Source organism: Muntiacus reevesi, chromosome 5, assembly GCF_963930625.1.
Source record: "Muntiacus reevesi chromosome 5, mMunRee1.1, whole genome shotgun sequence".
NCBI lineage: Eukaryota > Metazoa > Chordata > Mammalia > Artiodactyla > Cervidae > Muntiacus > Muntiacus reevesi.
The window spans coordinates 36,806,868-36,867,815 of record NC_089253.1 but is presented as its reverse complement, the minus strand read 5'-3'; the positions used below and the strand labels follow the sequence as shown (position 1 = coordinate 36,867,815).

Here is a 60,948-nt window from a genome sequence, read left to right as displayed (position 1 = left end):
CTACCTCAGCCAAACTCTCCTGGAGGAGAAGCCCAGTGATAAGATCATCTGAGATGGGACAGAGTCTATTTCATTACCCCTTAGAATTCCTCTGAATGAGGAGGTGGTGGAATTGGTGGGTCATCACAAACTCTTCCATGGCCTAGACCATCCCTCTGTCGCTATCCTTGGGTCTGTCTCTCCCCAGCTTCAGTCACATAGTTATGGAGGAAACTGAGAATCATGTATGTCCTCTGGGTCAGGGCCAATGAGTTTGTAAAGCCAATCATAGGGCCCCATGAGCCTGCCAGGATGGCTGGTCTGGGGCTGTACATGTGGTCTGAGGTGGGTCATTCAGGGAACACACTTGAACTCTGATGTCTGCACTCTTTTTCCTTATTGGGGATTCCTTCAGGATATAAAACCCTAGGGCAGGTAGCTTGGACTCCCTCATTAGGTGCAGAAGCCTTAAGGAAGAAATTGGTCAGGCTAAGACCTCCAAAGAAGAGTGAAGGGAAAGAGTGAGGGTGAGAAAGAGAGAACAGATGACTTCTGATTTCTTGGATCCAGTCAATGAGATCTTTATATTTTCTCTGAGTCTTGTGTCCTGGGTTCCCTGAATCATTTCAGTAAATCTCCCCATTCTTCCAAGCCGGTTGCAGTTGTCTCCCCTTTATTGTGATTCAGAAGTTGTTCTATATCCTTCCCGATCATTGTACACCTCCCAGGCACAAATATAGGCACCCATTTGTTTCAGCACCATTATGAGTGAAACCCTTTATTCTTTACTGAGAATAGGGTGTTTAGACCACCAAATACAGTTCACCAGCATCTTGGGCAGAAGTGCCCTAAGTGTGAGTGAGTGTTTGTTAGGAGCGGCCGTACTGATTCCTGTGCCACTCCAAGAATTTACACTGCCTGTGCCAGGCCAGTCCTGTCATTTCCTCTATCAAAGACTGAGAAATGCAGTCTCAGGAAGACGTCACCCAGGATTCACTTCCCTGTAGATGTACTCACTGTGTGCTCTTAAAAGGTGGTATGGCAGTGGCCTCTAGAATCCTGAGGGAGTCAGAGACTCACACCAGTCATCCAGAGCCCTTACATGCGACTCCCACAAATATCCAGACCCAGCACAATTCTTGGGTTTATTTCCCTCTTTTGGCAAGTATCAAGGGATTTTCTCATTAGCAGGGGATATGTGAGAGTTCATACAAAACCAAAAAGGGCCAGTACATGCAGTTGCCATGAGGAAGAGTGTGGGGGAAGGGAGAACTGGGAGTTGGGGAAACAGAGGAATGATAAAAAGCAAAGTCCTACTGTAGAGCATAAGGAACTGTATTCAAAATCCAGTGATAAACCACATGAAAGAGAATAAGAAAAATTATATATATATATATATATATGTGTGTGTGTGTGTGTGTGTGTGTGTGTGTGTGTGTGTATAACTGAGTCACATTGCTGGGCAGCAAAACTTAAGGCAACACTGAAGATCAGCCACACTTCAATACAATTTTTAGAAAAGAACAAGAGTGTCCCCTGGTTCTCCTCACTCCCTGTTTCCTCCTAACACCTGCTACTTGTTTTCTCTGCAAAGAATGCTGGTTCTCCTCCTGCATCCCCACAATCCATGCTTTATTAAAAAAACTTTATTTTGTGTTGGAATATAGCTGATTAACAATATTCTGGGTTTCAGATGGACAGTAAAGGGACTCAACCATATGTATCCATGTATCCTGGTCCCAAAGATACCCCTCCCATCCAGACTATCATATAACTGAGCAGAGTTGCCTGTGCTACACAGTAACTCGTTGTTGGTTATCCATCTTAAATATAGCAGTGCCCACAACACGTTCTTGAAGACTTAACTCAGGAACTCTGGGAAGCCTCCTTCGGGCCACACTCACCCTCTTTGGCCACTCAAGGCTTGGCTGGGTAACTTACTGTGGTTCCCCATCCCCACCGGTCAGTCCGTAGCCCTCATCACCCCTAGTAAGTCCCCAGTGCCCCAGTGCAGAGCACCTTGGGATGCCATTTGCATGGAATCCAGTGCACTTCTGCCTAGAACCAAGCAACCCTCCATATGGCTCCATGAGTTTGTGGTTTTAGAATTCCTGAAATTCCCTCTGTTCCTCAAAGCTTTCTTTGAGCCCATCAGCCTGCTCTGAACTCCCATAGGAAGCAGACATGAAGCCTCCACCCTGTGCCGGGTCTGAGCAGTCACTGTGCATCCTTTATTCACCTTAGCATCCAATCTCCCCACAGAGGGTTCAGGTACCCCAACTCACAAAGGAGGCACCTGGTCAGAGCAAGGGGAAGATGGCTGCCAAGAACTAGGCTGACCACGTAATTTATCATCCAAACCAGGGAAACTGCGAGAATAGGAGGGATACTGTTAATCCCTATGTTGGGACAGCATACTGGGACTGTCCCCAGCCATTCTCCTTGTCATGTGGCCTATTTCAGGGACTGCTAGTGCTGACTTCCCAGGTTCATGCATCTGAGGTTTCATTTTGAACTGAAGCTCCTTGAGCACTGAGGACCTCAGCGTTCCTCTCTCGTTGAGACTCCCACCATGCCAGCATTGTGTGGCATCTCCTCATTTATTTCAGGATGATCAGTGTCCCAGACGGGCCTTTACTCTCAAGTGGTTGGTGTTGGAGGTTCTGGCCCAGCCACAGGGCTCGGCAGCATCTGCAATAGTGCGAAATGGCCTGCAGAGGGCGGCCTCCTCCTAGCAGCAGCCCAAGGGTTATTTTGAGTCCCTATTTGAGAACCACTCCTCAGGGTCCTCCCCTCATCTGGACGATGTAAGCTCGAGCTGGCACTGGGTAGTTGATACCATTGATGGTGAAGATAATAGAGGGCAGGTTATTGACCGCAAAATATGAAACGTAGTGCTATTAGAGAGAGAGAGGGAGAGAGGTTGGCCCTGGGATCCTTGTTGTGTGTGGAGACTGGGAGTGACCCTGGGGCATGACCCTTCACCTCAGAACCCCGTGGTGTAGCACCGATGAGCTTCTGGATGTTATTGATCAGTCTTCTTGGGCCAAGGATCAGTGATGTCCCAGTGCCCACAAGAGCCTAGCAGCTGCCAGAACAAGCAATAACCTGTCTTTTTATGGAGATGCTGAGAGACAGTGGAACAAAACAGGCATCGAGGTCACTCTGAGTCTCCCCAGAGCTGCCCCCTTCCCGACTGTCTCCTAAACAGCCCTTTGTCTCTTGCCCTGACTCTCTTCATCTGCTCTCAACACGGCACCTCCCTTGACATCCTTGAATGCAGTACTTGAATACACCAGGATCTTTTGTACCTTGACACAAGCTGGTTTTCCTTCTTAGAAGAGTCCCCTCCCCTTTGACTAGCAAATTTCTTCTCATCTTCCAGATTCCAGCTTAATTGATATGGTTTCAGGGAAGTCTTTCCCCCAGTGTTTATCAGTCTCGTTTCTTGACACTCTCTGTAGAGCCTTCCTCACGTCTAGCATGTACCAAAGTCACAGTTCACTATGGGTGTGTGTCACTTCTGTGCATCTGCCTTCTTAGATGTGAGGGCAAGTTTTATTCTCGTTGCCTCCCTAAAGTGTCTGGCACACAGTGGATGCACAACGCTTGTCTGTTTAGTGAGTGAATGAAGACTGTGAAGATAATGAATGAGAAACATCCAGAGAGCTTTATCTGGTGGAGAACAAATAACCGGTCAACCACAGGGTGAAGATGGAGATTCACAGGGCAGCAGATTCTCATAGTGGTGGGAGAGAGGGGCTCCTCTGGGAGAGTGTGTCTTGCACCACGGCTCCTACAACCAGCTCGGACCCTGAGATCCTGGCCAGGAAATACATGACTAGCCCACGGATATTCCAAAGGACAGGTCAGCTTTTGTCTGAGAGTATCACACAGAATCCTCAGGTCTTATTGCCTCTTGTCCTCAGGTCACTCCTGGATCCCATCTTCCTGATCCTCTCAGTTATAGCCCCTACCCCACTGTGTGCCCAGGATGTGGAGTGTCTTTTTTATTAGTTGCTTTCACATCTTAAGAGTGCACCAACCCCTCTCCATTGCTGCGTAGCTTCTCTAGAAGGAGACCTGTTTTCCCCATTTGCTCAGGACTTTCCCTGTTTTTAAACTTACATTTATCTGCACTGACAACTTGCTTGGTCCCAGGTAACCCTGGATAATTGATCATCTTATAATGCTGTCCAGGCTGGTGAAATCCTCCCTGATCCTATTCACCACATTGTAGAGTCCTCTGACTGTGCTCCCTGCCTCACAAGGCCACGGGTGCAGTGCTCTCCAAGCTTCACAGACCTCTCTGGACCCTAGGAGAACCCTGGTAAGAGCCCTGGTCAGGAGGTCTGGAGATTATGAACCCATAGGCTGTTTATGTATATATGTGCTTGTGTGTTTGTTTGTATATGTGCTTGTATGTGTGTTTGTATGTGCATTTGTATGTGTGTGTTTGTTTCTGTATGTCTCTGACTAGCTATGCATGTTTATATGTGTCTCTGTGTATGTTTATATGTGCCTGCTGTGTGTTTCCATGTGTCTGTGTGTCTGTCTGTGTCATTGTGAATGGTGTATATGTTTGTGTGACTATGTATCTGAGAATCAATTTGTGTGTGCCTGCCTGTGTCCATGTACAGTAGTGGGAGCATTCCTTGGGTTGACCCTCAGAGGGAGAGGCTTACCAGTTCATGTGTACACACCAGTGACCCATTTGGGTCAATGGTACCCAGTTGAGCTCTCCCTTGTACTAGCGGTGGTCCACCCCACCAAACATCACCACACTGTCTTTTGCTCTGCTTGTGGAGAGAGAAGAGAGGAGGGGATATTGGGAGGACAGTAGCAACAGCGCTATCTGAGAGCTTTGCTTCTCCACCCAACAAGGCCCTAATAAGGTACCCATCTACAGATGCAGAAATCAAGGCTAGGAGTGATTGAGATCCACACTGAGCACTGAGGTCTGTTACTGGCTAATAAGTGGCACAGAGGAGGTTAGACTCTGAGTCACATGGTTGGGATCCACCCCCTATGTCTTCTGAAGATGCCCTGGACCTCCTGTGACCTGAATCCTCAGACACCCTCAGAGGACAGGGTGCTGAAGCATTTTCACTCTCTCCTTCTCCAGCTTGTCATTTTTCAGGAAAATCAAGGCCTGGGAGTGCTAAAGGTGTGGGTTCAGGTCACCCAGAGCTGGCTCCTCTGGCCTGTGACCTCTACTGTCCAAAGGGCCCCACACTCAGAAGGGAACCCACCTCTGCTCTCCCTGTCTTGAACTGCCTAATATTTCTTGAACAAGAGGTCCCACTCTTTTGTTTTGTGTCCCACACTTTCTTTTTCACTGGCTCTTGCAAATTGGGTAGCTAGTCCTGAGTGTGCCAGGAAATGCTAATTAGGAAGGAAAGCTACCCACCATCCTTTTCCTTCCTTCCTTATCAAATTCATAAGTAAATCCTATTGCCTTTTCCTCCAACTTGTTTCCTGTTGCCTTTCATTAGTCTTCCTCCTCACTCATCCTCTTAGAGCAAGTTACTGTTCTTGAGCCCAGGAGCACATTTGTGCTCCAATAAAGCATTATTTATAAAAGCCAGTAATGAAGCTAGGTATGGCCCTAGGGCTATAGTTATCCTGGGTTAGATTATCTCTCAGAATACTTCTTTATCAAGTGTTCTATAATTTTCGTGCAACTGAAAGCATCTTACAGCTAGTTTAGAAAAGGGATTGTCCATCTCAGACTTATTTGCTCAAGTAGAAGGCAAAGACAGGCTCAGAAATGGCACTTTGATTCTTCGGGTTGTTAAAGTTGGGGATAGCTCCAAAGATGGATAGGTTGGGGTAGTTCAAGCCCAAAATGCCATCAAAACATACACCCTCACACACGTATTCCACCACACTTAGACTGAATGGCTGGTCAGTACTTACAAGGTCCCCAATCTGTGGGAGAGAAGAGTGTTCCCACTTACAGATACGTGAAGTGGGGCTAGGACTGGAATAGGGTGTGTTGCCATTAGATCCTCAGAGAAGAATTGAGGCTGGGCTGTACCTTTGGTGGGCCTCAGATGGTTAGACCAAGCTGGGAGGGGAATTTGGGTTCCATTTGTGAGAGGCTTTGAATTTTAAAACATCTGCCCCTCTGAAAAACACCACCTGAGTGAGTCAAATTGGCCTCTTGGCTTCTGTACAGGTTGGGCAACCAAGTCAGACCAGGTCCCATCGGTGCCCCCTTGTGGACAAAATGAGCCAAGAGCAAGGCAAACTTCTCTTTGGCATCACTGTGACCTAATGACAGGAATGGACTGCATTCTCTGTAAGGTACTGTGGATTCTGCATCTGTCCAGGAAGGCAGAAGCAGAAAACACAATCTTGCTTGCAGGGATCTATGAAATTACTGCCTGGGAAATTCACTTTTGGGCATATGTATCTATTTGTGTGGGTATAAAAGAGAGGAACTACTCAAGTGTTTGGGGAGGAAGGCCATAGGTTTTATTAGACTCTCAAGGGTCCTCTAGAGTGAGAACTCATTTATCAGCCCCATGACTTATCTGGCCTCCAGTTTCCCAGTCTGGGTACCAAAGTCCTTGGCTGCCCCGAGGATCCCTAGATCAGTTTTATTTTGCCCCCAAACACCCCACAGCAACTGCAGTATTGAAAAACCAGCCTAGCTCCATCGTTTACCATAGTGTGACCTCAGCAAGGCCCTTACTGTCTGCACCTCAGTTTCCTCATATGTCTCATGAGCTAATCAGACCCCCTGCTATGTGGGGTTGTTGCAGGATTAAAACAGTTATTACATAAAAGTGCCTGGAACAGTCTGAGAATATAAAAGTGGGTGTTTTTTTCCCCTCTTCTCACTCCCAGCAAAATGAACCTTGAACTGCTCATGGGCAGAGAAGCTGCAAGTCCACATCTTAAGCCACTCTCTGGGTTAGTTATCATTTACTCGTGTGTCACCACAGGCACTGCCTCCCCAGGGACAGAATCCTATGGGTACAATGGCCAATATCTATGGGAGTTAGGTTAGGAAGGGTCCTGCCAGATGATCCTGCATCTGTTTTCCAAGCAGTGGTCACTCCATAGGCAGTCCTGACTCAGCTTTTGTTTACACTGTTACCCAAATGGTGTCATAAGCAAGAAATCCCTTCATGCTCCCAGATCCATAGGCAATGCTGATTGTCTTTTGGGTGGGCCGGAAGGCGGAAGACTCAAGACGTCTGAACCTAACTTGTATAGCTGCAGACAAAAGAGATGAGTGTCATCAGGGCCAAAGGTGTAAAACGGGGGGGGGGGGGGAGCAGGGCAAAGGAAAGATGCTCCAGGTATGGGGTGTCTGTACTCATAACAGGGGTGTCTATACTCATAACAGGTTGGGCTGGTGCAAAAGAGGGAGGGTACCCGCAAGTCAGATGAGCCTGTGTGAAAGATAACCTGGAATTCCTGAGAAGGTGTTCCAATGGTGATATTACCCACATAGAGCATCTACAGGGAAAAGGAGGGAGTGGGTTAGTGCAGAACTGGCTACCCTCTATTTCCACACTCATGCCTCCCTCTGGATGTCACATATCTCTTGAGATCACTTTCTTTCCAACCACTGTGCAGCTCACAGCCTTTGATCACAGAGGTGCTTGCATTTGGTATTTTTTGTGTGTGCTACATGGTATGCAGGATACTGACTCTATAACAGGGCATTGAAGTGATACCTCCTACATTGGAAGTGCAGAGGCATAACCACTGGACCTCCAGGACCATTGGACACTGAGGGAAGTTCTGGTGCCTTCATCTGAGAAACTCTGTAGTCTCTTCAAACCCAGCCTTAGTGCCCCCCTTCTCCATGAGGTCCTTCTTGATCAACCCCAGCCACTCCCTCTAAACTCAGACATTCAATCAACACCACACAGGTGACCCTTTATTTTGACATGTGTTTCCCCTTTGCCTATCTCTCAGGCCAGCATGGGCATTCTTCAAGACAAAATAAGCCTTTTTTTTTTTTTCTAAACTAAAAACAGTAACCAATGTGTTAGATTCTTATGGCCTTACATAGAATACGGATTCAGTAACTTTTTAAGGCTGTGGTTCTTGCATCTGTGGAAATTGAATTCCTCTGCCTAGGGATTCACAATTCCTTTGCAGTTTGTTCTACCTTCTGGTCAGAGATGGTTCACTCTTCATCTGTAACTGATTGACTCACTTAGTTCAGAAGGAACTGCTGCTGCCGCTGCTGCCACTAAGTCGCTTCAGTCATGTCGGAGTCTGTGCAACCCCCTAGACAGTAGCCCACCAGGCTCCCCATTTCCTGCGATTCTCCAGGCAAGAACACTGGAGTGGGCTGCCATTTCCTTCACCAATTCAGGAAAGTGAAAAGTGAAAGTTAAGTCACTCCGTTGTATCTGACTGTTAGCGACCCCATCCATGGACTGCAGCCTTCCAGGCACCTCCATCCTTGGGGTTTTCCAGGCAAGAGTACTGCAGTGAGTCACCATTGCCTTCTCAGAAGGAACAAACTCCCTCAAACTAATGACACATCTTTGACACAGAAATGGATGTTTTCCTGCCACCTGCTAATTTCTGGGCCCAGTCACCAAGACCAGGAGTTGAGGATGAGAGTGACTTCTCCTCTGGGTGGGGCCCCTATGCCCAGGGTTTCCACATCCTGCAGGAGCCCTGGCCCCAGCATCCCACGTGGCATCTCCAAATGAACCCAGTGCTAGGCTAGAGCACCAGGGGCCCTGTGGAGTACCATCCTCATAAAACACTCACTTCCATGATGTTCTTCAGGGGCTGAATAGTTATATTTGAGCCACGAGAAGAAATCTGAGACAGTCTATAAGCATGTTCCTTCAGGAAATTTTTCATCATTTTTTTTTCGCTGAGGGTATTTCTCATGGTCTTCACTTTTGTTAGAGGTATTCTTTACTGAATATTTGACAAAGAAAACAAAGGAGAAACTACAATTAGCTGTCAGTGTTAAGATATAACTGTCATCGTAATGGCCCTGTGTATTTTAAAATCATTTTTATGAGGCACATTATTATCAGAATGTTATGTATATACCATGGCAAAGACATAGGTTTGATTACATGTTCTGTTCTGTAGTGTTAGGTAAGTCATATGACCCTGTGGGGTCTCAGTCTCCCCTCAGTACAATGGTGGAAACTAATGATTCAAACCCTCCAAATAGAATATTTTGGGGATAAGTGAATTAATATATATAACGTACCTAATAAATAGGAAGTCTCACTAATGACAGCCATTGGCATTGCTGTTGCCACTCCACTGTATCCTTCTCATAGAAGCTCAGGGAAGGAGGTAGAAGGGGGATTCCTATCCTCTTTTATAATGGAGGAATTTGAAATGCAAGCGGTTTGCGAATTGGCTGTGGTTACCCTGCTTGTCAGATATAAAACAGTTTATAAGTAGCTCTTCCAGTCTTTCTCCAAGTTAAAAGAGAAGAGAGAGTTGAAAGAAGAATTCAGGAGATAGGGGAAAAAGTTAGGGAAGTGTAGAGGCTCGAAAAGGAAGTATAAGCCAAATGAAAAATTAAAAGAAAACAACACAGAGACAAATGCACTCACAGAGAGTTTCAAAGATATGGAGAGACAAATGATAGTGATACAGAGAATCAGACATAGATATATACATGGAAGTAGAGAGGGAACAAAATGGACATGCTAAATAAAAGGTAGAAAAGTGCTATTACACAGGACCACACCTACATCTGCATTGACTCTGCACTGAACAATTGCAAGGACTTCCAATTTCCATAGGTGATGACACAACTGGACCCCAAGAGTTGTGCAACTCTGCAAATCTATACCAGTCCTTGGGGCCCACAGTTCCTATAGCAAGGTGCTTATCAATAAGTAAGAGTTGAACTTTAACACTGTCAGGGAAATATTCCATTGCCTTCTAAACCTGATGGGTGGAAGAATAATCAGATGAAAAGAAAAAGCACAGAAAGAAATATGATGCTGCTTACAGTCCCCATACTTACATGACTGCAATCTGAGAAGGCCACCAGTCTGAAGAGCACAAGCCACTTCATGTTTCTTTCCTAGCTCCAAGCAGTCAGGAAAGTTCAGGTTCTTAGCATGCAGTGGTGAGCAGGAGCCCCTAGTTATATATGCTCTGACATGCCCTAGTTTAGCCCTTTATGCCACTAGTAGATCTGAAAAAAACACAGAGGTCTCGATAAAATCTGTACCTTCATCACTGTCCTTGGCAAGGGGACTTTGAAGCTTCTCAGAATACAGACAATTCAACTGTAATCTCTTCCTTGAAGCTTGACTGAAAAATCAAACTGATCTGCATGGACATCTAAGAAGATGGAGAAACTTGCCTAATTGGAGAATAAAACTGCAAAGAACATCATGAAAATGGTGACTAGGGGCCATACTCAACATTCATGGTTTCATGTCATCCTCCTAGCCACTTCATGAGATATGCATTGCTGTCTTCATCTTCATTGGAGAAGATAGTGCTAGGAGGATAAGTTGTCAGATGGCAAAGTGAAGACTTCAGGGACACCCCAGGGACATACAACTGGCCTTAGGTAGTGGGTCTAATAGCAGAGATCAGGGGCACCTATGATGCCAGTCTGCATTAAAGATTTAGGGCAGAGCAGTACTTCAATTACAGGGTTTAATATTGAAAGACATGTCATATGCATCCACAAGATATTTTATATCATCCAACAAACATAAAAGGAAGCACTGTGTGTTGGGTTCTGGGTTAAAGGCTTCAAAGTCAAAGTTGATCAAGACAAAAGTTCTCTTTATCTTAAGAGAGTCAGCAGTTTAGTTCTCACAAACTCATGGCCCCAGGAGGCAAGAGAAATGATAGTAGGACTAGGTGGCCGTGCTAGACCCTGGGCAGCACAAGCCTGACCAATCGGAGCAGCCTTTCCTCCACTTCAACCATGCTGGAAAGCAGGCCAGTCAGCCAACTTTTGAAGAGAATCAGAAGCTTGGGTATTTATGTACAATCTACTGATTTTAATGATAGTAACTATTTTTTCCAGAAAAAAACAGTGGGAACACAATCTCCACAATGATGTGCTGAAATCAGCCTTCAGTCTCTGCAGGTTTTTATTTCTGGCCTAGAATTGGGAGTGCAGTGGGGACAGAAGAATTTAATTCAAGTTGGTTGATGTACAAAGAAACTAAATGCATACTAAACATGTTTTTTTCCTTATTATTTATAAAGAAAGATCATCAGGGATATACAAACCAATGAATTTCACTACTGAAGATAAATGGACATATTTCTGATATAGTTTCCCCATAGGGTCTATAACATGAAAAAAATTGTCTACCAAAGCAAACATACAAAAAAATAATTTTGAAATGTCTTCAATATCAAAGAAGACAAATCAGCTGTGGCAGTCAAAGTAAAGACAACCCTGTTTAATGACTCATCCAGGACTCCCAGGGCCTTTTTCTGCATGAGATCTATCCAGAACTGTCCCTTGAATAAAACAGAAGCCTCTTCTGTTCCCAGATGTGTTTACATGGGGCACTGTGACTTAATCCTCATTTTTGCATATTGTTTAAATTCAGTTTTGGTGGTTAAATCCCAAAAGGGGAATATGACATCAGTGACAAATGACACACATATATGCCCCTTTAACTATGGTGCTGGAGAAGACTCTTGAGAGTCCCTTGGACTGCAAGTAGATCAAGCGAGTCCATCCTAAAGGAAATCAGTCCTGAATATTCACTGGAAGAACGGATGTTGAAGCTGAAGCTCCAATTATTTGCCCATCTGATGGGAAGAACTAACTCAATGGAAAAGACCCTGATGTTAGGAAAGATTGAAGGCAGGAGAAGGAGAAGACAGAAGATGAGATCATTGGATGGCATCACCAACTTGATGGACATGAACTTGAGCAAGGCCTGGGAGTTGGTGATGGATAGGGAAGCCTGGCATGCTGCAGTCCAAGTCATTGCAAACAGAAGGACACGACTGAGCGGCTGAATTGAACTGTACAAATACAGAACAAAGACTGATAAATCTCATTGCATCAAGTTGGTGACTAGCTGCCCATAACAACACATTACCTAAGTGGCTTTAGAATTAAGAATTATGACTACATTCAGAGTGGAATATCTTCTAAGGAAAAACAAAAATACTGCCCATCCAAAGCAAAACCAAAGAAAACGAAAAGAAAAATAGGACAGAAATCTGAAACTATATTCAACAACTTATTGTTCCTCATATTGCTTCTGTTATTGTAACAGAATCATATATATGTTAACAGGTAAAAACAAAACAATAATTAAAACTAATGTTCTGAAGTAAGCCTTTCAGTGACTAGAAAAAGAGGCTCACACATAACATAAAGAAGTTTAATTAAAACCCTGCTGTCTTAAATCTTGAACTGAAAGAACAAGTTTGTACCAACTAATTATATTCCTTTTTATTTTATTTTTTTACAGAAAATGTGTACTTCCTACTCTGACCAATGTAAAGGCTACAAGCAATGACAACTTGATAACAGTGACTATTCTGAGGTCTACCATGTAGCTTCTAAATACATTTTCCATCAGACGATCCATGGATTCTTAAAGAGAAGGCTGATTTCAGGACTTGGTAAAGAAATACACAAAATAATCTTGGGAATTGTGATGGACCAGAAAGCTGAGGGACTTCAAAGACCAGTGGGGACTGGACAGAAAGTTTAGGAATCCAAATGAAAATGCCAAACATCTATCAGTTTCTTGGCCAGAATGATGTTTCTGCTTCTCAACCAACTGTTTATGTTTGTCCTAGTTTTCCTGCCAAGAAGCAAACACCTTCTGATTTCATGGCTGCAGTCATCATTCACATTGGCTTTAGAGGCTAAGATGATGAAATCTGTCTTACTTTGACCTTTTCTCCTTCTATTTGCCATGAAAAATGGGGCTGGATCCCATGATCAGAGTTTTATAATATTTAATTTTAAGCTGGCCAAATGTGTCCAAATGTTAATAGGCAACATCTAATTTGTCACTGTGATAGACTGCTAGGGCACCAACTCACCATTCTGAGCACTGAGAAAGGAAAATGATCATCAATATTTATGCTATTTTTGTTTCTATTAAGCATATGTTATATAACTACAAACAGTTCCAGGAAAACAAGCTAGACTGTCCTTTCTGGGGGTGATGAGAGTCTGATGGGGAGCAGCTATAATACAGATGAAGCCTCACTCACTGACTTGCAGCTCACCTCCTGCTGTGAAGGTCTGGTTCCTAATAGACTAAGGACTGATACTGGTCCTGGCCCACTGTGCTGGTTTTGTGGACTCTTGCTCTAAACCCATAGTGGGACATTCTGTAAGACAAACCACCCTGCTTCCTCCCAGTTTCTGAACAAATAAATGGCATTAAAATTGGGAGAGGAAGAGTTATTTTTTTCTTAAAGGAGAACAACCAAGTGCAACATATGATTACATTTTTTCAATAAACTGTGAAAACTCCTTTTTGTGAATCAAGGAAATTTGTACATGGACCGGATATTAGATGGTAATTTTATTGGGGACAAAAGAGCATTTTTTTTCACATCCTATCATTTTACCCCAAATACTCACTATGTACATTTTGTGAAATAATCATCTTGTCCATAAAATACTTCAGGAAAAATGAATACAGAGGAAAAAAGAGAATTAAATGAGGGTATGTCTTGCTTTAAAAACAGATCTGCATAGCTACTATGGATTGAATTGTGTCCACCCTTGACTGCCAATGTGATAGAATTAGGAATTAGGGTTTTTGGGAGCTACACAAGTTGACATGGGGTTTTGATGGTGGTTCCTCATGATGAGATTAGCCTCTCCCTCTTTTTCTTTCTTATTGTCCCTCTTCCTCCTTCCCTTCCCCCACCACAAGTGAGAACATAGCAAGAAGAGAAAGACCTGATACAAATCAAGAATGTCTTCACTGGGAACTCAATTGCGCACCACCTGGATGTTGCATAGTCTCCAGTATATGGCAACCTCTGGGACTGAGAAATTAGTTTTGTAGTTATTGATGCTGGATGGTGAAATATAGGGACATGACACTCTTCATTCTTATATTTGTTATGTTTGAAATCATTTTGCAGTAAGAAGTTTATAGAATGAAATTTCTCTCTTAGTGATACCCTGAGGGGCCCAAGATAGCAGATTCAGGCAGGTCTCTGATGAGTGAGTGCTTGGATTACCACTGCTTTTTACTCCAACTCTTCTCTTGTCATCTGAAAACCATCCCCCCTCACCTGACAACCTTACCTCCAACCCTATCTGCATCTCCACTCTCTTGCTAAGCTACTGAGTCATCTAGCTGTAGGTCTTGATGATTCAGGAGAGGGTCTGGAAGCAGAAGGAATGTGGACATTTTTAGAAAGAATGAACTGGGCAGACCCCTCCTTGGTTTTCCCGTCTTTAGTGCCATCTTCAGTTGAGGGATTGGGCCTGAGTTGGGAGTGAGCCACAAGTGGGACTTCGTAGATATCTGCAAGTGAAGGGAGGAGGAATTCAGAACCTAGTAAACAGGAGGTAGTCAGCTTGCACAGGACCCAGGAGGTAAGGAAGAAGCATTGGGAAAAGAATAGTGCCTACCAGAGGGCCAGACCTATGTGAGTCCTCTGGTTAAACTTGGAGGTCATGTCCTTTCTGTTGGAATTCCTACTTCAGATGTGGAGGGGATAGAACTGTACTCACTGCTAATGATTCATGGGAAAAGGGGAAGCCTCCCCCAGGGGTCCTTTGATTCCACTGTAACTATGGGCATCATCCCAAGCCAGAGAGCAAATGGCAGGTCATCCAAAAGATGACCTACTTTAAATACTATTTAAAATACTACAAACTTTGTCTAAGAGTCTGGCATATCTTGTTCCAAGAGGTTTTTTTTTTTTTTTTTTTTTTTTTCCATTTATTTTTATTAGTTGGAGGCTAATTACTTTACAATATTGTAGTGGTTTTTGTCATACATTGACATGAATCAGCCATGGATTTACATGTATTCCCCATCCCGATCCCCCCTCCCACCTCCCTCTCCACCAGATTCCTCTGGGTCTTCCCAGTGCACCAGGCCCGAGCACTTGTCTCATGCATCCAACCTGGACTGGTGTTCTGTTTCACCATAGATAATATACATGTTTTGATGCTGTTCTCTCAAAACATCCCACCCTCGCCTTCTCCCACAGAGTCCAAAAGTCTGTTCTGTGCATCTGTGTCTCTTTTTCTGTTTTGCATATAGGGTTATCGCTACCATTTTCTAAATTCCAATATATGCGTTAGTATACTGTATCAGTCTTTATCTTTCTGGCGTACTTCACTCTGTATAATGGGCTCCAGTTTCATCCATCTCACAGGACATGGAAGCAACCTAGATGGCCATCAGCATACGAATGGATAAGGACGCCATGGTACATATACACCATGGAGTATTACTCAGCCATTAAAAAAAATTCATTTGAACCAGAGTTTTTTAGGAGAGAGGATTCATCAGCCTAATTTGGATTTCCACTGAAGAATCTACAAGCTTCATCATTGGTAACTTCTGACTTATAATGGCCTCTTCTCATCCCACAGAATCCAAGTGATGGTAAGCTCCAGTGGGCAAGGCCTTTAAGGTCCTCGTTGTCACAGCAGCGGTGTGCCACGTGTTCCATCACCCCCAGTCCTAAGCCCAGGACCCAGGAACATCACCAGACAGTTACAGATACCTGCCCTCCAGAGGCAGCCTCAGCATCCTCAGCAACACGCACCTCTGAGCCATTTGTCCGCTGATTGGCACTGAGCTTCAGTCTGTAACAAGTGTTCTGGAGCAAGTCCAGTCTCCCTCATCTAAGAGATTGGAAACTGAAGCCTGGGGTGTATGTCTCAGCTTAAGGCTGCAGGTAAGTGAGTGAAGACTTGGGACCCAGGAACTCTGGTTCCCAGGCTAAGAGACTTCCAGGAAGGGCAAGGTGAGCGAAAGCTCAATTGCATCCTCTGCTGGGGAGCTCTCAGATGTCTGCAAGCACCTGAGTGGAATTTCCTTTCCCGTTGCCCCTCAAGGCTGGCTCCAACTTTATCAGCAGACCTGTCTCCATGTAGCAGCAGGAAAGCAATAGTCAGGGCTGCTCTTCTGGGTTCCAGGCACAGTGGGGGAGCCCCAGCTGTAGTGACCCTAGGAAGCAGTCATTCAGGTGGTGACTGACTGACTCCCAACTCAGAATCCAAAAGGCTCCCACTCCTCATTCACACAACGCAGACCCTGGGTGACAGGATAACATGAAACTGCATTCACAGTGAGAAGCATTCTCTTCTCAGCCTCTGGAAACTTAGATAAGTGTCTTATGTTTCCTCAGAGAACCCCTCACTGAGCAAGGTTGGGGTCTGAGGCTAGCCTGGACGAAGGGGATGTGTTCCCTCTTTGATGTTCCAAAGAGACCTTGGAGCTTCAAAGGCCTTGAGAGGGTTACAATCACATTTATGTTTTTCAGGGACTTTGCTTATGAATCTGGTTGGAGAAAAAGGACAGAAACACAGAACAAGCCTGGACATCTCTGGGCCCCAGCTGATTGTGAGTTGAGTTCCAGCCACCAGGCTTCAGAGTCAGGTGAAGAGACTTCCAGGAAGAGCAAGGTGAGCGAAATCTCAATTGCATCCACTGCTGGGGAGCTCTCAGAAGTCTGCAAGCACCTGAGTGGAATTTCCTTTCCCGTTGCCCTATGTCATTCACAGGCCACCTTTGAAGAAGGAATAGAGGAAGGAGTTTTGGGGCAGAGAGCAGTGTTGTCAAAGAGACATGGGAATCACATGGGGCAAGATGAAACAAGAGTAATTCCTTGTTTCTCTGCTCTATCAGTTTCTTGGAGTTTCTACTCCTGAGAACAATTACATGGAGATAATCAGAGGCATTGGTGGTGCCTCTGATATATATATATATATATATATATATATATATATATATATATATATCCATTTATTTTAATTGGAGGCTAATTACTTTAAAATATTGTAGTGGTTTTGCCATGCATTGACATGAATCTGCCACAGGTGTACATTTGTTCCCCATCCTTAACCCCCCTCCCACCTCCCTCCCCATCCCATCCTTCTGGGTCATTCCAGTACACCATCCCCAAGTACCCTATCACATTCACCAAACCTGGACTGGCAATCCATTTCACATATGATAATATACATGTTTCAGTGCCATTCTCCGAAATCATCCCACACTTGCCCTCTCCTACAGAGCCCAAAAGAGTGTTCTATACGTCTGTGTCCCTTTTGCTGTCTCACGTAAAGGGTTATCTTTATCATCTTTCTAAATTCCATGTATATGCATTAGTATACTCTACTGGTGTTTTTCTTGCTGGCTTACTTCACTCTGTATTATGGGCTCCAGTTTCACCCACCTCATTAGAACTGATTCAAATGTATTCTTTTTAATGTCTGAGTAATATTCCCTGGTGTATATGTACCACAACTTTCTTATCCATTTTTCTGCTGATGAACATCTATGTTGCTTCCATGTTCTGGCTATTATAAACAGTGCTGTGATGAACTTTGGGATACACGTGTCTCTTTCAATTCTGGTTTGCTCAGTGTGTATGCCCAGGAGTGGGGTTGCTGAGTCATATGGCAGTTCTAGTTCCAGTTTTTAAAGGAATCTCCACACTATCCTCCAGAGTGGCTGTACTAGTTTGCAATCCCGCCAACAGTGTAAGAGGGTTCCCTATTCTCCACACCCTCTCCAGCATTCATTGTTTGTAGGCTTTTGGATAGCAGTCATTCTGACTGGCATGAAATGGTACCTCATTGTGGTTTTGATTTGCAATTCTTGATAATGAGCAATGTTGAATATCTTTTCATGTGTTTGTTAGCCATCTCTATGTCTTCTTTGGAGAAATGTCTGTCTAGTTCTTTGACCCATTTTTTTATTGGGTTGTTTATTTTTGTGGAATTAAGCTGCAGGAGTTGCTTGTATATTTTTGAGATTAATTATTTGTCCATTGCTTCATGTGCTATTTTTTCTGCCAATCTGAAGGATGTATTTTCATGTTGCATATAGTTTCCTTTGTTGTCCAAAAACTTTTAAGTTTAATTAGCTCCAATTTGCTTATTTTTGCATTTATTTCCAATACTCTGAAAAGTGGGTCATAGAGGATTCTGCAGTGATTTATGTCGGAGAGTGTTTTGCCTATGTTCTCCTCTAGGAGTTTTATAGTTTCTGGTCTTTTATTTAGATCTTTAATCCATTTTGAGTTTATTTTTGTGTTTACTGTTAGAAAGTGTTCTAGTTTCATTCTTTTACAAGTGGTTGACCAGCTTTCCCAGCAACGCTTGTTGAAGAGACTGTCTTTTCTCCATTGTATGTTCTTGCCTCTTTTATCAAAGATAAGGTGTGCTTGGCTATGTGAATTTTTCTCTGGACTTTCTATTTTGTTTCACTGAGCTATATTTATCCCTTTGTACCACTACCATACTGTCTTAATGACTCTAGCTTTGCAGTAGAGCCTGAAGCCAGGCATGTTGATTCCTCCAGTTCCACTTTATTTCTCAAGATTGCTTTGGCTATTCGAGGTTTATTTGTATTTCCATACAAACTGTGAAATTGTTTGTTCTAGTTCTGTGAAAAATACCATTGGTAGCTTGATAGGGATTGCATTGAAAATCTATACATTGCTTTGGGTAGTATACTCATTTTCACTATATTGATTCTTCTAATTCATGAACATGGTATATTTCTCCATCTCTTTGTATCCTCTTTGATTTCTTTCATCAGTGTTTTATAGTTTTCTATATATAGGTCTTTTGTTTCTTTAGGTAGATTTATTCCTAAGTATCTTATTCTTTTCTTTGCAATGGTGAATGTGATTGTTTCCTTCATTTCTCTTTCTGTTTTCTCATTGTTAGTGTATAGGAATGTAAGTGATTTCTGTGTGTTAATTTTATATCCTGCAACTTTACTGTTTTCATTGATAAGCTCTAGTAATTTTCTAGTGAAGTCTTTAGGGTTTTCTATGTAGAGGATCATGTTATCTGCAAACAGTGAGTTTTACTTCTTTTCTAATCTGGATTCCTTTTATTTATTTATTTTTTTCTGCTCCAATTGCTGTGGCTGAAACTTCCAAAACTATGTTCAATAGTAGTGATTAGAGTGGGCACCCTGACTTTGTTCCTGACTTTGGTGGAAATGCTTTCAATTTTTCAAAATTGAGGATAATGTTTTCTGTGGGTTTCTCAAATATAGCTTTTACTATGTTGATGTATGTTCCTTCTATTCCTGCTTTCTGTTTTTTTAAATCATAATGGGATGTTATATTTTGTCAAAGACTTTTCTGCATCTATTGAAATAATCATATGATTTCTATCTTTCAATTTGTTAATCTGGTGTATTACATTGATTGATTTGTGGATATTGAAGAATCCTTGCATCCCTGGGATAAAGCCCACTTGGTCATGGCCTATGATCTTTTTAATATGTTGTTGGATTCTTTTTGCTAGAATTTTGTTAAGGATTTTTGCATCTGTGTTCATCAGTGATATTGTCCTGTGGTTTTCTTTTCTTTCTTTCTTTCTTTTTTTTTTTGTGGTATTTTTGTCTGGTTTGGTATTAGGGTGATGGTGACCTCATAGAATGAGTTTGGCAGTTTGTTTTCCTCTGCAATTTTCTGGGAGAGTTTGAGTAGGATAGGTGTTAGCTCTTTTCTACATTTTTGGTAGAATTCAGCTGTGAAGCCGTCTGGTCGTGGGCTTTTGTTTGCTGGAAGATTTCTGATCACAGTTTCAATTTCTGTGCTTGTGATGGGTTGGTTAAGTTTTTCTATTTCTTCCTGATACAGTTTTGGAAATTTTATTTTTCTAAGAATTTGTCCATTTCTTTCAAGTTGTCCATTTTTTTGGCATATATTTGCTGATAGTAGTCTCTTATGATCCTTTGTATTTTTGTGTTGTCTCTTGTGATTTCTCATTTTCATTTCTAATTTTGTTGAGTTGATTCTTCTCCCTTTCTTTTTTGAAGAATCTGGCTAATGGTTTGTCAATTTTATTTATCTTCTAAAAGAACCAGCTTTTGACTTTGTTGATTTTTGCTATGGTCTCCTTTGTTTCATTTGCATTTATTTATGCCCTAGTTTTTAAGTTTTCTTTCCTTCTACTAACCCTGGGATTCTTCATTTCTTCCTGTCCTACTTGCTTTAGGTGTACAGTTAGGTTACTTATTTGGCTCTTTTCTTGTTTCTTGAGTTAAGCCTACATTGCTATGAACCTTCCCCTTAACACTGCTTTGACAGTGTCCCATAGGTTTCCAGTTGTTTTGTTTTCATTTTTATTCATTTCTATGTATATTTTCATTTCTTTTTTTATTTCTTCTGTGATTTGTTGGTTATTCAGCAAAGTGTTGTTCAGCCTCCATATGTTGGAATTTTTTAAAGTTTTTCTTCTGTAACTGATATCTAATATTACTGCAGTGTGGCCAGAAAAGTAGCTTGAAATGATTTCAATTATTTTGAATTTACTAAGGTTAGAATTATGGCCCAGGATGTGATATATCTCAGAGAAGGTTCCATGTGCACTTGTGGAAAAGGTGAAATTTATTGTTTTGTGGTGTAATGTCCTATAGATATCAATTAGGTCTAACTGGTCAATTGTATCATTTAAAGTTTGTGTTTCCTTGATAATTCTCTGTTTAGTTGATATATCCATAGGTGTGACTGGGATGTTAAGGGCTCCCACAATTATTGTGTTATTGTCAATTTCCCCATATTAAAAAAAAAAATTCACTCTGTATAATGGGCTCCAGTTTCATCCATCTCATTAGAACTGATTCAAATGAATTCTTTTTAAAGGCTGAGTAATATTCCATGGTGTATATGTACCACAGCTTCCTTATCCATTCATCTGCTGATGGGCATCTAGGTTGCTTCCATGTCCTGGCTATTATAAACAGTGCTGCGATGAACATTGGGGTGCACGTGTCTCTTTCAGATCTGGTTTCCTCCTGTGTATACCCAGAACAGATCACCAACCCAGGTGGGATGCATGAGACAAGTGCTCTGGTCTGGTGCACTGGGAAGACCCAGAGGAATCGGGTGGAGAGGGAGGTGGGAGGGGGGATCGGGATGGGGAATGCATGTAACCCCATGGCTGATTCATGTCAATGTATGACAAAACCCACTGCAATGTTGTGAAGTAATTAGCCTCCAACTAATAAAAAATAATTGAAAAATAAAAAAAAAAATAATAAAAACATTAAAAAAATTTTGGCTTCACTAGGTCTTCATTGCTGCTCAGGATTTCTCTATTTGCAGGAAACAAGGGCTACTCTGTAATTGCAGTGCACTGGATTTAATCCCATGCTCTTCCTGATGCAGATCACAAGCTGTAGGGCACTCAGGCTCAGTAGTTGTGGTCCGCTGGTTTAGTTGACCTGGGGCATTTACAATCTTCCCAAACCAGGTCTCAAACACATATCTTAAGCACTGAATCAAAAAGGAAAACACTTTGGAAGGAATTTGAAATACCACTTTTACAGGAAACTTGCAACCATGGCCTATTTTTAAGGAGACCTGTAGAGAGTTCTCTGCTACTTCAAGCAACCTCCTGAGACAAGGACTGATTTCAGGTTCTCCTCTCAAGTGTCCCTACAACATCTTGAAGCTGTCCTGCCATGTAGTTTTGTTCTTGCTTGAGTTTCTGAAACCCACACTAGACCACAGTTTCCAGAGTGCAGGGCTGTCACTTGACTCACTTGTAAGTATATGTCAGTAGATCTTTTCTCATTATACCAGACTCTAATGTCAAAACAAGGCTAACACAAAGATCACTTATACTATTATGAGTGCTAGGTTACAGGTTAAACTACTGTAATCAAACGTTAGATACCATTGTCTTAAATACAATAAAATTTCAATTCTCTTTCATATTATGTTTGTGCAGGTCTCTCCACAGAGATGGGGACCCACTTCTTTCTTGTCACATTTTCCACTTGTGCTTCTTACCTCTGGTTTAATATGCCTACTCCATCTCCTGTCATTACATCTGCATTCCAGCTAATGGGAGGGAAAATATTCCTTCCATTTGGAAGAGACATATCACCTCTACTCAAATTCCACTGGCCAAAATATCTTGCATGGTCATGGCAAACCTGGGGGTGGTGGGTCCACAGAAGGGCAGGGGAATGTGATCCTACTACAGAGCATTCATGATGAGTAACAAGGGCCACCACCCTTCAGTCATGACCCTGTAATTCATTCTTCTTTGGTTCTCCCTACACAGCTCTCAGTCTGTCTTGGCCTGCAGATAGTGATATGGATGAGGTTATAAGAGAGGACATGGCCAAGGGTGTACAAATATGGAGAAAAAAAAGAAAGGAAAGAGGATAAGAAAGTATAAAATTGCAAAATCTATAGGAAAGAATGCTTGTAATGATAATTTTGCATTTATACAATTTAGGTATATCTGGGGTTTATGAATCAATTTATAAAATAAAAAATGAGAAATATAAAATATAAATATATTCACTAAGCACAACAAAATAATAAGGCTCTATCATATTAAACACATAATAGCATAAGGATTGTTTGGATGCACATTGCAAAAAACTAAAACAACCATAACTTTAGCAAGATAAACTTGATTTTTCTTTCCCACTGAAACAAAGCTGGAGGTGGGCCAGCCAGAGCTTCAGTATAATCCATCTCCAATGTTACATGATTGTCCAATTCAACTTCAAGTGTACCAGCCATCACAAATAAAATACAGGCAGCAGTTAGGAAGACGGTAGGGAAGGGAAGAGACTCATCTCTCAGCTAAACCATTTCCTTGAAAGCAGTCTTCCAAGATATCCTTTTTAAAGGTCTGTTTGCATCTCAAAGTCACCAGCCATGACTAACAGCATGGTTGGGCAAGAAATCAAGTCCTGTCGCTTCTGGGCTCATAGCTATATAAAAAGCTATTTACAGTTTTGAAAGAGAATAGATCATTTTGTAGGTAGCCAGAAGTGCCTGACTTAAAGAACAAACTTTTTCTGAATAAATGAGGGTGAACTGCTGGGCACAGTGTGGGAGTCAGGAGGGAGGAGCAACAATGAGAAACAGCTAGATGGACCTGAATTGTGCTCCAGAATAAAGAGGTAGACTGGTCAGTAGAGGTCTTATAAGGACTGAAGTGAGGATTAGACATACCACCTGACCCAATTTGTTATGAAAACTGCTTTTCAACTCAGGTCCCAAATCTCTCTCAATTCTTCAGCTTCAAAATACCTTGTCTTTATTACCGCACATTCTGACCTACTTGTCTCACCTTCCTTATTTCTGTTCACATGACTTCTCCATCCAGTCATCAGCATTACAAGATCCAGTACTGAGGAGTTAGCAACACTTTCCAGAAGTGTGTAGAAACACAATGACCTTTTCTACTTTAATATTAGTTTCTGCTGATCAAGGTCTTTTGAAAGGACAGAGATGGCTAGAATTATGGAGATCTCATGTTTCCTCCTAAATCCCAAACAAGGATGTGACTTCCTTGGACCTGGAGGGGATGCATTCACTTTTGCATCCACAGGTCTTAGCAGAGCAGTAAGTCCAGAGTATATGAACAGGTTACATTTCAAAAGGGTGTTCAAAATCCCAGTTTCTTCATAAGTCCAGAAAAGTTACTTAAGTAGCCAACTAAGACAATTGCTTATATATTAGTTTAATATAGTAGTTTAATATCTTTATGATACTTTTCACACAAATAATACATAAAAAACCACAAACAATAAAACAAACATTTTTAATCTTGCAGTACCTGGATGGGGCATGGCATCCCACTCCAGTATTCTTGTCTGCAGATTCCCCATGGCAAGAGGAGCCTGGAGGGCTACAGTCGGTATGTTGCCAAAATTGGACACAGCTGAGCAGCTAAGCACACCTTTAAAAGTTGAGTAGTAGTACCATCTACCTCACCCCTGCATTTATGCTTCTGTCAGACAGTGTAGACACGAAATAAAACACTAAACTGTTGTCCTCCATACACTTCTCTACAATAAAGTACACAAAGCACACCCACTTGTCTGGGATGCGCCCACGACCATGTGTGTCAGATCTGTGAACTAACTGATGGTATTGTACATGCAAATGTACTTTTACAAGTTTGAAAGTTTTCAACTTGAAGGTGTCTATGTAACAGACTTGCTACACAGGCTTTCAGTGAATGTATATAGTGAAGGAAAAAGAGAGGAGTGTAAGGAGCTGCCTGTTATTTCCCTTTTTGCATGCATTATGGCCACTCTGAATAGGAATTCCATTGAGGATAATTGAGGCCCAGTGTATGGGAACATCACTGCAAGTGACAGAGGACCAGGATTCCAAGACCTGGCACAAATGCCATGGTTGGTTGAAGAGACAAGAGTGCAAAATAGAAGGAAACGAGTTTTCCCAGGTTTATGTGAAAGACTTGGCAAATATTATCTGGATTTGTTTGTAGTGATTGAGCTATAGTTTAGAGGAGCAGTCTCTGTTGCTCAGCATGAGCAAAGAGAGGAGAATGAACCATGAAAATCGAACATGTGTCCCAGGTCAAGTATGTCTACTATTGAAGAGACATAAGTCCTGTCAATTTATCTGCTCCCTCCTGAGAAGAATTAGAGGAGTAAAAGAGGGAAGGTCCACAGTATGCTATCACCTAATTCTTTTTCTGTCCAGTGAACACTGATTTCTAATGCAATTTCTTTATAAGCAGAGGACGTACTTTATGATGGGAGATTTCTAATTTATTGTCCCATATAAACCTTTGGGGCTCTTCTGGTCCCAGGCACATGGGGCCTTGGGACCTGGCATGCTCTGTTTCGGCTCAGAGTACAGTGTATGTGGATCTGCTGTCATCTGGGGCATGGGTTATATCTTCAGTCTGGGTTCACGTCTGAGGGGTTAATTCTAGTTAGGTTTAATTCTATCATCTTGCTCTTTATCTTCAGGTTGTCCCATGTTCTTTCTTCCCATTTCTCTTTTCATCCCTGACTTCTTGGTGACTGAGTAGTTTTTATGATTCCCTTTTTTATCCTTTGTCACTTTAATAACTGTAAATGTTTCTAAGTAGTTTTAAGATCCATGGTATGCATCTTTAACTTGCCAGTCTATCATTATTAATTATGATAACTATTATTAATTATTAAATTGTTTATTTATTTATCTTTTCTTTGGCTGTGTTGGGTCTTAGAGTGGCATGCAGGATCTTCCTTGTGGTAGGGAACTCTCTATTTGAGGAGGGCAAGCTCAGTACTTGCAGTATGTAAGCTCTATTTGAGACATGCAGGTTTTGTTGCTCAGTGGCATGTGGGATATTAGTTCTCTGGCAAAGGAATAAACCAGCATCCCATGCATTGCAAAGCTGATCCTTAACCACTGGACCGCTGTGAAGGCCCTATATTTACCTTTTAATGTATATTACATGTTTATCATTTTGGGTACTCTTCATTACCCCTGTAGATATAGATTTCCACTTACTTTTAAATTCCGTCTGACTTGAGGCCTTTTATAAAACATTTATTACATTGGCCTGTTGGGGTGATGCAGTCTTGTACTTGTTGTATGTCTGAGAAAGTATTTTATCTTGTTTTTGATACGTATTTTTCTTGGGTATAAAATTATGAGTCAATTATATTTCTCTCAGCACTCTAAGATGTGGTGCCAGTGTCCTCTGGGTAAATTTGTTTCATATGCCTAATCTGCTGTCATTCTCATTTTTCTTCTACTATTTCTGCTTTCCCTTCTGGTTACAATTTTTTGGTTGATTTTGTTTTCCGTTTATTTTTATTATTTGGAGGCTAATTACTTTACAGTATTGTAGTGGTTTTTGCCATACATTGACATGAATCAGCCATGGATATACAAGTGTCCCCCATCCTGAACCCCCCTCTCACCCCCCTCCCCATCCCATCCCTCTGGGTTATCTCAGTGCACCAGCCCCAAGCACTTCTCTCATGCATCCAACCTGGACTGTCTTTTAAGCAATGAATTATGTTATGCCTTTGTATAGTTGTTATATTTCTTGTCCTTCAGTTAACTGAGCTTGTGTTTATGGTTTAAAGCTTTCATCACATCTGGAAATTTTAAAGCCAGTAATTATGAAGTTCTTTGCACTATTCTCCTTTCACTTCCTGTGGGAGTCCATTTACATATATTTTAGTATTCTTAAAGTTGTTTCAAATTTCTGTGATGGACAATTAAATTTTCCAAAAGTCTTTCCATTCCTATTTTCCATGTCTTAACTTAACATACTCAATATTCTTCAGCTTCATGAATATAAGGTTTAACGTTGTAGTAAGCATTTTAATGTCCTTCCCTGCTAATTATGTAATGTATATTTTTAACTGTGTTTATGTTAATTGATTTTTCCATCATTATGGATATTTTCTTGCTTCTTTGCACATCTGGAATTTTTTTCTTTTTAAATGCATTTATCTTAATTTGAGGATAATTATTTTACAATATATGTATTGTAAATACATATGATGGAATTGGACAAATACTTTCACGATTTATATGAAAATTTTAAATTGGATATTGTATGTGGTCATTTTGACCCTTTGGAAGCTGGATATTTTTTAACATTTAGAAATTATTCCTGGTACTATTTGCAAACACTGTTAATTTCTTGGAAACAATTATACTTTTCAAAGGCTTGCTTTTCAGTTTTTTAAGCTGAAATGAGACCAGCTTTAGACCAGGTTAATTATTCCCCACAAGCAAGGCAATATTGTCTTCAGGGACCTACTGATATCATGGAAATTATGAGTAATTTCCACTGTGGTGGGTGGAGACACAATTAGATTTGGCTAAATTTGAGGCTCAAAGATTGTTCCCTTTAATTCTAACCAGTTCTATCAATTTTCCACTGAAAACTGGAGGGGGGTCACCTGTACACTGCCACAGATGTCTGTGTGTAGCTCTTTCCTGTGAACTCTAACTACCTACAGTCTCAAATCTCTCTTCTTGAGGAGACTGTTTCTCTCTGCCTAGATACCCCTTTCATGGATGTGTTGGAAACTATTTCTTAGAGTTGGGGCAATTGTAGAACTCACCTTACTTGCTCCCCGTCTCAGGAATCCATTCTCTGCTGCCAGATGTTTGATGTAAAAACTGCTCTTTCATGTATGATGTCTCCTTTGGAGTTGTTTGAGACAGGAGAATAAATGTGTCATTTGCACCTCTATGCCTACCAAAATGGAGGTCCTCTTGCAATCAGAACTCACTGAATGCCTTGTGAATGGTAGGCACTGATTTCTGTGAATGGGTATAGGCTTGATTAGGGATATGTCTTGGGGCCTTGAGGAGTCCCAGTCTTGCTGGAGAAACATGCCAATTACAAATAATATTTGCTATGGGGTATGTTCAGTTCAGTTCAGTCGCTCAGTCATGTCTGACTCTGCAACCACATGGACTGCAGCATGCCAGGGCTCACTGTTCACCAACTCCTGAAGCTTGCTCAATCTTATGTCCATCACGTTGGTAATGCCATCCAACCATCTCATCCTATGTCATCCTCTTCTCCTCCTACCTTCAATCTTTCCCTGCAACAGGGTCTTTTCTAATGAGCCTCTTCTTTACATCAGTTAGCCAAAATATTGGAGCTTCAGGTTCAGCATCAGCCCTTCCAATGGACATTAAGTACTGATTTCCTTTAGCATTGACTGCTTGGGTCTCCCTGCAGTCCAAGGGACCCTCAAGTGTCTTGTCCAGCACCACAGTTCAAAAGCATCAATTCTTCATTGCTCAACATTTTTTATGGTCCAACATTCACATCCATACATGACAACTGGGAAAAATCATAGCTGTAATTATACTGAACTTTTTCAGCAAAGTAATGTCTCTGCTTTCAAAATGCTGTCTAGGTTTGTCATAGCTTTTCTTCAGAAAAGCAAGCATCTTTTAATTTCATGGCTGCAGTCATCATCTGCAGTGATTTTGGAGCCCCCAAAAGTAAAGCCTCTCACATTTTCCATTGTTTCACCATCTATTTGCCATGAAGTGATGGGACCAAAAGCCATGACCTTCATTTTCTGAATGTGGAGTTTAAGCCAGATGTTTCACTCTCCTCTTTCACTTCCATCAAGAGGCCCTTTAGCTCCTCTTCACTTTCTACCATGAGGGTGGTGTCATCTGCATATCTGAGGTTATTGATATTTCTCCCATCCATCTTGATTCCAGTTTGTGCTTCATTCAGTTGGGCAATTTCTCATGATGTATTCTGCATATAAGTTAAGTAATCAGGGTGACAATATACAGCCTTGACATACTCCTTTCCTGATGGAACCTGTCCATCATTCCATGTTGAGTTCTAGCTGTTGCTTCTTGAATTACATACAGGTTTCTCAGAAGCCAGATAAGATGATCTGGTATTCCAGTCTCTGTAGGTTTTCCACAGTTTGTTGTGATTCACTGAGTCAAAGGCTTTGCATAGTCAATGAAGCAGAAGTAAGTGTTTTCCTGGAATCCTCTTGCTTTTTCTATGATCCAAAGAATGTTGGCAATTTGATGTCTGGTTCCTCTGCCTTTTCTAAATCCAGCTTGAACATATGGAATTTCACAGTTTATGTACTGTTGAAGACTTGCTTGGAGAAATTACTTTGGTAGTATGTGATATGAGTGCAGCTGTGTAGTAATTGAACATTCTTTGAAACCGCCTTTGTTTGAGATTGGAATGAAAACGACCTTTCCAGTCCTGTGGCCACTGCTGAGTTTTTCAGTTTATCAGGCACCCTGTATATTAGATATAGTCCCTTAAATCTATTTCTCACTTCCACTATATAGTCATAAGGGATTTGATTTAGGTCATACCTGAATGGTCTAGTGGTTTTTTCTACTTTCTTCAATTTCAGTCTGAATTTGGCAATAAGGAGTTCATGATCTGAGCCACAGTCAGCTCCTGGTCTTGTTTTTGCTGACTGTATAGAACTTCTCCATCTTTGGCTGCAAAGAATATAGTCAATCTGATTTTGATGTCGACCATCTGGTGATGTCCATGTGTAGAGTGTTCTCTTGTGTTGTTGGAAGAGGGTGTTTGCTATGACCAGTGCGTTTTCTTGGCAAAACTGTTAGTCTTTGCCCTGCTTCATTCTGTACTCCAAGGCCAAATTTTCGTGTTACTCCAGGTGTTTCTTTGCATCCTACTTTTGCATTCCAGCCCCCTGTAATGAGAAGGACATCTTTTTTGGGTGTTAGTACTAGAAGGTCTTGTAGGTCTTCATAGAACTGTTCAACTTCAGCTTCTTCAGTGTTACTGGTCGGTGCATAGACTTGGATTACTGTGATATTGAACGGTTTGACTTGGAAACAAAGAGAGATCATTTTGTCATTGTTGAGATTGCATCCAAGTACTGCATTTTGGACTGTTTTGTTGACTATGATGGCTACTCCATTTCTTGTAAGAGATTCCAGCCTGCAGCAGTAGATAGTGGTCATCTGAGTTAAATTCACCCATTCCCGTCCATCTTAGTTCGCTCATTCCTAGAATGTCGATGTTCACTCTTGTCATCTCCTGTTTGACCACTCCAATTTGCCTTTATTCATTGATCTAACAATTCAGGTTCCTATGCAATCTTGCTCTCTACAGCATCAAGTCTTCCTTCTATCACCAGTCCAATCCACAACTGTATGTTGTCTTTGCTTTGGCTCCACCCCTTCATTCTTTCTGGAGTTATGTCTCCACTGATCTCCAGCAGCATATTGGGTACCTACCAACCTGGGGAGTTCATCTTTCACTGTCCTTTCTTTTTCCCTTATCTTACTGCTCCTGGGGTCTCAAGGCAAGAATACTGAAGTGGTTTGCCATTCCCTTCTCCAGTGGACCACATTCTGTCAGACCTCTCCACCATGACCCATCTTTCTTGGGTCACACTACACGACATGGCTTAGTTTCATTGAGTTGGACAAGGCTGTGTTCCATGTGACAGATTTGCTAGTTGTCTGTGGTTGTGGTTTCAGTCTGTCTGCCCTCTGATGCCCTCTCTCGGTTCCTACCGTCTTACTTGCATTTCTCTTACCTTGGACGAGGGGTCCCTCTTCACGGTTGCTCTAGCAAAGCACCACCGCTGCTCCTTACCTTGGAAGTAGGGTAGCTCCTCTCAGCTGCCGCCCCTGACCTTGGATGTGGGGAAGTTCCTGTCGACCGTGCTTCTGCGCTGCCCTTGCAGCTACCATGCTTCTGCACCGCCATCACAGATGTGGCTAGCAATAATTCAACAACTTATTCTTCTTGATATTGTTTCTGTTATTGTGACAGAATTGTATGTATGCTAATAGTTAAAAACAAGAGAATAATTAAAACTAATGTTCTGATATAAGCCCTTCAGTGGCTAGAAAAATAACTTCACACATAACATAAAGAAGTTTAATTAAAACCCAGCTGTCTTAAATCTTGAACTGAAAGCATAAGTTTGTACCAATGATATATATTCAGTTTTATTTTATTTTCTAAGTGAAATGTATATTTCCTTCTGTTACCACTGTAAAGCCCAGAAACAAGACAACTTTATAACAGTGGCTATTCTGAGGTCTAACATGTAGCTTCTAAATACATATCCAATCAGATGATCTCAAAGAGATGGCTGATTTCAGGACTGGGCCAAAAAATGCACAAAATAATCTTGGGAATCATGAATGACAGGAACCTGAGGGACTTCAAAGACCAGTGGGGACTGGACAGAAAGTTTAGGACTCCACATGAAAAGGCCAAACATCTACCAGTTTATTAGGCAGAATGATGTTTCTGCTTCTCAATTAACTGTTTATGTTTGTCATAACTTTCCTGCTAAGAAGCAAACTTCTGATTTCATGGCTAAAGCCACCGTCCACAGTGGTTTTAGACGATAAGATGAAGAAATCTGTCACTAATTCCAGCTTTACTCTTTCTATTTGCCTTGAAGGATGGGGCTTGATCCCATGATCAGAGTGTTCTAATATTTAATTTTAAGCTTGTCTTATGTGTCCAAATGTTAATAGGCAACATCTAAATTGTCACTGTGATAGACTACTAGGGCACCAACTCACCATTCTGAGCACTGGGAAAGGAAATAATCATCAGTATGTATGCTATTTTTGTTTCTATTAAGCATATGTTATGCAACTACAAACAGTTCCAGGAAAACAAGCTATACTGTCCCTTCTGGGAGTGATGAGAGAGTGATGGGGATTATCTATAATGCAGATGAAGGCTCACACACTGGCCTGCAGTTTACCTCCTACTGTGGAGGTCTGGTTCCTAGTAAACCAAGGACTGGTACTGGTCCTGGCCCTCTGTGATGGTATTGTGGACTCCTGATCTAAACCCAATAGTGGGACAGTCTGTAAGACAAACCACCCTGCTTCCTCCCAGTTTCTGAACAAGTAAATGGCATTAAAATTGGGAGAGGGGTAGTTCTCTTGTCTTAAAGGAGAACAACCAAGTGCAACAAATGAGTATATTCTTTCAATAAACTTTGAAAAGACAAATGCTCTCTGAGAATCAGGGAAATTTGCATATCGAGTGAATAAAAGATGTTAATTTTATTGGGAACAAAAGAGAAATTTTTTCACATCCTGTGATTTTACCCCAAATACTCATTATATACATTTTCTGAAATGTTATCTCATCCAGAAAATACTTCAGAAAAAATGAATATGGAGTAAAAGAGAAAATGAAATGAGTGTCTCTCTTGATTTAAAAACATATCTGTATAGCTGCTATGGATTGAACTGTGTCCACCCTTGACTCCCAATGTGATGGAATTAGGAAGTAGGGTCTTTGGGAGGTACTCATGTTGACGTGGTATTTGATGGTGATTCCCTCATGACGGGATTAACCTCTCCTCTTTTTCTTTCTTATTCTCCCTCTTCCTCCATCCCTTCCCCCACCACATGTGTGAACATAGCAAGAAGTGAAAGACCTGATGTAAATCAAAAATGTCTTTACTGGGAACTCAACTGCCTACCACCTTGATGTTGCACAGTCTCCAGTCTATGACACGCTGTGAGAATAACAGGTTAGTTTTGTAGTTACAGATATCAGATGATGCAATATAGGCTTCATGACACTCTTCCTTCTTATATTTGTTATGTGAGAAGTTGTTTAGTAGTAAGAAGTATATAGAAGGTCCATTCTGAAGTTTCTGTCTTAGTGATACCCTGAAGAGCCCAAGATACAGATTCAGGCAGGTTCCCAATAAATGAGTGATTGGAGGACCACCTGCTCCTTACTCCAACTGATCTCTTGTCATCTGAAAACTGTCCACCACACCTGACAAACTTCCCGACCTCTCCCCGGCCCTCCCCACCATCTGCACTCCTTGCTAAGCTGAGTCATCTAGTTGGAGATGTTGATTCAGGACAGGGTCTAGAAGCAGAAGGAATGCAAACATTTTTAAAAACAATGAACTGGGCAGAACCCTTCTTGGTTTTCCCTTCCTTAGTGGCATCGTCGGGTCGTTATTGAGCCTGGGTAAGGAGGGAGCCACAAGTGGGACTCCATAGATATCTTCAAATGAAGGGAGGAGGAAATCAGAACACAGTAACCAGGAGGTGGGCAGTATGCACAGGACCCAGGAGAGGAGGAAGAAGCATTGGGAAAAGAATAGTGCCTAACAGAGGGCCAGACCTACCTGAGTCTTCTGATTAGATTTGGAAGTCACTTCCTTCCTGCTGGAATTCTTACTACAGATGTGCAGCAGACAGAGCTGTACACACTGTGAAGGAGTTACGGGGAGATGGACAGCCTCCCCCAGGGGCCTTTTGATTCCACTATAACTGTGAGTATCCTCCCAAGCCAGAGAGCAAATGACAGGTCATCCAAAAGATGACCTACGTGAAATAGTATTTAAAATACTACAAAATTTGTCTAAGAGTCCTGGCATAACTTGTTCCCAGAGATTTTTAGGAGAGAGGATTATCAGACTAACTTGGATTTCTGCTGAAGAGTCTATGAGCTTTCCCATTGGTCAAGTCTGAGTTATAACGACCTGATCTCATGCCACAAAACCCAAGTGATGGTAAGTTCCAGTGGAAAAGGCCACTAAGGTTCTCGGTGTCAGAGCAGCTGTGTGCCAAGTGGTCTGCCACTCCCAGTCCTGAGCCCAGGACCCAGGAACATCACCAGACAGTTACAGCCCCCGGCCCACCAGAGGCAGCCTCAGCATCCTCAAGAACACGCACCTCTGAGCCATTTGTTCGCTGATTGGCACTGAGCTTCAGTCTGGAACAAGTGTTCTGGAGCAAGTGCAGTCTCCCTCATCCAAGAGATGGGAAACTGAACCCTGGGGTGTATGACTCAGCTTAAGGCTTCAGGTAAGTTAGTGAAGACTTGGGACCCAGGAACTCTGGTTCCCAGGCTAGGAGACTTCTTGGAAGGGCAAGATGTGTGAAAGGTCAATTGCATCCACTACTGGGGAGCTCTCAGTTTTCTGCAACCTCAAGAGTGGAAGTTCCTTTGCTGTTGCCCCTCAAGTCTGGTTCCAAACTGACCGGCAAACCTGCCTCCATGTAGCAGTAGGAAAGCAATATTCAGGGCTGTTTCTTCCATGAGCAAGGCACAGTGGAGAAACCGCAGCTGTTGTGACCCCAGGAGGCAGTTGTGCAGGTGGTGACTGACTCACTCCCAACTTAGAATCCAAAAAGCACCTGCTCCTGATTCACACAACACAGACCCTTTGCTGCCTAGGTAACATAAACCTGCATTCACAGCGAGAAGCATTCTGTTCTCAGCCTTCTAGCAACTTAGATAATTGTCTTATGTTTCCTCAGGGAACCCCTGGCTGAGCGAAGTTGGGTTTGAGACGAGCCAGGATGAAGGGGATCTGTTCCTTCTCTGATGCTGCAAGAGACCTTGGAGTATCAAATGCCTTGATTAGGTTACAATCACATTTATGTTTCTCAGAGACATTGCCTTATGAATCTGGATGGAGAAAAGGGACAGAAACTCACGACAAGGTTGGAGATCTCTGGGTCTCAGCTGATTGTGAGTTGAGTTTCAGCCACCAGGCTTCAGAGTCAGGGGCTGATGTTATTCACAAGCCACCTTTGAAGAAGGAATAGAGGAAAGAGTTTTTGGGCAGAGAGCAGTGTGGTCAAAGGGCCATGGGAATCACACAAGGCAAGATGAAACAAAAGTGATACTTGTTTCTTTGCTCTATCAGTTCCTTGGAGTTTCTACACCTGAGAATAAGTACATGGAGACAGTCTAGGCACTCGTAGTGTCCCTGGCATCTGATGGTCCTGGTGATAACCAGTTTGTGTACACATCCCTGAGATCAGAGCCAGGTCAGCCTTGTGATAGCCCCAGGTTTGTCCTTTTGAGAAGGTTGATATGGCTCATTGCTGCTGACTCACAACTGAAGTATGGGTCAGGGCCATTGTGATTGAGCTCTAGGCCACATTCCAAGCATGGAACGATGGTTGGCAGTGGAAGCGTAGCCATTTATTAAGCTTGGTTACCTTGGCTCTTGGCAGTGGCTAGTTCCCACATCTAGAATGCTTTTCTCCCAGCTCTTTGCATGGCCGAGTCTTTCTCAACATTTAGCATCATCTCAAATGAGTGTCTTTCAGATTTGCTTTCCCTGGCCACTGCACTCTCACAAGCACAGACTCTGATCCAAAAAGTGCCTAGACACTTCCCTTGGTCAAAACAATATTTACAGTTACCACAGTGGCAAGGTGGGAGAGGGATAAATTGAGAGTCTTAGATTAATATATGTATACTACTATATTAATTTTTCCCAATTATTTTTATTATTTGGACACCAATTACTTTACAATATTGTAGTTATCTTTGCCATATATTGACATGAATGAGCCATGCATTTACATGTGTTCTCCATTGTGAACCCCCCTCCCCATCCCATCCCACTGGGGCATCCCAGTGCACCAGCCCCGAGCACTTTTCTCATGCATCCATCCTGGCGATCTGTTTCACACTTAACAGTATATAAGTTTCAATGCTGTTCTCTCAGATCAACCCACCCTCGCCTTCTCCCATGGAGTCCAAAAGCCTGTTCTGTACATCTATGTCTATTTTTCTGTCTTCCACTTAGGGTTATCAATACCATCTTTCTAAATTCCACATATATGCATTAGTGTATTGGATTGGTGTTTTTCTTTCTGGCTTACTTCACTCTGTATAATGGGCTCCAGTTTCATGCACATCATTAGAACTGATTCAAGTGAACTCTTTTTAATGGCTGAGTAATATTCTATTGTGTAAATGTACCACAACTTTCTTATCCATTCTTCTGGTCATGGACATCAAGGTAGTTTCCATGTCCTGGCTATTATAAACAGTGCTGTGATGAACTTTGGGGTACACGTGTCTGTTTCTCTTCTGGTATCCTCGGTGTCTATGCCTAGGAGTTGGATTGTTGAGTCATATGGCAGTTCTATTTCCAGTATTTGAAAGAATCTCCACCATGTTCTTCATAGTGGCTGTACTAGTTTGCATTCCCACCAACAGTGTAAGAGAGTTCCCTTTTCTCCACACCCTCTCCAGCATTTATTACTTGTAAACTTTTGGATAGCAGCCATTCTGACTGGTGTGTAATGGTACTTCACTGAGGCTTGATTTGCATTTCTCTGATAATGAGTGATGTTGAGAATCTTTTCATTGTATACTGCTATATTTAATAGATAATCAACAAAGAGCTACTGTATAGCACAGAAATTCTGCTCAATATTCTGTAACATCCTGTATGGGAAAATAATCTAAGAAAGAATGGATAAATGTGTATGCACAAGGGAATTAATTGCCCATACAACTAATATTAATACCATACTGTAAATACACTATACTCCTATATAAATTAAAAGCTCAATTTGAAAAAAAAAAAAAAAAAAAGGTTACCTGTAGAGACCCATGGGGTTCTTTAGACAGGCAGGATTCCAGATACGATGCTGGAGATGGCAGAGTGGGTGTCAAAATCTAGACATGGTCTGAGGTTGTGTTTTCTTGAGCTTTGGTGTCTTTTGCTTCTACTGTCAGCTTTCATTTGTCTTTGGGAGATATAATATAAGGGCTTGGAAACACCAGCTGGGTGTAGTTGCAGGGTGAAAGGGAGGTGCTAGTAGGAGAGTGAAATCCCAGCTCCCTAGCCTTGGGATGGGGCCCATTTGAGGCACAACTTATGTTCCAAGTTCCATGTGAAAACAGACTGTAGCTTCCCTCTTCACGGCTTGAATGAAATCAAACCCAGACTGGTTTCTGAGTCATCTAACTGGAGATGTTGATTCAGGAAAGGGTCTGGAAGCAGAAGGAATGCAGACATTTTTAGAAACAATGAATGGGGCAGACCTCTCCTTGGTTTTCCCTTCTTTAGTGCCATCTTCATGTGAGGGATTGGGCCCGGGTGGGTAGTGAACCACAAGTGGGACTGCATAGATATCTGCAAGTGGAGGGAGGAGGTATTCAGAACCCAGTAACCAGGAGGTGGGCAGTATGTATAGGACCAAGGAGGGAAAGAAGAAGCACTGGGAAAAGAATAGTGCCTAACAGAGGGCCAGCCCTACATGAATCTCTGGTTAAACTTGGAGGTCACGTCCTTCCTGCTGGAATTCTTACTCCAGATGTGCAGCGGATAGAGCTGTATTCATTGGCAATGAGTAACGGGGAGATGAACAGCCTCCCACAGAGGCCCTGTGATTTCACTCTAACTGTGGGTATCCTCCCAAGCCAGAGAGCAAGTGGCAGGTCATCCGAAAGATGACCTACTTGAAATAGTATTTAAAATACTACAAAATTTGTCTAATAGTCCTGGCATATCTTGTTCCCAGAGTTTTTTAGGAGATAGGATTCATCAGCCTAATTTGGGTTTATGTTGAAGAATCTACAAGCTTCCCCATTGGTAAATTCTGACTTATAACAACCTGATCTCAACCCACAGAACCCAAGTGATGGTAAGTTCCAGTGGGCAAGGCCTCTAAGGTCCTCATGTCAAAGCAGCTGTGTACCAAGTGGTCTATCACTCCTAGTCCTGAGCCCAGGACTCAGAAACATCACCAGACAGTTACAGCCATCGGCCAACTAGAGGCAGCCTCAACATCCTCAGCAATACACACTTCTGAGCCATTTGTCCACTGAATGGCACTGAACTTCAGTATGGAAAAAGTGTCTGGAAAAGTCATTCATCCAAGAGATGGGAAACTGAAACCTAGGATGTATGACTCAGCTTAAGGTTCCAGGTAAGTTAGTGAAGACTTGGGACCCAGGAACTCTGGTTCCCAGGCTAGAAGGCTTCCCGGAAGGGCAAGGTGAGTGATTGCTAAGTTACATCCACTGCTGTGGAGCTCTCAGATGTCTGAAAGCACCAGAGTGGAAGTTCCTATCCCGTCGGCCCTCAAGCCTGGCTCCGAATTTATCAGCAGACCAGCCTCCATGTAGCAGTAGGAAAGCAATAGTTAGGGCTGTTTCTTCTGTGTTCATGGCACAGTGGGGAAGGCCCAGCTGTTGTGACCCCAGGAGGCAGTCATGCAGGTGGTGACTGACTCACTCCTAACTTAGAATCCAAAGGGCACCTGCTCCTCATTCACACAACACTGACCCTTGGCTGCCTGGGTAACATGAACCTGCATTCAAAACGAGAAGCACTCTCTTCTCAGCCTTCTGGCAACTTAGGTAAGTGTCTGATGTTTCCTCAGGAAACCCCTGGCTGAGCGAAGTTGGGGTTTATAACACTACACTGGATGAAGGGGATGTTGATGCTCTTTGATCATTTGCTCTTTGATCCTCTTTGATGCTGCAAGAGACCTTGGAGTTTCAAACGGCTTGATTAGGTTAGTTACATTTATGTTTCTCAGGGACTTTGCTTTATGAATCTGGTTGGAGAAAAAGGACAGAAACACAGGACAAGCCTGGACGTCTCTGGGTCCCAGCTGATTGTGAGTTGAGTTTCAGCCACCAGGCTTCAGAGTGAGGGGCTGATGTTATTCACAAGCCACCTTTGAAGAAGGAATAGAGGAAAGAGTTTTTGGGCAGAAAGCAGTGTGGTCAAAGGGCCATGGGGATCACACAGGGCAAGATGAAACAAGAGTGATTACTTGTTTCTTTGTTCTATCAGTTCCTTGGGGTTTCTACACCTGAGAACAAGTACATGGAGATAGTGAAGGCATTCCTGGTTCCCCTGGCATCTGATGCTCCTGGTGATAACCAGTGTGTGTACACGTCCCTGAGTCCAGAGCTGATTCAGCCTTGTGATAGCCCCAGGTTTGTCCTTTTGAGAAGGTTGATATGGCTCCTTGCTGCTGACTCACAAGTGAAATATAGGATGAGGCCATTCTGATTGACCTGTAGGCCATGTTCCAAGCATGGAAGGATGGTTGGCTGTGGAAGGGTACCATTTATTTAGCTTGGTTACCTTGGTTTTTAGCAGTGGCTACTTCCCACATCTAGAATGCTTTTCTCCCAAGTTTTTGCATGGCCGGGTTCTTCTCATCATTTTTCATCATCTCAAATGAGTGTCTCTCAGGTTTGCTTTCCCTGGCCACTGCACTCTTACAAGCACAAAGTCTGATTCTGATTCAAAAAGTGTCTAGACACTTCCATAGGTCAAAACATATAGTTACCACAGTGGCAAGCTGGGAGTGGGGTTAATTGAGAGTTTGTGATTAATATATGTATACTACTGTGCTTAATGGATATTCAGCAAACCTACTGTACAGCACAGGAATTTTGCTAAATAATATGTAATATCCTGTATGAGAAAAGAATCTAAGAATGAATGTATACATGTGTATCTATAAGGGTATTAATTTCCCATACAACTAATATTAATACAATACTGTAAGTACACTATACTTCTATATAAATTAAAAGCTGAAATTAGAAAAAATAATGGTTACCTGTAGAGACCCATGGGGTTCTTTAGACAGGAGTATTCCAGACATGATGCTGAAAATGGCAAAGTGAGTGCAGAAATCAAGACATGATATGATGTTTCATTTTCCTGAGATTTCATGTCTTTTGCTTCTAGTGTCACCTTTGATTTGTCTTTGGAGGATCTAATACAAGAGCTCAGAGACACCAGATGGGTGTAGTTGAAGGATGAGTGGGAGGTGCTAGTAGGAGAGTGAATTCCCAACTCCCTAGCCTTGGGTTGGGTCACATTTGAGGCACAAATTATATCCCAAGTTCCATGTGAAAACCGACTGTAACTGCAGCACACTGGTTTTCAATCCTGTCCTTCTCTTGAGGAGATCACAGGCTCTAGGGCACTCAGGCTCAGTAGTTGTGACCCAACAGCTTAGTTGCCCTGGGGAATTTTCAATCTTCCCCAACCAGGTCTCAAACACATATCTTTAGCACTGGATCAAAAGGGAAAACACTCTGGAAGAAATTTGAAATGCATCACTTTTACATGAATCTTGGCACCATGGCCTATATGAGGAGAATGATAGAGCTTGTCCCTTGCTTCAAGCAACCTCCTAAGACCAGGACTGATTTAGGTTCCCCTCCCAAGTGTTCCTACAGCATCTTGACTGTCCTGCCATGTGGCTTTGTTCTTGCTTGAGTTTCTGAAACCCACACTAGACCACAGCTTCCAGAGGGCAGAGCTGTCACTTGACTCACTTGTAAGTATACATCAGTAGATCTTGTCTCAATTTACCAGACTCTAATGTCAAGACAAGGCTAACACAAAGATCAGTTATTCTATTATGAGTGTTAGGTTACAGGTTCACCTACTGTAATCAAACTCTAAATAACATTGTCTTAAATAGATTACAATTTCAATTCTCTTTCATATAATGGTAGTGCAGGTCTCTCCAGAGAGATGGGGACCCACTTCTTTCTTGTCACATCTTCCACCTATGATACTTACCTCTGTCTAAAATGGCTACCCCAGCTCCTGTCATTACATCTGCATCCCAGCTCGTGGAACACAAAATAATACTTCCATTTTGAAGTGACTTATCAACACTATTCAAATTCCACTGGCCGAAGTATCTTCCATGGTCATGGGAAACCTAAGGTTGGTGGGTCCACCAAGGGCAGGGGAATGTGATCCTACTACAGAACATTCATGATGAGTAACAAGGGCCACCATTCTTCAGTCATTTTCCTTCATTCATTCTTCTTTGTTTCTCCCCGCACAGCTCTCAGTCTGTCTTGTCCTGCACATATGGATATGGATGAGGATATAAGAGAGAAAATGGCCCAGGCTGTACAAATATGGAGAAAATAAGAAAGGAAAGAAGATAAGAAAGTATAAAAATGCAAAATCTATAGGAAAGCATGCTTGTAATCATAATTTTGCATTTATACAATTTAGGTATACCTGGGCTTTATGAATCAATTTATAAAATAAAAAATAAGAGAAATGTACAATATAAACCTATTCAATAAACAATGAAATAATAAGTCTGTATCATATTAAACACATAGTAGTTTCAGAATAAAGTTTGGATGCACATTGCAAAAAACTAAAACAACCATAACTTCAGCAAGATAAACTTGATTTTTCTCTCCTACTGAAACAAAACTGGAGGTGGCCTAGTCAGAGCTTGGGTGGTATCCATCTACAAGTTTACATTATTGTCCAAAACAACTACAGGAGTTCCAGCTATCACAACTAAAATCCAGACAACAGTTAGGAAATAGGTGGGGAAGGGAAGTGTCTCATCTCTCAGCTAAATCAGCTCCTTGAAAGCAGTCTTCCAAGAAAACCCTCTGCTAGGTCTGCATGCAACTCAAAGTCACTGGTCATGACTAAGAGCATGGGTGGGCAGGAAATGCAGTCCTGTATCTACTGGGCCCATAGCTATATGACAAACTATTTTCAGTTTTGAAAGAGAAGCAGAGAATAGATCATTTTATAGGTAGCCACAAGTGCCTGCCTTAAGAACAAACCTTTTCTGAATGGATGAGGCTGAATGACTGGACACAGTGTGGAAGCCAGGAGGGAGGAGCAGCAATGAGAAACAGCTAGATGTATCTGAACTGTGCTCCAGAAAAAAAGAGACAGACTGATCAGTAGAGATCTTCTAAGGACTGAAGTGAGGATTATACATGCCACGTGACCCAATTTGTTTTGAAAGCTGCTTTTCCAACTCAAGTCCCAAATCCCTCCCAGTTCTTCAGTTTCTAAATACCTTGTCTTTATTACCTCACATTCTGACCTACCTGTCTCGCCTCCCTTATTTCTGTTCACATCACTTCTCCATCTAGTCCACTAACATTGCAAGATCCAGGAGTGAGGAGTTAGCAATACTATCTAGAAGTGGGTAGAAACACAATGACTATTTCTACTTTGGTATTTGTTTGTCCTGGTCAAGGTCTTTGGAAGGACTGAGATGGCTAGAATTATGGAGAACTCATATTTCCTCTAAAACCCCAACCAACAATGTGACTTCCTTGAACCTGGATGTAATGTGTTCACTTTTGCATCCACAGGTCTCAGAAGAACAGTATATCCCCTGTATATGAAGAAGTTACATTTCAAAAGGATGTTTAAAAACCCCAGTTTCTTCATAAGTCCAGCAAAGTTGCTTAGGTAGCCAACTAAGACAATTGGCTATATATTATTGTAGTTTAATAGCTTTATAATGCTTTTCACACAAACAATACATAAAATACAAACCCAAACAGTAAAACAAATAGTACTTGAATAGGGCATGGAAACCCACTTAAGTATTCTTGTCTGGAGAACCCTCAGGGCAAGAGGAGACTGCCGGACTACAGTCCATAGTTTGCAAAAGTCAGATACAGCTGAGCAACTAAGCACAGCCTTAAAAGTAGAGAAGTAGTACCATTTACATCACCACTGCACTTACGCTTCCGTCAGACAGCGTTGGCTTGAAATAAAAATACTGAACTCTTTTGCTCCTTACATTTCTGTACAATAAAGTACACAAACCACACCCACTAGTCTGGGATGTGCCCATGACAATGTGTCTCAGATCTGTGAGCTAACTCATGTGGTTATATATGCAAATGCACTTTCACATGTTTGAAAGTTTTCAACTTGAAGGTCTGTGTGTAACAGACTTACTACACAGGTTTTCAATGAATGTATGTAGTGAAGAACAAGAAAGGTGAGTAAGGAGCTGCCTGTTCTTTCTCTTTTTGTATGTATTATGGCCACTCTCAGCAGGAATTCCATTGTGTATAATTGAGGCCCTGTATATGGGAACATCCCTGCAAGTGACAGAGGACAAGATCCCAGGATTTGGTGCAAGAGACATGGTTGGTTGAAAAGACCCAGAGGTGCAAAATAAGAGGAAACAAGTTTTCACTGGTGTATGTGAAAGACTTGGCAAATATCATCCGGATTTGTTTGTAGTAATTCAGCTCTGCTTTAGGGGAGCAGTCCCTGTTGCCCAGCATGAGCAAGAAAGGAGAATAGAGAGGAGAGTGAACCATGAAAATCCAACCTGTATCCCAGGTCAAGTGTGTCTAGTATTGAAGAGACGTAAGTCCTATCAATTTATCTGCTCCCTCCTGAGAAGAATTGGAGTAGTAAAAGAGGGAATGTCCACACTATACTATCACTTAATTCTTCTTCTGTCCAGTGAACATTGATTTCTAATGCAATTTCTTTATAAATAGAGCATATATTTTGTATGATGGAAGACTTCTAATTTACTCTTCCATATAAATATTTGGGGGCTGTTCTGGGCCCAGGCACATGGCACCCTGGAGACTGGCAGACTCTGTTTAGGCTGGAAAGTGCAGTGTATGAGGGATCTGCTGTAGTCTGGGCCCTGGGTTATATCTTCAGTCTGGGTTCACATCTGAGGTGTTAACTCTAGTTGGGTTTGATTCTATCATCATGCTCTTTATCTTCAATTTGTTCTTTCTTTCCATTTTTCTTTTTACTTCTTTGTGACTGAGTAATTTTTATGATTCCCTTATATATTCTTTGTCACTTATTAACAATAACTCTTTTTTTTAAATAGTTTTAAGGTCCATGTATGCTTCTTTTACTTGCCCATCTATCATTATTAATTATGATAATAATAAATAATTATTAAATTATATATTTATTTGTCATTTTTTTTGACTGTGTTGGATCTTAGTCTGGCATGCAGATCTTCCTTGTGGTAGGGACTCTCTTTTTTGAGGAGGGCAAGCTCAGTACTTGCAGCATGTAAACTCTGTTTGAGACAGGCATGCCTAGTCAGTGGCATGTGGGATCTTAGTTCTCTAGCAAATGAACAAAACAGCATCCCCTGCATTGGAAAGCAGTTCCTTAATCATTGAACCACCAAGGAAGTCCCTATATTTACCTTTAAATATATATTACATGTTTATCATTTTGGGTACTGTTCATTCCCCTGTAGATCCAGATTTCTGCCTTCTTTTAAATTCTTTCTGACTTGAGACCTTTTATAAAACACTTCTTAGATTGGTGTGTTGGTGGTGATGCACTCTTGTAGTCATTGTATGTCTGAGTAAGTATTTTTCTTGTTTTTGATATGTATTTTTCTTGGGTATAGAATTCTGAGTCAATTATATTTCTCTCAGCACTCTAAGATGTGGTGCCAGTGTCCTCTGGCTAACATTGTTTCATATGTGTAATCTGCTGTGATTCCCATTTTTTTGTTCTACAGCGTCTGTTTTTCCTTCTGGTTACATTTCTTTGGTTGATTGTTTTAAACAATGAATTATTGTGCCTTTGAATTGTTGTCATATTTCTTGTCATTGAATTAAGTGAGCTGCTTTGTTAATGGGATTGAAGGTTTCATCGTATCTGGAAAAGTTTCAGTCAGTAATTATGAAGTTCTTTTCTCTATTCTCCTTTCACTTCCTGTGGGATTCCATTTACATGTATTTTGGTATTATTTACACATATTTTTACATATATTTAGTTTCAAGTCTCTGTGATGGACTTTTTCCAAAAGTCTTTCCATTCTGATTTTCCATGTCTCTATTTAACATACTCAATATTCTTCAGTTTCATGAATGAAAGGATTATTGTTCTAGTAAGCATTTTCTTTTTTTTTTTCTCTTTTTTTTCTAGTAAGCATTTTAATGTCCTTCCTTGCTAATTATGTAATGTATATTTTAACTGTGTTTTTACTAATTGATTTTTTGCTCATTACAGATATTTTCTTGCTTCTTTGCACATTGGAATTTTATTTTCTTTTTAAATGTATTTATTTATCTTAATTAGAGGATAATTACTTTTCAATATTTTGATTGACCTAGGACAAATACTTACACAATTCTTATGGAACTTTTAAATTGGATGTTGGATATGGTCATTTTTATCCTTTGGATGCTGGATTTTTTTTAATTTTTATAAATTACTCCTGGCACTGTTTGCAAATACTGTTAATTTCTTCAAAACAATTGTACTTTTTGAAGGATTTCTGCTCAGATTTTTTTGCTGAGATGAGACCAGCCTTTAGACCAGGTTTACTATTCTCCACTAACAACACAATATTGTCTTCAGGGCCATACTGGTGTCATGGGAATTATGAGTAATTTGCACGCTGGTGGGTGGGGACACAATTAGACCTGGCTCAATTTGAGACTCAAAGATTGCTTCCTATAATACTGACCAGTACTATCAACTCTCTGCTGAAAACTGGAGGGGTATCCCCTATACACTGCCACAGATCTCTGTGTGTAGCTCTCTCCTGTGAACTCTAACTATCTATAATCTCAAATTTCTCTTGTTAGGGAGACCATTTGTCTCTGCCTAGTTACCACTTCCAGGGATGTGTGGGAAATTATTTCCAGAGTTGGGACAATTGTATATCTCACCTTACTTTCTCCCCTGTTCAGGAATCTATTCTCTGCTGCCTGATGTTTGATGTAAAAAAGTGCTCTTTCATTTATCTTGTCTACTTTGGAGTTGTATGAGACAGGAGGATAAATGTGTCCTTTACTCCTTTATGTAGTAGATATAATGGTCATCTGAATTAAATTCACCATTCTAGTCCATTTTAGTTCGCTGATTCCTAGAATGTTGACATTCACTCTTGCCATCTCCTGTTTGACTACTTCCAATTTGCCTTGATTCATGGACTTATCATTCCAGGTTCCTATGCAATATTGCTCTTTACAGCATCAGACCTTGCTTCTATCACCAGTCACATCCACACCTGGGTGTTGCTTTGCTTTGGCTCCATCCCTTCATTCTTTCTGGACTTATTTCTCCACTGATCTCCAGTAGCATATTGGGCACCTACTGACCTGGGGAGTTCCTCTTCTGGTATCTTATCACTTTGCCTTCTCATATTGTTCATGAGGTTCTCAAGGAAAGAATACTGCAGTGATTTGCCATTCCCTTCTCCAGTGGACCACCTTCTGTCAGACTTCTCCATCATGACCCGACCGTCTTGGGTGATCCCATACAGCATGGCTTAGTTTCATTGAGTTAGACAACACTGTGGTCCGTGTGATCAGATTGGTTGCGCTTCTGTGATTATGCTTTTTGTGTGTCTACCCTCTGATGCCATCTCTCAACACCTACCATCTTACCTGGGTTTCTCTTTCCTTGGAAGTGGGGTATCTCTTCACGGCTGCTCCAGCAAAGTGCAGCTGCTACTCCTTACCTTGGACGAGGGGTATCTTCTCATGGCCGCCACTCCTGACCTTGAACGTGGAGTAGCTCCTCTCAGCCATCCTGCGCCCGCACAGCAGCCACTTCTTGAAGGTGGGGTTGCTCCTCTAGGCCACGGACCCTGACCTCGGGAGTGAGTCAGCTCCTCTCGTTCAGGGCCCCTGACCTCCGGGGTGGAGTAGTTTCTCTCGGCTGCCGCCCCTTACCTCAGACGTGGGGAAGCTCCTCTCGGCCGCTGCTCCTGCACTATCACAGCCCGGCGCTCTCAGTCACTACCCCTGACCTTGGGCGAGGGGTAGCTCCTCATGGTCACACTTCTGCATGGTCCGACACAGCCGGCGCACTTCCAGAAGGTTTTTTTCCAGAGATCATCCTCAAGCAGGATACATTATTGTTATATAATCCTAAGGAATATAGAGGGACAAGAAAACGTTGTCCTTTCTTCCTCCTTGAGGATTCCAGACCCCTCTTTTTGGGGACCCTGGACTTCTTATCAATCTGCCTAGGAATAGACTCTCTCTTCCCCCCTTTTCTTTTAGGAGAATTATGTTGCCAAGGGAAATGGCCTTCGTTTTCATTCCATAACTACTTCCAGCTCCTTAGGGGCCTGGTCCCTAAATTATTAAGGCAACATATTCTCCAAACCCTCATATTGAGGGTCTCTGACCCAGGGCCCTAAGTAATAGTTGGAGGAGGCTGTGGCACTCATAGGAGCTCAGAAAACCATTTGTAACTTAAAAGCTTTCATTCGACTAGAAACAAATCCAATTACCTAGTTACAGAATGATTAATTCTGTCTGATTAATCAGAATGATTAATGACAGAATCAACTGTCATTAAGAATGTTTTCCACCATGGGGAACTAGTTAACGTCTCCCAAAGTGAGGCAATTGATGCTTCAGGAGTCTCTATAGACCCAATCATCTTGGCCATGAGTTTAGTAAAATGAGTAACATCAGTGCTCATATCAGGTATATAAGTACAGCATTGGGTATGAATAATGGCACAAATTCCTCCTTGCACAGCTGGCAGAATATCTAAAGCTAATCTGTTTTGTAAAACCACTTTTCTACTTTGTGCTTGTTCAGCATTAAAAGCTGAAATAGCTTTTTGAGAATCTTGTAATGCCTGTTGAGTAAAATTAGTCAAAGCATTCACTCATAGCATAACATCTGCAGTTCCCAAAGAGGGAACAAACACTGCAGTCAAATAATCATACCAGTGAAATACAGACCTTACCCACTGAGTTTTAAGGTGGGCTAAAGTAGCAGGCTTTTCTGGAAGCTCTGAAAATATAAAGCCATGAGTAAAGGCTAGACCTAGGGTGCATCTCCCCATCCAACCAGGGGGAAGCCATGCCCAAAAGTAAGAGCCACATATCCAATAAGTCCTGATGGGAGCAAGCCAGCGTGACTGAGATATCCAGTCCCAATCAGTGCCTGGCCAGACAAAGGGAGGACCTGAATTGCAGTTGGAACACACGGGAATTATTATACTGCATATATCCTGAGGTAAAAATTCCAAGTGTTTTGAATCACTGTAATTAATTTGCCAACTAACTTCTGGGGATAGCTCTCTTTGTTCCTATCATATAGGGGTAGTAGATATTAGACATCCTTTTTCAGGAGTTTACCGTATAACCTCATCCCATATTTGATAGATGTCAGGTAAAAAACCATTAGATCTAGACCTGTTTGCCTTATATGTAGCAAAATAGTCATTGAACAGAGACAATGTATAATCAAATTAAAAGTCTCACTATATCCATAGTTAAAGTACAACGTGTTGCACCCTTCCATTTTAGGGTTGTTAGATGTCTTCAGATGAAGAAGAGGCATCACATATGATTGTTGTTGAAGGTATTTGCAGACTTGGAGAAAGTATTTTCTTGAAGTGGAGATGTCTACCATGGGAATCCTTCCACTGATGAGGAGGGGAGTGCTCCACAGACCCAGCAGTTAGACTGATTGTGAAATGCTGCATAGGAGTGAGCCCAGGACAGGAAGACATTGTCTTGAGAATCAAACGGAAGACTCAGGATTTTTGGAATAAACATAAATAGGCTCACCTAGATTATCAGGCCCATCTGAAAAGTACAAACTCAGAGCATAGAAAGTAAAGACATAAAATGAAGTCATTTAGTTCTGGTCAGGGTGCCACCTCTTAACTCGAGTGTGATGTACCCAGGAATAAATTCCTGGTACTTTGACAGCTGTGGGAGAAAAAAGAATAACCTGGTAAGGGCCTTCCCAGCAGTGCTCTAGGGATGTGCCCCTAGGCCCCAGTGTTTTTATGAGGACCTCTGTTCCTGGCTCAATTAGAGGCTTGCTTGACTCACAGCCTCGGTCAGGAGTCATCTCTGGGAGTTTTGTTAATGCCTATTGAAAAACTGAGAGCTGAGTTACATAACTAGTTAATTCCAAGGCTTCAGGGTCTATAACAATGTCTGTGCATAAGAAAGGCCTTCCATAAATACATTCAAAGGGGGACAGTCCCTCCTTTTTGGGGGCAGTTCTAGCCCTCATTAAAGCTATGGGTATGACTTTAAACCAATTGTCCTGGGTCTCTTGATTTAATTTGCGCAGATGTCATTTTTGTTGTTGTTGTTGTCTTTTTTTTTTTTTTTTAACTTTTATTGAATTATAGTTGATTTGCAATGTTGTGTTAGTTTCAGGCCTACTGCAAAGTGAATCAGTTATATATACACATTTATCCACTCCTTTTCAAATTTTTTCCCATATTGGATATTGACTATTGAGTATTGCTCCCTCTGTTATTCAGTAGGTCCTTATTAGCGATTTTATATATAGTACTACATATATGTCAACTCCAGTCTCTCAGTTTATCCTTCCCATGCCTTGCCCTTTGGTAACCATAAGTTTGTTTTCTACATCTGTAATTCTATTTTTGTTTGTAGATAAATTTGTTTGTACTCTTTTTTTAAAAAATTCTACATAGAAGCAAAATCATTTATTTGTCTTTCTTTGTCTGACTCACTTCATTAAGTAGGACAATCTCTAGATCCATCCATGTTGCTTCAAATGGCATTATTTCAGGTTTTTTAATGGCTGAGTAAAGTCCACTGCAGGCTTCACAGCTGGTGCTTGTGGTAAAGAACCCACTATGCAGAAGACATAAGAGATGCAGGTTTGACGCCTGTGTTGGGAAGATCCCCTGGAGGAGGGCGTGGCAACCCACTCCAGTATGATTGCCTGGAGAATCCCATGGACAGAGAAGCATGGTAGGTTACAGGCTTCACGGTCACAAAGAGTCAATCATAATTGAAGCAGTGTAGCTCACACGCACACACACATTTCACTGTATATATCTTCTTTATATATCTTCTGTACCACATCTTTATAAATTCCTCCACTGATAAACATTTAGGTTGCTTCCATGTCCTAGCTAGTGTAAATAGTGCTGCAATGAACATTGGGGTTCGTGTACCTTTTCAAATTATGGCTTTCTCTGGATATATTTCTAAGAGTCAGAATGCTGGATGATGCAGTAGCCTTATTTTTAGGGTTTTTTTTCCCTTCATTTATTTTTATTAGTTGCCATCCCGATCCCCCCCTCCCACCTCCCTCTCCACCCGATTCCTCTGGGTCTTCCCAGTGCACCAGGCCTGAGCACTTGTCTCATGCATCCAGCCTGGGTTGGTGATATGTTTCACTATAGATAATATACATGGTTTGATGCTGTTCTCTCAAAACATCCCACCCTCGACTTCTCCCAGAGTCCAAAAGTCTGTTATGTACATCTGTTTCTATTTTTCTGCTTTGCATATAGGGTTATCAATACCATCTTTCTAAATTCCATATATATACGTTAGTATACTGTATTGGTCGTTATTTTTCTGGTGTACTTCACTCTGTATAATGGGCCCCAGTTTCATCCACCTCATTAGAACTGATTCAAATGAATTCTTTTTAATGGCTGAGTAATATTCCATGGTGTATATGTACCACAGTTTCTTATCCATTCATCTGCTGATGGGCATCTAGGTTGCTTCCATGACCTGGCTATTATAAACAGTGGTGCAATGAACATTGGGGTGCACGTGTCTCTTTCAGATCTGGTTTCCTCGGTGTGTATGCCCAGAAGTGAGATTGCTGGGTCATATGGCAGTTCTAATTCCAGTTTTTTAAAGAAATCTCCACACTGTTCTCCATAGCGGCTATACTAGTTTGCATTCCCAACAACAGTGTAAGAGGGTTCCCTTTTCTCCACACCCTCTCCATCATTTATTGCTTGTAGACTTTTGGATAGCAGCTATCCTGACTGGCATGTAATGGTACCTCATTGTGGTTTGATTTGCATTTCTCTGATAATGAGTGATGTTGAGCATCTTTTCCTGTGTTTGTTAGCCATATATATGTCTTCTCTTTTAGAAATGTCTACTTAGATCTTTGGACCATTGTTTTTATTGGGTCATTTATTTTTCGGAATTGAGCTGCAGGAATTGCTTGTATATTTTTGAGATTAATCCTTTGTCTGTTTCTTCCTTTGCTGTCATTTTCTCCCATTCTGAAGGCTATATTTTCTCCTTGCTTATAGTTTCCTTTGCTGTGCAAAGCTTTTAAGTTTCATTAGGTGCCATTTGTTTACTTTTGCATTTATTTCCAATATTCTGGGAGGTGGATCATAGAGGACCCTGCTATGATTTATGTCGGAGAGTGTTTTGCCTATGTTCTCCTCTAGGAGTTTTATAGTTTCTGGTCTTACAATAATATCTTTAACCCTGTTTGAGTTTATCTCTGTGTATGGTGTTAGAAAGTGTTCTAGTTTCATTCTTTTACAGTGGTTGACCACTTCTCCCAGCAACACTTGTTAAAGAGGTTGTCTTTTTTCTACTGGATATTCTTGCCTCCTTTGTCGAAGATAAGGTGTATGTGAATTTATCTCTGGGCTTTCTATTTTCTTCCATTGATCTATATTTCTGTCTTTGTGCCAGTACCATACTGTCTTGATGACTGTGGCTTTGTAGCAGAGCCTGAAGTCAGGCAGTTCCTCCAGTTCCATTCTCAAGATTACTTTGGCTATTTGAGGTTTTTTTGTATTTCCATACAAATTGTGAAATTATTTGTTCTAGTTCTGTGAGGAATATCGTTGGTAGATTAATAGACATTGTATTGAATCTATAGATTGCATTGGGGAGTATAACCATTTTCACAATAGTAATTCTTCCAATCCATGAACACGGTACATTTCTCCATCTATTTGTGCCCTCTTTGATTACTTTCATCAGTGTTTTATAGTTTTCTATATATAAGACTTTTGTTTCTTTATGTAGATATATGCCTAAGTATTTTATTCTTTTTGTTGCAATGGTGAATGTGATTGTTTCCTTAATTTCTCTTTCTGTTTTCTCCTTGTTAGTGTATAGGAATGCAAGTGATTTTCGTGTGTTAATTTTATATCCTGCAAATTTACTATATTAATTGATCAGCTCTAGTAATTTTCTGGTAGAGTCTTTAGGGTTTTCTATGTAGAGGATCATGTCATCTGCAAACAGTGAAAGTTTCACTTCTTCTTTTCCTATCTGGATTCGTTTTATTTCTTTCTCTGCTCTGATTGCTGTGGCCAACACTTCCAAAACTATGTTGAATAGTAGTGGTGAGAGTGGGCACCCTTGTCTTGTTCCTGATTTTAGGGGAAATGTTTTCAATCTTTCACCATTGTGGATAATGTTTGCTGCGGGTTTGACATATATAGCTTTTATTATGTTGAGGTATGTTCGTTCTATTTTTGCTTTCTGGAGAATGTTTATCATAAATGAGTGTTGAATTTTTTCAAAGGCTTTTTCTGCATCTATTGAGATAATCATATGGTTTTCATCTTTCAATTTGTTAATTTGGTGTATTACATTGATTGATTTGCAGATATTAAAGAATCATTGCATTCCTGGGATAAAGCTCAATTGGTCATGGTGTATGATCTTTTTAATATGTTGTTGGATTCTGTTTGCTAGAATTTTGTTAAGGATTTTTGCATCTAAGCTCATCAGTGATATTGGCCTTTGGTTTTCTTTTTTTGTGGCATCTTTGTCTGGTTTTGAAGTTAGGGTGATGGTGGCCTCATAGAATGAGTTTGGAAGTTTGCCTTCTTCTGCAATTTTCTGGAAGAATTTGAGTAAGACAGGTGTTAGCTCTTCTCTAAATTTTTGGTAGAATTCAGCTGTGAAGCCATCTGGTCCTGGGTTTTTGTTTGCTGGAAGATTTCTGATTACATTTTCGATTTCCTTGCTTGTGATGGGTCTGTTAAGATCTTCTCTTTCTTCCTGGTTCAGTTTTGGAAAGTTATAATTTTCTAAGAATTTGTCCATTTCTTCCAAGTTGTCGGTTTTACTGGCATAGAGCTGCTGGTAGTAATCTCTTATGATCCTTTGCATTTCAGTGTTGTCTTTTGTGATCTCTCCATTTTCATTTCTAATTTTGTTGATTTGGTTCTTCTCCCTTTGTTTCTTGATGAGTCTTGCAAACGGTTTGTGAATTTTGTTTATCTTTTTACAAAACCAACTTTAACTTTGTTGATTTTTGCTATGGTCACGTTCGTTTCTTTTGTAATTATTTCTGCCCTAATTTTTAACATTTCTTTTCTTCTACTACCCCTGGATTTCTTCATTTCTTCCTTCTCTAGTTGCTTTAGGTGTAGAGTGAGGTTATTTACTTGACTTTTTTCTTGCTTCTTAAGATAAGCCTTTAGTTCTATGAACCTTCCCTTTAGCACTGCTTTTACAGTGCCCCATATGTTTTGGGTTGTTGTGTTTTCATTTTCATTCGTTTCTATGCATATTTTGATTTCCCTTTTGATTTCTTCTATGATTTGTTGGTTATCCAGAACTGTGTTATTTAGCCTCCATATGTTTGAATATTTAATAGTTTTTTTCTTTTCCTGCAATTGAGATCTAGTCTTATTGCATTTTGGTCACAAAAGATAACTGCAATGATTTCAATTTTTTTGAACTTACCAAGGCTAGATTTCTGGCCCAGGATGTGATCTATTCTGGAGAAGGTTCCATGTGCACTTGAGAAAAAGTTGAAATTGATTGTTTTTGGGTGAAATTTTCTATAGATATCAATGAGGTCTAGCTGGTCCATTGTGTCTTTTCAAGTTTTTGCTTCCCTGTTAATTTTCTGTTTAGTTGATCTATCCATATTTGTGAGTGGGGTATTAAAGTCTCCCACTATTATTGTGTTACTGTTAATTTCCCCTTTCATATCATTAGCATTTGCCTTAAATATTGTGGTACTCCTATGTTGGGTGCATATATATTTATAACTGTTTTATCTTCTTCTGGGATTGATCTTTGACCATTATGTAGTGGCCTTCTTTGTCTCTTTTCACAAGCTTTATTTTAAAGTCTATTTCATCTGCTATGAGTATTGAGACTCCTGTTTTCTTTTGGTCTCCGTTTGTGTGAAATACTTTTTCCAGCCCTCACTTTCAGTCTGCATGTGTCCCTTGTTTTGAGGTGGGTCTCTGGTAGACAGCATATATAGGGGTCTTGTTTTTGTATCCATTCTGCCAGCCTTTGTCTTTTGGTTGGGACATTCAATCCACTTACATTTAAGGTAATTATTGATAGGTATGGTCCCGTTGCCATTTACTTTGTTGTTTTGGATTTGTGTTCATAAAACCTTTCTGTGCTTCCTGTCTAGAGAAGATCTTTTAGCATTTGTTGAAGAGCTGGTTTGGTGGTGCTGAATTCTCTCAGCTTTTGCTTGTCTGTAAACCTTTTGAATTCTCCTTCATATCTGAATGAGATCCTTGCTAGGTACAGTAATCTAGGTTGTAGGTTATTCTCTTTTATTACTTTAAGTATGCCCTGCCATTCCTTTCTGGCCTGGAGGGTTTCTATTGATAGATCAGCTGTTATCCTTATGGGAATCCCTTTGTGTGTTCTTTGTTGTTTCTCCCTTGTTGCTTTTAGTATTTGTTCTTTGTGTTTGATCTTTGTTAATTTGATTAATATGTGTCTTGGGGTGTTTCATCTTGGGTTTATCCTGTTTGGGACTCTCTGGGTTTCTTGGACTTGGGTGGCTATTTCCTCCCCCATTTTAGGGAAGTTTTCAGCTATTATCTCCTCGAGTATTTTCTCAGGGCCTTTCTTTCTGTCTTCTTCTTCTGGGACTCCTATGATTCGAATGTTGGGCGTTTCACATTGTCCCAGAGTTCTCTGAGGTTGTCCTCATTTCTTTTGATTCTTTTTCCTTTTTTCCTCTCTGCTTCATTTATTTCCACCATTTTATCTACTACATCACTTATCCTATCTTCTGCCTCCGTTATTCTACTCTTGGTTCCCTCCAGAGTGTTTTTGATCTCATTTATTGCATTTTTTATTTTTAATTGACTCTTTTTTTTTTTTTTTTTCTTCTAGGCCCTTGTTAAACGTTTCTTGCATCTTCTCAATCCTTGTCTCCAGGCTATTTATCTGTAACTCCATTTTGTTTTCAAGGTTTTGGGTCATTTTTATTATCATTATTCTAAATTCTTTTTCATGTAGATTCCCTATCTCCTCCTATTTTTTTGGGTTGGTGGGCATTTTTCATGTTCCTTTTCCTGCTGGATATTTCTCTGCCTTTTCATCTCATTTAGATTGCTGTGTTATGATTGGCCTTTTGGTATGCTGGTGGTCTGTGGTTCATTTTTATTGTGGAACTTTCTCCCAGTGGGTGGGTTTGGACGATTGGCTTGTCAAGGTTTCTTGGCTAGGCAAGCCTGTATCGGTGTTCTGGTGCATGGAACTGGATTTCTTCTCTCTGGAGTGCAGTGGAGTGTCCAGTAGTGAGTTTTGAGATGGGTCTATGTGTTTGGTGTGACTTTGGGCAGCCTGTATGTTGACACTCAATGCTATGTTTCTGCATTGCTAGAGAATTTGTGTGGTATGTCTTGCTCTGGAATTATTGGTCTTGGATTGTGGTTGGTTTCAGCATAGGTATGGAGGCTTTTGGATGATCTCTTATTACTTAATGTTCCCTGTAGTCAGGAGTTCTCTGGTGTTCTCAGGTTTTGGGCTTAAGTCTCCTGCCTCTGGCTTTCCATCTTATTCTTTCAGTAGCCTCAGGACTTCTCCAACTATACAGCACTGATTATAAAACTTCTAGGTTAATGGTGAAAAGATTCTCCACAGTGAGGGACACCCAGAGAGGTTCACAGAGTTACATGAAGAAGAGGAGAGGGAGTAGGGAGATAGAGATGAACAGGAAGAGAAAAAGGGGGACTCAAGAAGAGAGAGACAGATCTATGCAGTACTCTGTTCCCTAAGTGTTCTCCATAGCCCATAACACACACAGAGATTCACAGAATTGGATTGAGAAGAGGAGGGGGAGGGAGGAAATACACCAAATACACAAAATACACCATCCAGGTTGTTCATAGCCTTTCTTCTTTACAAGGAGCAAGTGTGTTTTAATTTTGTGGTTGCAGTGAAGGTCCAGGGTGATTTTGGACCCCAAGAAAATAAAATCTGCCACTGTTTCCACTTTTCCCTCATCTATATGCCTTGCAGTTGTGGTCCTGAATGCCATGAATGTTGAGTATTTTTTTAGTACTTTTTTGAATGTTGGGTTTTAAGTCAATTTTTGTATCTCCTCTCCTCATCAAGGGGCTCTTTAGTTCTTTGCTTTCCGCCATTAGGGAGGTGTCATCTTCATATCTGTGGATGTTGATACTTCTCCCAGCAATCTTGATTCCAGATTGGGATTTATGTAGTCCAGCATATCGAGTGATGTATCCTACATAGAAGTTAAATAACGAGAGTTACAGTGTACACATTGTTACACTCCATTCCCAATTTTAAATCTTTCAGTTGTTCCGTGTCTGATTCTAACTGCCACTTTTTGATCTACATACAGACTTTTCAGGAGACAGGTAAGGTGATCTGGTACTCTCATTTCCGAAAGAATTTTCAACAGTGTGCTGTGATCCACACAATGAAAGGCTTTAGCATAGTCAGTGAAGCAGAGAAAAATGTTTTTTTTCTGGAATTTCCTTGCTTTCTCTATGATCCAATGGATGTTGGCAATTTGATCTCTGGTTCCTCAAACTAGTTTGTACATCTGGAAGTTCTCAGTTCATGTACTGTTGAAGCTTAGCTTGAAAGATTTTGAGCATTACCTAGCTAGCAAGTGAGATGAGCGCAATCACATGCTAGGTTCAACATTCTTTGAAATTGCCTTTCTTTTGGATTGGTTGAAAACTGATCTTTTCCTGCACTGTGGTCACTATTGAGTGTTCCAAATTGCTGACATATTGGATGCAGAAGTTTTATAACCTCATTCCTTAGGATGTTTTAAACAGCTCAGCTGGAATTCCATCACTTCCACTAGCTTTGTTTGTAGTGATGCTTCCTAAGGCCCACTTGACTTCATTCTCCAGTATATCTGGCTTTAGAAGAGTGACCCAAGCATCATCCCTATCCCGAATTTATAACCATTTTCGTACAGATCCTGTTGGGATTCTTGCCACCTCCACTTACTCTCATATGCTTCTAGTAGGTCTTTGACTTTGCTGTCCTTTATTGTCCCCATTTTTGCATGAAGTATTCCTCTGGTAGCTCCAATTTTCCTGAAGACTTCTATACTCTCTACAATTCTATTATTTTCATCTAATTCTTGCACTGTTCACTTATAAAGACTTTCTTATCTCTTCTTGCTTTTCTCTGGATGTCTGCATTCCATTGGGCATATCTTTCCCTTTCTCCATTGCCTTTCACTTCCTTTATTTTCTCAGCTGTTTTGAAGACCTCCTCAGGCAACCACTTTTCCTTCTCATATTTGTTTTTCTTGGGGATGGTTTTGGTGACCACCTGCTGTGCAATGTTACAAACCTCAATCCATAGTTCTTCAGACTACCAGACCTAATCCCTTGAATCTATTTTTCATCTCCACTATATAATCATAAGGGCTTTGATTCAGGTCATGGCTGAATGTTCTAGTGGTTTTCCTTACTTCCTTCAATTTAAGCCTGAATATTGCTTGCTTCTGCCCAAGCATTGGTGCTAGATCACCACCCACCACTCTCAGTGGGTGTGGAAGAAAAAAGAACACACAAATTGAGGGCTGTTGCACTGGGTTTTTCCTTGGCGATTCACGTGTATAGGTGTGTGAACTTGATCAAGTTCCTTAACCTTAGTTGTCTCATCTGGAAAATGGGCAACATGATGATAATTCCACCTTCTAGATTTCATGTGTGCTTGCTGAGAACAAGTGGCACTGATAGGGCTTTCTGGGTTCCTGAGTCTGGAACAAATATGAATTATCCTCCCACTTGGGGAGAAGGGAATCTTCTGTTTAGAGGTTATGGCTTCCATCCCCAATGCTAAATATTGATTCAAGCCAAATGACCTCTATTTCTGAACCGTGACACAGAACTCTGACTGAGCCAATGCTTCTGTTTTCTGGACTCCAACAAGAGCTAATGACTACTGGCTCAGATTACTCCCTTCCCAGGCTTACCTGTCAGCCTTTCCTTGCCAATGACTTCTAGCCCAAAATTGCACTGCACAGAGAGTTGTAAGGCTTTTGGTGTCTTGTCAGTTTCCCACATCTCCAGCATAGCAACAAGTAGCTGTTATGGCTACTTGTCATAGCAACAACTGTGTCAACCTGTACAGTCCAATATCTTCCTGTTAAATGAAACTGTCCCCATTTGGTCCCTCATGTTTAAATTACCTAAAGTTGTCTTAAAAAACCTTCCTGTGCTTGCTGTTTAATGACGAAATATGTGTGGACCTCATCTAGTTTTTTTCGCCAAGCATGATTCCAACCATGCAGTGAAGTAACCAGACTTTGAGTCACCTACCTACCCACAGGAATTGACCAAAGCAAACCACCCATTGTGCATTTCTCGCTTGCCCCAAAACACCATTGAAGTGATCTGCTGCAACAAAGGGATATGTTGGCACGTACACTCCAGAAGGGACACTTTTTCTGGATTTGTTTTCCATCTAGTGCAGAATGTTTACCACATGCCTCGCCCTACAGAAGCTGGTCACCTGGTTTTTGCAGACTCAGCCCAATCCACTTTCCTTCCACATCCCTCAGTAAAATCTATAGAACAAACTCAGTCAAAGTTCTTACTCCTGCAGATTTTTTTTTTTTTTTTTTTTTTTTTTTAGAAAACAATGCTTGGTAACACATTCAATATCTTGTGCTCCTTGCCTTGAATTCAAGGACCTGCACCAGAGAATTGGAAGCCTCCCCTTCCACCTAAATCTTTCTCCACTCCCACCAGGGCCAGAGGCTTCAATGGATACTCTGTTTTCATTGGTATTATTCAGTTGCTATGTCATGTCTGACGCTTTGTGATTACATGTATGGCAACAGAACAGGCTTCCCTGTCTTTTACTATTTTGTGTAGTTTCCTCAAACTCATGTCCATTGACTCGGTGATGCCATCTCACCATCTCATACTTTTGGTCCCTTTCCTTCTGCCTGCAATCTTTCCTAGCATTAGGGTCTCTTCCAATGATCTGGCTATTCACATCAGATGGTGGAAGTGTTGGGGCTTCATCTTCAGCATCAGTCCTCCCAATGAATATTGCTCTATCACTTTCAAAACAAAACTCATGTTTCCAATCATCTAACAAAATTGAGCATTGGTAAAGTTTAATAGAACAGGGATTTTGTCTTCTAGGAAATTCCAGCACTGCCGCCCTGCCTTTCTCTTACCATTCTCTCCACCTGGCATAGAATTGCTTCCCTACAGCTTCTCTAGCTTGAAACTGTCTGCTGATCCATCATTGTCAACTATCCAGGAATTGTTCCTTCCTCCTTCCTCAAAGACTTCTGCCTGCTCCCTGATTGTCCTCTGTACATCAGTTCAGTTCAGTCTCTCAGTCATGTCCAACTCTTTTCTATATCATGGGGTGCAGCATGCCAGAGTTCCATGTCCATCACCAACTCCCACAGCTTGCTCAAACTCATGTTCATCAAGTCGGTGAAGTCACCCAACAATTTTGTCTTTTGTCTTCCCCTTTGCCTCCTTCCTTTAATCTTTCCCAGCATCAGAGTCTTTTCTAATGAGTCAGTTCTTCCCATCAGGTGGCCAAAGTAATGGAGGTTCAGTGTCAGGATTGGTCCTTCCAAAGTATAGTCAAGACTGATGTCCTTTAGGAGGGATTGGTTGGATCTCCTTGCAGTTCAAGGGGCTCCCAAGAGTCTTGTGCAACACCACAGTTCAAAAGTATCAGTTCTTTGGTACTTAGCTTTCTTTATGGTCCAACACTCACATCCACCCCTGACTTCTGGAAAAAGCCATAGCTTTGACTATACAGATGTTTAGTGGTAAAGGAGAATCTCTGCTTCTTAGCATGCTGTCAAAGTTTTTCATATTTTTTTTCCCCAGGAGCCAGTGCCTTTTCTTTCACAGCAGCAGTCACTATCTGCAGTGATTTTGGATCCAAGGAAAATAAAGCCTGTCACTGTTTTCATTGTTTTTCCATGTATGTGCCATGAACTAATGGAACTGGATGCAATTATCCTTGCTTTATGATATCTACATACCACATGAAAGCCATCATCATCCGCAAGAAAATGAAATGCAAAAAGACAAAATGGTTGTCTGAGAGAAGTTAAAAGTAACTTAAGAAAGAAGAGAAGCAAAGTCAAAGGAGAAAAGAAAGACATACCCATGTGAATGTAGAGTTCCAAAGAATTGAAAGAAGACTATTTAAAAAAGCCTTTCTAAATGATCAGTACAAATAAATAGAGGAAAACAATAGAATGGGAAAGATCAGAGATCTGCTCAAGAAAATGAGAGGTAGGGAAGGAAAATTTCATGCAAAGATGAGCACAATGAAAGCCAGAAATGGCATGGATCAAGCAGAAGCAGAATATATTAAGAAGAGGTTTAGAGACTATATAGAAGAACTATACAAAAAAATATTAATGACCCAGATAACCACGATGGTGTGATCACTCACCTAGGGCAAGACACCCTGTAATGTGAAGTCAAGGGGGCCTTCAGAAGAATAACTATGAGCAAAGCTAATGGAGGTGATGTAATTGAAGGTGAGCTATTTGAAATCCTAAGAAATGATGCTGTTGTGCTCGCTTCAGCAGCACATATACGAAAATTGGAAAGATACAGAGAAGATTAGCATGGTCCCTGCGCAAGGATGACACGCAAATTCGCAAATTCTCCAGCAACACAGGAACTGAGTTGTCAACTTACAGGCTGCCCAAAGTCACACATAACACATAGACCCATCTCAAAACTCATTACTGGGCACTCCATTTCACTCCAGAGAGAAGAAGTCCAGTTCCAGGCACCAGAACACCGACGCAAGCTTCCTTAACCAGGAAACCTTGACAAGACAATCGTCCAACCCCACCCACTGGGTGAAACCTCCACAATAAAAAGTAACCTCAGACCTCCAGAATACAGAAAGCCCACTCCAGACACAGCAATGTAAACAAGATGAAAAGGCAGGGAAATACCGAACAGGTAAAGGAACATGAAAAAGGCCCCCCAAGTCAAACAAAAGAGCAGGAGATAGGGAATGTACCTGAAAAAGAATTTAGAACAATGATAATAAAAATGACTGGAAATCTTGAAAACAAAATGGAGTTACAGATAAATAACCTGGAGAAAAAAATTGAGAAGATGCAAGAAATGTTTAATAAAGACTTAGAAGAAATAAAAAAGAGTCAATTAAAAATGAATAATGCAAAAAATGAGATCAAAAACGCTCTCGAGGGAACCAAGAGTAGAATAACGGAGGCAGAAGATAGGATAAGTGAGGTAGAAGATAAAATGGTAGAAATAAATGAAGCAGAGAGGAAAAAAGAAAAAAGAATCAACAGAAATGCGGACAACCTCAGGGACAACTTGGACAATGTGAAACATCCCAACATTCGAATCATAGGAGTCCCAGAAGAAGAAGACAGAAAGAAAGGCCATGAGAAAATATTTGATGAGATAATAGCTGAAAACTTCCCTAAAATGGGGAAGGAAATAGTGACCCAAATCCAAGAAACCCAGAAAGTCCCAAACAGGATAAACCCAAGGTACATATTAATCAAATTAACAAAGATCAAACACAAAGAACAAATATTAAAAGCAACAAGGGAGAAACAACAAACACCCAAAGGGATTCCCATAAGGATAACAGCTGATCTATCAATAGAAACCCTCCAGGCCAGAAGGGAATGTCAGGGCATACTTAAAGTAAAGAAAGAGAATAACCTACAACCTACATTACTGTACACAGCAAGGATCTCATTCAGATATGAAGGAGAATTCAAAAGCTTTACAGACAAGCAAAAGCTGAGAGAATTCAGCACCACCAAACAAGCTCTTCAACAAATGCTAAAGGATCTTCTCTAGACAGGAAGCACAGAAAGGTTGTATAAACGTGAACCCAAAACAACAAAGTAAATGGCAACGGGACCATACCTATCAATAATTACCTTAAATGTAAATGGGTTGAACGCCCCAACCAAAAGACAAAGACTGGCTGAATGGATACAAAAGCAAGACCCCTATATATGCTGTCTACAAGAGACCAATCTCAAAA

The 60,948-nt window shown here is 41.2% G+C and overlaps 2 pseudogenes; one reads left to right on the top strand and one right to left on the bottom strand.

Annotated features, from left to right (window-relative positions):
* Positions 1-888: 888 nt before the first annotated feature.
* On the bottom strand, positions 889-30,105 carry LOC136169279 (pregnancy-associated glycoprotein 1-like; annotated as a pseudogene).
* Positions 30,106-59,475: 29,370 nt separating this feature from the next.
* LOC136170071 (U6 spliceosomal RNA) lies at positions 59,476-59,572 on the top strand (annotated as a pseudogene).
* Positions 59,573-60,948: the final 1,376 nt, after the last annotated feature.